The sequence below is a fragment of the Triturus cristatus genome, chromosome 6, assembly GCF_964204655.1.
Source record: "Triturus cristatus chromosome 6, aTriCri1.1, whole genome shotgun sequence".
NCBI lineage: Eukaryota > Metazoa > Chordata > Amphibia > Caudata > Salamandridae > Triturus > Triturus cristatus.
In genome coordinates this window covers 267,819,853-267,891,941 of record NC_140589.1, presented here as the reverse complement: position 1 = coordinate 267,891,941, position 72,089 = coordinate 267,819,853, and positions in this window count along the sequence as shown.

Here is a 72,089-nt window from a genome sequence, read left to right as displayed (position 1 = left end):
TATCAACAGTAACTTTAAATGAAATTATTAGAGCAAGAATACTCCAAAGAAGCATTAATAATCCTGTACAACAACAACACATTTTGCACCATCTTCTAAGAAAAGTACATCTACTTTTACTACTTTCTATGTTTGCCATCTTTCTAAAATGAGCCGTGTCTTTTGACTTAGCCTCTTCTACTTCACAACTATTTTCTAACCCAAGGCTTCTAAGCACCTACGTGATTCTACCAGTTTTTGTCTGTTTCAGTATTTTATTGTCTTTCCATTCGTAATTTCTTATCTCATTCAGTTTGGCATCTCATTATCTTTCACCTTCCCTTCGTTTTGAACATACAGGTTGTCCCGAACATCCGCTTCTTCTCCAATATCGGACAAGATAACTCTCAGGATTTCCGATTCTTCGTCTTCCTCAACCACTTCCGGTACAACTACCTCTGGATTTCCTTGGCTATCCGCCTCTTCCTTCACTTCAGGCAGGGCCACATATGTCCATTCCGGTGATTTATACTTCTGGTTAGGTTTTCTTGTTCTTTTGCTTTCTTTGACTACTGTCTGTTCTTCGTCTTTCGATTTCTCCTCACTCGTTACTTCATTCACCTGTTCAGCTCTTGGCGAATTTACACGTGTCAGCCGATATCTCAGTCTCTTTATTTTGTTTGGCCACACTTCATCTTTGGCCACTCTTTTCAGTTTACTCCCTTTATCATTCTTTTCAGTTCTCCAAGCTCTCTTTCTCAGAATTTCATCCTCGCTTTACTCAGACTCTGCTTCAACTTGCTTTTTACCTTCAACAAGTTCTTTCTCCACCTCTTTTGTTTTCCCTACTTCTGTCCCTCCTCGAATCTCCGTCACGTAATCTTCCTGCTGACTACTTATCCCTGCTTCTAACTTGATGTTGGAGTTCCCTACACCTCCTCGGGGGTCTTCCGCAATAATCTTTCCCTCTCTCTCTGTATCTGGCACCTGTCCATCTAGAGGTGTTGTTTCAGGTGGAATTTCTCTCAATTTTTCTTCCGGCACTTCTCACTCACCGATTTCTTTTATTGTCTCTCCACTGTCCTTTTCTTTGTTCTTCCTTTGTTCTTTCTTGGATGAATGGGCTCTTTGTTCGGTCTCTGAGTCTGAACTGGATTCAGAAATCTGCAATCTTTTCCTCAGGGAGCTGCTTCTGGCGACCAAAGTTAACCTTGGCTCTGTTTCCCCCCTTTCAGAGTGTTCTCCTTCCTTATCCTTTGGCTCTCCGTCATCTGACTCAGTACTGGATTCTGACTCATCAAAATACTCTTTCTCTTTACAATCCACTGGATTTGGAATTCTCAAGGTATGACTTGCATGAATCCAGCTCTTCAATCCAGCACACTTCACAGCTTCGTAGTCAAGATGACTTGCCTTGGTTTTCCCCACCTGGGAACCAAACAGTTTCTTCTTCTGTGTACTTTTATCCTTACCCAGTCCCCTGGGCCCAGATCATGAGCTGGCTTCTTTTCCTGGTGGCATCCGCTCCAACCTGATGAAACACAGAATGAACTGCGTCAGCCAGGCTTTTACAGTATTCCAATACCATGTCATCAGTTATTGTCATCAGCTTGTTGACTGGTATAAATACATGTCTCATTGCGCGTCCCATGAGGATCTCATGTGGACTCAAACCAGTAGTTCTGTCTGGTATTGATCTAATAGTCATGAGGCAAGACATCGGGCCATTTCATACCAGTGGCTAAACATATTTTCCCTATCCTGTTTTTGATAGTACCATTCATTTGTTCTACTACACCAGAAGCCTCTGGTCGGTAGGCACAATGCAGTTTTTGTCGTACATTCAATGCTTCACAAATCAGTTTTATGATCTCATTATGAAAATGTCCTCCTCTGTCTGATTCAATTGTTACTGGGAACCCAAATATAGGTATAAATTCTCTCAACAATAATTTTGCCACTGTCATTCCATCATTTCTTCTTGTTGGGAACGCTTTTACCCATCTAGAGAATAGGCATACCATTACCAAAACATACCTCAATCTGTTACAAGGAGGCATCTCAATGAAATCTACTTGCATTCTGGCAAAAGGCTCTCCCTCTCGGCCTATTGTTCCTAGACTCACCACTGTCTTTCTTCCTGGAATGTATTGCTGACAAATTAGACATCTTTGGCAGATACTTTCTGCCACAAGCCTGAACTTGGCATTATACCAAGTTTGTTTAAAGGACCGAATCATGGCATCTCTCCCTATATGTCCCTGTCCATGATACATCCGTGCCATGGCAGACATCATGCTATCAGGCATTACTGGTCTTCCATCTTGATAGACCCACACATGATCTCTCTCTCTTGGTGCACATCCTGCTTTTACCCACTGTTTTACCTCTTCTTCTCCTGCTTCTTCCTGCAATTGTCTTACCTCCTCCCAGGTTCCCATAGTGTTAGTAAACATTGGGAAACACAAAATCAATTCTTTTTCCTTTGCCCGATTGATTGAATTCTGATTTTGTGCACAATATTGTGCCATGTCATTGGCAAACTTGTTTCCAGTGGCAATGTAATCACCACTGCGTATATGAGCAGCACATTTTACCACAGCTAATTGCCTGGGCAGCTGTATTGCCTCAAGCAACCTTCCAACAACTTCAGCATTCTTAATGGGAGTCCCACTTGAGGTCAGGAAACCTCTTTGCAGGCAAATTTGGCCGAAATCATGGACCACCCCGTAGCCATACTGGCTATCAGTTATCACAGTCACTCTTACACTTTTCCCAATCTTACATGCTCTGGTCAGGGCGATAAGTTCAGCTACTTGGCCGACCTTACTCCTTTCAAATAGGATGCTTCCATCACTGCTGCAACTGTACATACTGCGTATGCTGCACTCAGCACTCCATCATCTGTTCGCAAACAGGATCCATCAACAAACATAACATAATCACTTTCTGGTAAAGGGTCATCTTTTATGTCTGCTTCATCTCTTACCTCCACATGCTCCACATCAGGCAACAATGTTGAAGGATTCACATTCACGCATCTCACAAGACTCACATTTGTTGCGCCCAAAATGACCATTTCATACTTAGTCAGTCGGCTGTGCGTCATATACTGAGTCCTTGTTAAAAAGAATCGCCACATCATGAGGCACAAACACTTTCACAGGATACCCCATCACAATTCCTTCACTCTGTTTCAAACTTCGACATGTAGCAGCTACTGCTTTCAGACACCCAGGAAGGGCTACAGCTACTGGATCTAACATGGATGAAAAATACACAATTGGTTACCTCAGTTTTCCATGCTTCTGTACAAGAACAGAAAGTGCACATCCATTTCTCTCACTGCAATACAACTCAAACTCCTTGTCATAGTCAGGCATACCCAATGCAGGCGCTTCACATAATCCTTCTCTCAATTTCTTGAATGCTACCAACTCCTCTTTGTTTAAATCAATTGGATCTCTCACATCACTTCTTGTCAGCCGTACCAAAGGTTTTACAATCAAGGAAAAATTTCCTATCCATTGACGACAATATCCAACCATTCCCAGAAACATTCTCACTTCTCTTTGGGTCATTGGTGAACTCATTCTTTTTATGATCCTGATTCTGTCTATGGTTATTTTCGTGTGTCCTATGTCAATGCTGTGTCCCAAATATTGGACTTCTCTTTTACAAAATTGTAATTTTGATGGTGACACTTTTAGCCCTCCATCTGCCAAATGATTTTAGCAAAGCTACCGTGTCTACCTCAAAAGCTTCACGAGTTTTCGATGCCACAAGTAGGTCATCGATATATTGGACTAGTACTGAATTTTCAGGCATTTCCAGACTCTCCAAAGACTTCTTGAATAGCTGATTGAATATTGAGGGACTTTCTGTATACCCCTGTGGAATTCGGCACCACGCCAACATACGCTCGCCGAAACGAAATGCAAAAATTTGCTGTCATGGTGGAATGGGATGGAAAAGAAAGCATGGCACAAATCAATCACTGTGTACCATTCTGCATCATGAGGAATCTGATATAAAATCACAGATGGATTCGGTACAATGGGACAACATGGTACAACAATTTTGTTTATCTTTCTCAGATCTTGCACTATTCTGAACTTCCCACTAGGCTTTTTCAGTCCCATTATCGGTGAATTACATGGGCTACTCATTATTTCTCTCAATATTCCTTGCCTTATCATTTTCTCAATCACAGGAGTAACTCCTTCAATTATTTCAGGAGTCAATTTATATTGTGGGACATTTGGATAACTTACTCCTTCTTTTACAGTTATCTTTACTGGATCTATATTCCTCATTAATCCTACATCTTCTCCTGTGAAATCCCAAACTTCTGCTTTTACTGATTGTTTAAATTCTTTTGGTAGTTCGTCAGGGTTGAATACAGCATATGTTCCTGTAACCTCTTTCTCTCTGTTTGCCAGTGTCATTTTCTACAACACATCATCATCGGGTGTTTCAAAAGCTATTCCATCTGGAGTACAAAATATAGTGCAATTCATCTTGCACAGTAAATCCCTACCTAACAAGTTCACAGGACTAGTGTCACACACTACGAATCTGTGCATTTTGGAAAATTTCCCTATACTAACTTTTCCTGGTTCTGTAAGGTATGTTTTAATCTGTCTGTTGGAGACCCAGACTACTTGGATCGTTTCATCGAGAGAGGAAGATTCTTAACATCAGCTGATCTAACAGTTGATCGAGTAGCACGAGTATCAACTAGGAAAGTAATATTTCTATTATTAACCTTTCCATCTACAAATGGGCCTGTCTGGTCTACTTCTAGAGTTGCGCCAAGTACGCACTCTTCTTCCTCCCTTCGGCACCGTCAGTAACCCTCTTCTGAATCGCTTTCATCGCGTTGCAGCCAATACTGCGAAGCAGCGCTAGCGCGTTGTGGCTTATTTACCTGTTCTTCGTTGTAGAATCCATTCTCCTTACTATACTTCTGGCAATTTTTGTTCTGTGGAAAAGGTGGTTTTGGTATCTGATTCTGTTGTGTTACACCCTGCTGCTGTCGTTGCTGTTGACCACTCACCTCATTCTGCACCTGTGGATTCAATGAGGCATTTTCATCGTTAGTACTTGGAGGAAATTTACACTCGGATTTCCAATGCCCTATCCTACCGCAATTATGACACGGAAATTTCTTTTTAGCTTCCTCAATCTTCCCTTTATTTTTCCCAGGATTAAATCTCGGTTTTGACCCTGCTTGTTCCACTAATTGTGTTTCTTGTCTCTCTGCTACTTTTACCTGTGCCCACATTGCCTTCTCTTTTAGTTTTCGCTGTTTTGCTTCAATTTCATCACTGAAATATTTAGCATGTCTCAATACTTCATCTATTTTCTTGTTTTGCCAATCTACCGTATGCTGTTTTATCATTTCACTAATTTCTGGACGAAGACCATATACAAACCTGTATACGAAATGACTCAAGTCCTTGTCACTCAAATTCTCATCTCCACTGAATTGTTTAAAGGCTAAAATTAACCTTTCATAATAGGCATGTACTGATTCTTTGCTTTCCTGATGTGTTCTGTCAATTTTCAGCCTGTCTCCTTAGGGGGTACTTTGTTCTTCAAAAATACTATAACCTGTTCGTATTTCTTCATTACCTCAGGGTCTGGGGCTCCTGTCTTAGGATCCCTCGGGTATTCCTGGATTGGCCAATCTATTACTATTTTGCATTCTGTCCATAAATCAGCTGGTACAATTATGTCAAACAAACTATTCAAATCAATCCACAATACTTTGGATAATTTCACAAATCTGTCTACCTGTCTATACCACTCGACGGGCTTTTCACGCAGTCAAGGGAAGTCATTCGTAAATGACAAAATATCCTGTCTAGTCCATGGGACATGAACATATCCTCCTCCTGGAATCTCTTTCATAGGGTATTCTGTCACAACCTTCTCTTTTTCTCTCATCGGATAGGCTGAAAATGTTTTGTCTGAAACTTCGTCTCGCTTACGATACCATCTGCTCTTCCATTTGTCCACGTCTCCCCATTTTTTCAACAAAATAATTATATCCTTAATCTGACCTATTCGTCCTGTAGCATTCATGTTTTCAATGTCTTTTTCAGTGAAATCTACTGGATAGGGTTTCTGAAAGGCTTTTACCTTTTCAATATCAATGCCCATTTCATTTGCAACTTCTTCTAATCTTTCATGAATATTTTTCGCTCTTCATGTTACGCTTTTGCATAGAAATAACAATTCCTCATTTTGGTGAGTTTTTAACTTCTCTGTCGGGATAGTACCTTCTATTAATTCTTCCAGTACCATTCGTAATTTAGCTACATCTATCGACTGAGATTCCTTGTCTTTCTTTTGCAAGCTTCTCAACCATTCACTCAACTCCTCTGTAGATGGTCCTACTGGCTTCTCTACATTTCCTTGTCCAAAATCTTTTTGTGTTTCTGACATGGTCTCTATCATTGTCATACGCTTCTCTACACAGTTCTGACCTACAAACGGGTTGTTTGAAAAATTCGGTTCAATCATACTCATAGTCTGTCTCCATGGATTCTCACCCTGACTCACTCTTGGTTGTTTAAATGGTTTATTACTCTTATAAGGGACTCTCAAACAATGCTCACTGTCCTTTTGCTTGTCAAAAATAGGCATTACTGGACCTATCGTTACTGGTACGGTTACTGCTTCCAGATTCTTAGTTAATTCTCTTATTTTCTCCGTTAGTTCTAGGGTTGTTTTGGCTAATTCTGGTGAATTTTCTCCATCCAATTTTCCTCCAGACTTCTTTTCTACCTCTCTATTAGGATTATTTCTTTCCAAATCTTGGAACTCTGGTTCCGATTTTATGATTCATACTGTTTCCTTCATTGGGGCACTTGGAGTTAATATTTCTGGTTCTGGTCGGTATGGTGGTGGATTCTTATAGAACATATCATCAAGAACATCATCCTCAGATTCATTCACTCCATACCCTCTCGTTTCCACATTATGCCTCTTTTCTACACACTTTCGTCCTTCATACTCTCCTGCAGTTCTCACGGGAAACAAACCCTCAGTCATACTTGCATTCCGCCACCCTCTCATTCGATCCTCATGTGTCTCATGTCCGTACGATCTGCCAAACAAATACCTATATCTTCTACCGTTTCTCTGTCTTTCTCGGTCATGCATTTCGTCTTCCCATTCCGTCAAAGCTTCAAATTGAGTCGGTCTAGGTCTCGGTTCTAAATTCATCATTTTCTCTCTCAAATTTCTCAAAACGGCCAAATTAAATGAACCATGTTCTGGAAAAGCTAACACTCCGTCCTCTTTTGTATACTTGACCCAGTTGTCTAACCAAATACAGGTGTGATATCCATATTTCGCAATCATTAAAGATGCAGGGGTTTTCGGCGGAGGAAGTAACTGTCCTTCCCTAGTTTTGACCTGTTTGTCTTTCTTAAACCACTTCTTAATTTTCCCGAACCATGACTTTTTCTCTTTTTCTGGTGGATCGTAATACATTTTCCCTTCTTTTCGTATCTCACTAGTTTCTCCTTGCAACTGTACCGCTATTCTATCCAATCACAGCGCCCCAATCCGGAACGTCTATGTCACTGTCACAATCCTCCAATCCCAGCGCGACTCACACTAACGCACCAATTCGGAGCGTCTACGTCACCCTGTATTTTTCCAATCGCAGCACGGCGCACACTTAACGCACCAATCCAGAGCGTTTTATGTTTCTGACCGACTGTCCAATCCCAGCGCGGTCGTTCTGACGTCAGCAGCCGCTGCGTCAGCTCCTGCTCCTGTCTACCCCTCCTTTACAAATCTGCTCAGTAAGTTTTTGTTTCAATTTTACAATTCTGTTAGTAACAACATGAAAACGTCTCCATTGTCCGCTTCGCTAACCAAGGAATAGCAATAGACCTTTCCCACGAGAATCCCGTCTTTCCCGAGAGCAGCGCTTACCTACTACGGAATCGTTATTTCCGTTGATAAAGTAGCACATCCCTCTACTTCAAGCATTAGCTAACCGTTTCTCCAAAATTAAGACACATAGTTGGAGACCCAATGCTCCTGAGAAATAAACCCAGAGTTTCACAATTAACCTGAATGCTATTTTGTTCACGCACTTTCACACTAGAAAAAGTAGTACATTCACACAGAATCCTGTCTTTCCCGAGAACAGCGAGCAGTCTGTTCTACTACAGAATTATAACACACGTTAACAAAGCAGCGCTTACCTCTCCTTTGTCCTTCTAACAAGCTCAGAGAGTACCTATTACCTTTCCAGTGATAAGCGTTATCGGAATGCCAGTTGGATCCCTGGTACCTAAGACCAGAATTTCACAGATAACCTTCGCTATCATACACACTTCTTTCACACAGAAAATGTCTCTAATGGCAACACATGGCGATGTCACCGAATCGAACCCAGACAATGCGTCGTGCAACTTCAATCGTCACACATTTTCTCCTGTGTACCTACAGGATAACAACAATTCCGTTTTTCCCGAGAACAGCGCTTACCTCTGCTCTACTACGTAACCGTTACAAACTTCCGACTTCCTACATCCCATAAGTCCTGCTAACGACATAAAACTCGACGCAACTCAACATAGAGTGTTAGTACATTACCAGTATCAATAACCAATAATCAATAAGCTATTTACAAGCAATAATCACCAAACCAAGACAATAAAACCATCGTCTTGCTACCAGTAAACTGATACAGCGCAGAAAGTCAAATTCCCCCTTCGGCACAGACCAACTACCTCGACATCCAATTCATTCACATGCATTCATTGGTGGGGCCCATAACACCAATATACTTACACTCGGTTGACCTGTTTTCTGAGGGAAAATACGTTTCACAACGCTGACATGAGAGGAATACCTTCGCCCTACCCTAAATACACTGACATTAAACCCAAGATATCCCTCCCATAAGGTGATGAATCATTTAGTTGTTTTACTTGGTTTTAATGAATAATGCTGGTCTACCTATACATTACTTCCTTACCACATTTCTTTTATTCAAATAACTGACACAACACATTTGTCAATTAATCAAATACTCTTTATCTAAATTATTTTGCAAGGAAATTTAGTAATCATCATCATCAGCATTCCAGAGCATTATATTTACCTATTCTTGCTAAAGTCGTCCTCTAAGTCAATCAGTCAAAGAAGAATTTATTCAAAGTTTAGGCCGCAATTCAGTCTCTCATAGATTCAGGATAACAGCTGTCCAGCAGTGTCACCGTCCTCTCCGTCAGCATAACGTCAGGAAATCGAGTTCGTCAAAGAAGAGTGAGCCGGTCGTAGCGTTACTACCCTAATTCCCAACCTACTTTTATAATGAAAATACTAACAAATATGTATCAAGATTGGATTTGGAGAGTTCTGATTGGTCAATTTCGACTGGCGAGGAGCGGTTCTCAGGGTGTTGTAGCTGAAGTCATCGAACTTGCTTGTTCCGGCTTTTAAATTGGGCATTGTGTCTTAGTCTTGGATGAGTTCCTGGAATGACCTTGGAGGGTACATGTTCACCCGGGGTCAGGTCCAGGCCACTGTTGCTGGCGTTGACGCATGCGCACTTCACCCAGAACCTCGTGTTGTCAAGGCAGTCACGTTTACCGTCCTATTCAGCCATCTTGTATAGGCTGAAATGGTCAACTTAAGCAAAAGAAACACAAAAACGTAATTAAAAGATGGAAATGACTAATAAAATGTTATTTCCTTACTAATACCCATATGTGTGTGTATTTATCTAGCAGAAGCAACACTCAGAGCGGTTTATACTCACTGAATAAAGCACAAATCACAAATACATGATTTAAAGCAACATATAACATATAATATTCTAATTTTCTACTATTAATATGCGTACACAAGTTAATTCACAATTAATATAGCCATGCAAAGTACAATTCCCACGTATATTTCTCTTGTTAATATAGTTGGTGAGTTAATCACTTCAAACAGATTAATAATATTACAATTAATTGATTATTCGGATTAATATAAACATGTAGAATGGGGGTATACAACTTTTTGTACTACCCGCTCCAGCAACACCCAACGTCTCCTCCCACTTTTTGATTTATTTATTCTGAGTCTGGGTTTGTTCTCCCTGGGATGTTGTACAGACGCGTGACCAGGCCCTGCCGTGTGGGTGCTTTAAGTAGTAGTTGTAGGGCATGGAGCTGGGGTGGCTCGCTCGGGAATGTTGGGAGTAGTTCCTTGATAGCCATGCGCAGCCATAAATAGGTAAATACCTTCAGCGGTCTGCGTTGCGAGCTAAGAGATGGCTCGTCTTGTGGGATGAATCGGTTGTGTGGGAAAATTTTGCACATTTCAGTGAGGCCCATGTCTTCCAGCAATGCAAGCATGTTTTTCTCTTGGGTGACTGTGATTCGTGGAAGGCTGGCTATGGGTAATGCAGGAGCATATATTGGGAGTTTCTGTGCCCGGTGTGCAAGCGTGTACCATGCTCTCGACGTGCAGACCACAGGGTGTATTGTGTCTCTTGGAGTGTGCTTCTTCAGGTCAGATATGTAAGCAATCAGTGGGGAAGGGAGAACACTTTCGTGTTCCACTGCTATGTGGGGTATGTGCACGTATGGCTGTAGCCAGTAATGGGCGTGCTGTGCTTGCGCGCAGTTAAAATATAGTTGAAGGTCCGGTGCCCCAAAACCCCCTTGGTGATATGGTTTGGTTAAGGTTTTCCAGCTCACTCTCGCCTGTTTCCCAGCCCATGTGAGCCGCTGCATGGCTGATCTCAATTTGAAAAAAAAGGCTTGTGTAAGCCATAGCGGGATATTCATAAATATATATAAGAATTTTGGTAAGACTATCATCTTTTGTATAGCAATCCTGTCCGCCAGGGATAGTTGAAATCTTATCCAATGATCCACTTGCCCTTCTAATTTCGTTATGGCCCTTCCTTACTTTTCTCTAATCACTGTTTCTGGGTCTCGGTGTACCCATATGCCTAGGTGTTTTACGGGATCAGTATGCCAATGTAGGTGAAATTCCAGATCAGGCTGGGTTGTGGCGGGCGTGAGTGGTATAACCATTGATTTGTCCCAGTTAATTCCGAGTCCCGAGTAGTGTTCATACCAGATATATTCCCTAATGAGCGAGTTTAAATGTGAATCCGGGTGGCGTGTATAAAGAACCATATCATCTGCATAAAGAGATATGCTGATGGGGCGGAGGTGGAATTGCAAGGCAGATTATGGGTGTTGCTCTCACTGTCTGGAGGGGGACGAAAAGGATTGGCCCATTGAGGGCTTCTCTATTCCGGAAAGCATTGAATCCTCCATTTCTATGGAGCTAAATCAGGCTTTAAACCTCTTGATCAGTGGCGGTCCTGTGCAGGTAAGAGCGATGGTGCAGGAGCAAGGTAAGTGCTTTTATTTATTTTATTTTCACTATCCCGTCATATGTTGACTTCCACCCCCTTACCCCCACTCCACCGCACTTACCTGCATGGGCCGCTGCTGCTCTTGATGACCAACCTGGTGACAAAAATGTCTGAATTAGCCCTTTTTCCTATGCCCCCGAGCACTAGTAATCATGTTCCTAGAAAAGCCACTAGAAAGCATGACGCGGAGCACATCGAAGGATTACAGAAACAATGTAAATCCTTCGCACAAAGTGCGCTTACACTTAAACACCTTTCTGGAGGCAGCATTGCCTGAAAATCTGGTGACACAGTCACCCCAAATCCAGATCCTCTCATGGGGTCCCCTAGTGGAGGGAGGGGTGGTACAGATGATGAAGACCAATCCTCTGAGATGGAACCAGACCCTGGACACCCAGTCCATCTTCAACAGGGTCCAGGGGATGGTGAACTCCAGTCAGACATGTTCAAACTGGACCCAAATTTTCATCCAAGGTCTTCGGAATGGTTCTCAAGTCAAAAGGTGGCAGACTATGTTGCCAAAAAGATTAGACAAGGAAGTCAGAGCGAGATTGAGGACAGAGTGTCCCAGGTCCGCTTTGGAGGGCAAGGTTATAGCGTCCCCTAAAATTGATGCAAAGATGTGCACTGTTTTGCCAAATATATTAGAGATCCTGAAAAAGGCGTAGATCGCGCAAGAAGAGCATGTTAAGACAAGCTCCTAGACACAGTAGGACCCCTCAGCAAGATTTTAGACATGGCTGCGGATGCCAAGTCTTCAGGGGATTCCTTGCTAGCAGACGTGGTCTCAGGATGGGCGCAGAGGGCAATTTGCATGATAGGGAATGCAAACTGTGCCCTTTTAGCAGAACCCCGTAGGTCTCTTCTAATAAAAATAGATCCCAAGTTGGGAGACCTGTCCACATCAGAAGCAGATGCCATTGCCCAAGGCAACTTATTTGATGAGCCTTTTTTCAAGGAACTGTGGAAGTTTGTGGCCACCTTCTCAGCTTTAGACAAGGCTTAATCCTCCATGAAAAAGATTTTTGCCTGGGGGGGGGTTTCCCTCAGGCTGTAAGAAGAAGGGGCCTCTCCTCGGACCGAGTTTGGCAACAGGGCTCCTCCCAAAGTGCACATAAAGGGCAAGGAAGATTAATGGATAGCATGATTACAAACAATCTCAGGGAACCTTTTTCCCTTTCAGAGGTGTTGGCCTTAGGAAATGCAGTAGGCCAAAGCTCCAGAAGGATTTGCTGGTAATAATGATCCATTTTTCCAAGTAAAATTTAGGGGAAGATTGAAGTGGTTTGTGGACGCTTGTAGGAAGATCTCCTCTGACACTTGTATATTAGACGCTGTACAAGGTTACCACATAGAGTTTTATGGGACCCCACAACAGCTGTCTCATCCAAAGACCCTTCTCTTCAGTGGAGACTGAGCTCATAGACACTGAGGTGAAAGATCTGGAATGCAAAGAAGAAATTTCAGGTCAGTAATCCACCCCAGAGGCTTCTTAAGCAATATTTTCCTAGTGCAAAAGATGGATAAGGGGTCAGATCTGTGATAGATCTAAAAGGGTTCAACAAGTGGCTAGTATATTACTATTTCAAAATGGAAGGAGCTCAACTCTTTAGAGATGTCCTTCTGCTGACACGTTTGATGGTTCGGCTTGATTTGAAGGATTCATATCTATCTGTCCCCATATTAGCACGTCACAGAAGATTTCTACAGTTGAGGTGAAAGGAACAGATTTACGAGTTTTTAGCGCTACCGCACAACCTTTGTTTGGACCCATGCTGCTTTACAAACTTATACGTCCAGTGATGGAACACTTGCACATGAGAGGCATCAGATTGATCATCTTTCTAGATGATAGCCTGATTATGCACCAATGTTGGGCTCGTCTTCGAGGTCAAATAACCACAACTATTGTCTTGCTCCAGGGTCTGGGCTTTGTAATCACTCAAAGCAAAGTTGACCTAATAGCCAGTCAATCCATGTCTTTCCTGGGGTTTCTCATCGCCTCAAAGGCCACCTTGAGTACACCAAAGACAAATATGGAGAAAATCAAGAAGCAGCTTCAAAAGGTCCTCAAAAGTAACAAGATTTCACTCAGATTGCTCGCCAGGAAAGTAGAACTCCTTTCATCATTGGTTTCAGGTGATCTTTCCCTTCATTACAGGGCCCTTCAACGATTCAAAGCGGCACGTCTCAGAACTATTGACCTTTTCTCAAAAGATTTCACTAACATCGGAGGCCAGGACAGAGATCCAACGGTGGTTTGATCACATGGAGACATGAAACGGAGAGCAATCTTCGGTTTCTCTCCAGACCTGATCACAGAATCAGATACCAGCCGATGGGGCTGGGGAGTAAAATGCAGAGACATATCAGTGGTCAACAGATGGTCAGAAGAGCTGCAATTGTACATAAACTACATAGAACTCCTAGCAGGTTTGTTTGCCATCAGATCCATGACGAATGACAGGGCATTTTGCTGCATACTCCTGAAGATGGACTAACTGTCGGCAGTAAGGCATATAAATCGACTGAGAGACACGAGGTCTTGTAATCTGACAGAGATGATGAAGAATTTCTGGCACTTCTGCCTACACACCAGGTTTCAGTCACAGCGGAATGGAACCAGGTAGCAGACTGGAATTCCAGATACAACTCAGATTCCTGCGACTGGAAGCTGAACCGATAAGTTTTTGAGGCACGGATGCTCAGATGGGGACCATGCAGGATAGATCTCTTCACATCCAGATTGAAAACAAACAATTACTCCTATCCTTCAGTTGGAGACCAGACCCAGGAGCTGCAGCTTTAGATGCATTTCATCAAGACTGGTCAGACAACCAAAATTATGTGATTCCTCCCTTTGCTTTGATCACCAGAGTGAACGATGGATTTAACCCAGATCTCTTGACTGGGGGAGAATGTCTGCATTGTCAGCATTCCGTCCATCAATTGTTTGTTGTAGCGCTTTTCGCCCTAAGTGGGATGGGTATTCCCAGACGTGGGACCCGTGCTCACTACGCCACTGGAGTCAAGCTATCCTGGCTGATGAAGGCTGATAGCCAGAAACCAGTCCTAGGATGCTTGATTCCGGTCCAGGGAAGACATGGCTTGGCAGTTCGGGCTGGACTGTTCCCATGAGGCACAGGGTCAAGACTGATTTGCATATGGCCATGTCTGAACTGGGGTGGCGTAGTGGGCAAAAAAACGATGGATTTAACCCAGATCTCTTGACTGGGGGAGAATGTCTGCATTGTCAGCATTCCGTCCATCATTTGTTTGTTGTAGCGTTGATCACCAGAGTAGCAGCCCAAACCAGACGACAGAAGGTGACTCTGGTGACTCTAATTTGGAAATCGCAACCATGCTTCTCGATTTTAATGGAACTGCTCTGGGATCGACCAGTAGCCTTAACAGTGTTTATGAGAATACTGGAGGACTGCATCGGACAAGCTCACCTCATAGTTGATGAAGGGACATCTGAGACTGATGGCATGGAGGATTTCCTGAAAAGATGGAAGAACAATGAACGTTTGGAGGGAGCTGCAGAATTCATCATCATCCTCATCATATTTTCTTTATTCGATTTGAAATAGCAATCATAAAGGCACAGCACAAACAATTAAAACAGTAAAAAATCTTCTATGCAAAACTACAAAACCCAAGAATCCCCAAACCACGCCCCCTACCTCAGTCTACCAACCATGGCACTCCTAAGCCCCCAAAACTGAGAGACATCACCTTGACTTCCTTTTTCATTGAGAAGAAACCCAGAGGTGGACAGTAAAATGTCTGCTGAACATAAAGTCCAAAACCAAAGAGGAATAAAAGGAAACTGCAGAGCCATCTTGAAGGTGTTCAGCTCGAATCGAATCCCTATCAAAACAGCGAAGACCATTAATCCACCACTGAGCCACTCCTGACCGAGGCCATGTTGCACTTATTTTTGTTCGGCCCCTGGAACAGACAATATGAAATGAAAACAGTTTCAATAACAAGAAGGGTGGGTCAGTTCATAAACATAAAAAGATATGCAAAAAGATATGCATACTGCGGAGTAAAACAGCATTAACAGGTTAATATCATATAGAAGAGAGTGTTGAAACTACACATCATTGCACATAACCAGGTGGGATATTCCTTGCCTTCGTGTCCTTAATAGAATCGAAAATTCTTGTCTCAAATGCTAGAAAGTCTTTAATTCTATGTCAGGACCGGAGGCTCAGATTATGCTACCTCAAAGCTAATCACCACAATAGAAGCCACATTCACAATAGGTTCATAGTAAAATTTCTCAAACATGGAGCTAGATGACATATCAGCCGCACACAAAATATCTTCCAGCCCCGAACACAGAGTAAAGGCCTTAGACACCATAGCACCAGTAGTAGAATGAGCGCCATACATAGAAACATCAATGCCAGTCTCAACCGTGATGCACCTGACCCATCTAGCAAGGGTCACAGCAGACATTGGTTTGGAAGGCTTTTAAATAGCCAACATTAACTGACCATAAGGATCAGAGTAAGAAGCAAGAGAGCGTTCGTCATATACCTTCAAACACTTGACAACACATAGCTTATAATTATGAGTAAAAGCTGGGCAGTTAATGCATCGATATAGAGTCTTTGTACGTTTAGAGATTGTAAAGGAGACCACTTCGGAGAAAATAACCTACCTGCTAAATCCAGAACCCTCACGTCTAAGACTCTTCAACACTAAAGACAAACAATATAGTCAATTTATCTGACAGTTGTTTTCTCATGAACAAGGCATTATCAAGCTCTTGCTCAAAAAGATGTAGAACAGAATTAACATCCCACTATTGAGCATACCTGGGCCTAGATGGATTGGACACCCCAATGGCGTTAATCAGTTTGCCAATCAAAGGATTCAAAGGATGCATACCTAGTGGCTCACCATCCACATGCATATGGCCAGCAGAAATAGCTCATTGAAAGTTGTTTACTGACCTGTAACATAAACCTGCAGAGGCCCAGTCTGACAAAAATGTAATGAAATCTTTCGCAACCACCCCCTCAGGGTCCAGACTTTGTTCTAGGTACAAACCCACCCATTTCTTCCATGCTGAAGCATATCAGTTTTGGGTGAAAGGAAAGGAGCCCAAGGCTGTTGTATGAAGCAGGCAGCCTCCTCTGAAATTCCAGTGATCTGACCACGTCACCTGTGCTTTTGTAGGCCATGAGCACCACCTGGTTCTGCTCCAGAAGGTGAAGGAGCATTCCTGCATGGTCCGTTAAAAGCACTGGAAACATCAGGAGGGCTATTGGGAAGACTGTCTTCATTTCTAGAAGAACAGGGAACCAAGATTGGAGCTTCCAGAGTGACCACCGTTGCTCGCTGGCTTCTGGCTTGGGATGCAAACCTGAGGATCATCGCGAAGGGGGGAAAAGCATACTTCGATTGAAGAGCTCAATCCTGAAGAAATGCGTCAGTGACATCTATGGCAATCACTGGCGGGCCCGGTCTCCAACTGTAGAAATCCGTCAAATAGTAGTTCAGTTGGAAAGCAAACAAATCCACCTTGCATGTGCCCAGTGCTTGATGAATCGCCTGAAATACTTGGGGAGATTAGTATTACTGCATAAAATAAGAGTGCAAACAATCATAGTAACAAAAGGATGATTTCGGGTGCACTCCGGTCAACAAGGGGCAATTTATGGCAGTAAACTCAATATCACATGCATGAAACAAATATATATGAATTACCCGACCTAACAAAATCTGATCAAAACTCTTATCTTGACTGCTAAGCAGTAAAGAAAGATACGGCAGGATGGTGTCTCTCTGTTTTGGGGGCATAGGAATGCCATGATTGGTGTACTGTGGTAGGGGCAGTGATTTGTTTGAGGGGGAATGGTTGTAGCTTATTACAAGTTTTTTCTACTGTTTACATTGGCTGCTGTTTGAAGCTAGTAAAGAGAGAGAAGCATATTCTGAGACTCCGGTCCTGACATAGAATTACATGTGCATCACAACGTCCAGCTACACATGAAATCTAAAGAAAAACATGTCAAAGTGATGAACGTAAATACACGTGTGTGCTTGCCCGATATCTGAATATATGCTCATAATGGTTATGAATTAAAGTAATTTTTAGGTCAGGTATTAGGTAAGATCCTTTGATTTTTCTAAAATATTAGGAGCTTTCAGCTATTTTTCTTCATCCATTGGTCTATTGCAATGTCATTCACGTTTTGCTCCCACTCACTACAGCATACAGCATGGGGCAATGGACCAGCCTACTTAAGTACCTGGTTAACTTCACTTTGATTGTTGGTGACTGCTGAAGAGTGCAACGTGCGGAGAGTACGCAGAGACAATAAACTGTTGGATGACCTACAGGCCTGGGCAGCAATGCTCGCGGAACTATCCGATCAGCCCGATGCAAGACCACCATGATGGACGGATAATAAATTGCGTCAGCTAGTGGAGTGCAGGCACAACTGTTCTGATACAGCATATGTTGGAAAACGGTTGGGGTGAGTGAAGAGGCTGAGGATTTGGAGGAGTCTGATGTGGTTGGTGCTTCTTATTGAGTTATACAAATTTCTTTACCTTAAATAGTAACAGTTATCTTCAAAAGTTGTGATGCACTATGTCCTTTGCAATGATATGTTAGAGCAAGGGGTGGAGAGAGGAAATCTGTTTTTCTTTATCCATTGTTGTGAATCTGTGCTCAATATTATAATACATGGTGGCGAGTCCAGTCCGGTGTTTAACGAATGGGCAAACAACATGGACTGGAGTATGCAAGCAGAAGGGTGTAGTGAAAGAGCCACTCTTGTGGTTTGGCACCCTATGATGACCTTCGACTACCACCATTTTAACTGACTTTAGTGTGTTATTTTACTCTAGCCTCGATATATGAGACGGTCCTGCCAATGCCTGCTTCTCTTCTTTCTTGTAATCTTGCTGTCTTTCAGTGGGAGCTGTCACGGAGTAGAATAGTCTTGCCAAGAATAGAATGCGTGGGATCTGCATTTGAAAGCGTGAGAGGGAGAGAGAGGTGTGGAATGTACTCTTTGGTTTCAAAGTGCGGTGTTGTGAGCGATGGTGCACACATGTGCTCGGTGATGCTTAATGATGAGTTTTTACTATTGGCTTTGACATGGTCTCATGTCATCTTGTTTTCTGACTTTGCCTTGCTTCTGCTCGCACAGTAGTGCTTGCAAGTTGTTTGGGTTAATTAGGAGTTCTTCCTATTGGCTTTGACATGACCTCATGTCATCTTGTTTTCTGACTTTGCATTGCTTCTGCCCGCACAGTAGTGCTTGTAAGTTGTTTGGGTTAATTATACGTGCTTACTATTGGCTTTGGCATGGCCTCATGTCATCTTGTTTTCTGACTTTGACTATTGGCTTTGACATGGCCTCATGTCATCTTGTTTTCTGACTTTGACTATTGGCTTTGACATGGCCTCATGTCATGATCGCCCAGGCGGGAGGGAACGAACCCGCGCACCCTTCTGGCTGCGAACCGCGCTCCGGGACTACATCACCCAGGTAGCACCGCGCCTATGCTCCCCCGTGTGCAGGAGCGCTGCCGACATAAAAGACCGCCAGAGGCAGGGGGCGGTGCCAATGATTCCTCATCCGTTCTGGTTTCCAGTCATCGGCCCTCCACCTCGACATCCGAAGAGTTCATCACTCCGTGATTCCCGCCTTGATTCCTGCCCATCCTCTTCACTCCCGAAGAAGGTTCTTACGCGGCCACCTCGGAACCCAGCGTACGAGGTGAGTGAGAACGCCGGCCTCCCTCCTGGAACACCCGAGGGTTGCCGAGATCCCGTCTTCGGCGGGCCTGCCCTCCTTCCCCGGCAGAGTGCTCGTCAGTGTATTGCGGGACCTCGCAGTACTGCCAGTTTCCGCACGAGAGCCGTCCCCTCAGCGCTCCTCAGCCCCACGGATACCTGGGCTTCGAGTGGAAGCGCGGCCAACGGCTCCTCAGTGTTGCACCTCTTCCGGTGAGTCCCCTACAGTTCCCTTGTGAGAACCGCTATCTCCGCGCTCCTCAGCCCCACGGATACCTGGGCTTCGAGTAGAAGTGCTTTCGGCGGTGACAGGGAACTCCCTGATCATCGTGCCAACCTCTCCAACCACTTGCACTATTGGCGCTGCTCAGCCCCAAGGATACCTGGGCCTGGAGTAGCACTTCCCCATCGGCGTTGGCGCCGCACCAAACACGCATTGGGGTACCGCGCCCGGAGCCGATCAGGAAGCCTCATCAGAGGCCTTTGGTGCCTTCCCTGCGAGAGGGGGCCTAACTACCGAGTCTGTCGTACGCTACAACCTGGAAGAGGATATAGAACCCAACACCCCCCGTTTAATGAAGAGAGACACAGGTGAAGTAGAAAGCTACAACAGACAGAACTCTTATCACAAGGAGGAAGGACTCGTCCCTAATACCTCTCCTTCTCTCATTACAGGTATCTCTCCCTGCTGACTCCTCCCTTCCTTCCCTCGCCCACCTGTCTCCTAAGTCCGAGGGTCTTTCATACGAATCCGGGCTGGGGACAGATGGGAGGGGGACCCCTCTATAGCATCAGCGTCATCCCGAGGAGAACACCCCAGGTGCGCCACGACAGAATCATTGGCCCACGAATTACCCTCCTCCTGATCACGCTGACCTAGAGATGGCCACGTTAGAGGACGTGTTAGCCGCATTGGCGCAGGTTCAGGTAGAGCTGGCCACGTCTAGAGCGGAAACAGCGGCATTGCATACCCGGTTGGACCGCCTCCAGAGAAACCCCTTCGATGCAGGGACTGTGTTCCCTACAACCTCTCCCCAAGTGGTCGTGGTGATGCCTTCCCACGTACCTTTAGCTCCTCCAGAAAGATATCATGGGGAGATACAAAAAGTGCAGGTATTTATGACGCAAATTTTGTTGCACTTCCATTGCAAACCTAAATTATTTGTGACCAACCAAGCCCGGGTTGCCTTCCTCATCTCATGCCTTGCTGGAGAAGCCGCGAAATGGGCTGTTCCAATCGTCAGGAGAGACGATGCCCTCCTATATGACTGGGACACCTTTCGGCTGGAGTTTGAAAAAACCTTCGATCGTCGGGCTGACACCTTCTCAGCAGACAGCGACCTCCTTGACCTTCGTCAAAACAACAACGACCTTATCGGATATATCAATAGCTTTCGAAGGTTGGTGGCCGAAACGGACTGGCCCGAATCCAAGCAGGCGGCTATTTTCTACCGAGGGCTAACAGAAGAACTCAAGGACGTTATCGCTCAAATAGACCCCCAACCCCGCACCTGTACGGCTATGATCGAGTTGGCGTCCCGTCTAGAGTATCGTCTGAGGGAACGTAAAGGAGATAATAAACGAACGGAGAAGCCTTCGGTGGCATACGACCTCCCCCGCGCTGCGGAGCACAGGCAATCTCGTCCCGACCCTATGGAAATAGGGACCGTCAGAGCGTCGCTAACCCTCAGCGAACGAGACCATCGACGGAAGCAGGGTCTCTGCTTATACTGCGGCAAGAAGGGTCACTTCCTGCGAGGATGCCCAGTGTGTCCCAAGATCGGTCGCAACCGCAGCGGCCAAGCAGCAGTCGTGCTCCAAGACGAACCGGCGGGAAACCCGAGAGCTTGAGGGTCCAGGAAGGGACATCTTCAAGCTTCCACTACATCCCTTCAACCGAGGCAGACATCACCAAGGAACCCAACCACTTCTTTGTTTCCGTATCTGTGGTAGTAAACCGCTGTCCCCGACCCGTTCGAGCCATGATCGACTCCGGAGCCACCGGGTGTTTCATCGACAAAACAGAGGCCGAAAGGCTAGGAATCCCCCTACGGCTCAAGGAACAGCCGGAACTCGTCTATGCGGTGGACGGAAAAGAGCTGGACTCCGGTCCTATAATACATCAAACCCCTTCTCTATGGGTCAACATAGGGGAAGACCATGGTGAATGGCTCACCTTCAATGTCATCCAGGCTCCACGTTGCAATCTCATCCTGGGATTACCTTGGTTGAGAGTACACGAACCACACATAAATTGGGCGGACAACTCCATAAAGTTCGACTCCGTTTTCTGTCACCAGCAGTGCAAGAAACCAAGACGTCAACCAGGCACGGAAGACATACCCCACCAGCACGTGGCCACAGCTGCCGAGAAGGACGTCTCGCTCCCGCACTGGTACTCCACCTACTCAGAGGTCTTCGATAAACGAAGAGCAGAAGAGCTACCACCACACCGGCAATACGATTGCCGCATAGACTTGATCCCTGGCGCGGCAGTTCCATGTAGCAGGATATACGCCCTCACGGGTCCCGAAACCCAGCACCTCCGTGAGTACTTGGATGAGTTCCTGAAATTGGGCTTCATCTACCCTTCCAGGTCTCCGGCGGCATCCCCCCTCTTCTTCATCCCGAAGGCCTACGGTGAACTCCGCTGCTGCATCGACTACCGCGCGCTCAATGCGCTAACCATAAAAAATCAATACCCACTCCCACTCATCCCGGTGCTCCTAGAACAAGTACGGGAAGCAAACATCTACACCCGGTTGGATCTCCGAGGGGCATACCACCTGGTTCGCATAAGAAAGGGGGGACGAGTGGAAGACCGCATTCAAAACTAGGTTTGGCCTGTTCGAATATCTGGTCATGCCCTTCGGGCTCTGTAATGCCCCGGCCTCTTTTCAGTTTTTCCTCAACGAAGTGTTGAGGGACTTCCTAGACAAGTACGTCGTGGTGTACATAGATGACATTTTAATCTTTTCATCTACGTTGCACGACCATGTACACCACGTAAGGACCGTACTTCAAGCCCTGAAAAACCATCAACTGTTCTGTAATCTGCCGAAGTGCGAGTTCCATGTCACCACCGTGGAATTCCTGGGTGTCCTGTTGACCCCCACCGGGCAGATCATGGCCGATCGGAAGGTACAGGCCGTGGTCGAGTGGCCCCAACCCCGAACCGTGAAAGAGGTCCAGAGCTTCCTGGGCTTTTCGAACTTTTATAGGAGATTCATCCACCACTTCTCCCAACTGGTGACCCCTCTCACCAGGTTAACACGAAAAGGGGTTCCATTCGTCTGGTCTCCCGAGACCCAAACGGCTTTCGACCACCTGAAGAAGGCGTTTACCTCCGCGCCCATCCTACGCCACGCCAAACCCGACCTTCCCTTCATCGTGGAAGCAGACGCCTCCGATGTGGCAGTCGGGGCTGTCCTGTCGCAAAAACAACCCGATACCGGACAGCTCCATCCAGTTGCCTTTATGTCCCGGAAGCTGTGCCCGGCCGAACTGAATTACACCATCTCAGAAAAAGAGCTGCTCGCCATACGGGAAGCGTTTCTGGAGTGGCGACATTGGTTAATGGGCGCGCAACACCAGGTGACGGTGTTTACCGACCACCGAAATCTTCAGTTCCTCCGATCAGCAAGACATCTCTCGCCCTGCCAAAAAAGATGGATGCTCTTTTTTGTGGAATACAACTTTCTAGTGACCTACCGGCCAGGAGCCCTGAACAAGAAGGCAGACGCCTTATCCCGCCAGGATCTTCCCTGCTTCCCGGCAGAGACCCTCGACCAGCCCATTCTGTCACCAAGTCAAGTGGTGGGCAGCTTACAGACCACATCATTCCTACAGGAAGTGAAAAAAGGGATACAGACGTTCGCCTGGGCGAATTGGCTGAAGCGACACAAGGAATGGAAAGTACACCGCGGCCTTCCCATGTGCGGTTCTCGAGTGTTGCTCCCTAATCTTCGGCTCCGCAAACTCATCTTCACCTGGTGTCACACGGCCCCATGCGCGGGTCACATGGGAGGAACAAAGACACTAGAACTGGTGTTAAGACAAAGCTGGTGGCCTTCGGTGCGTCCAGATGTGCTACGATGGGTGAAAAGCTGTCACGTCTGCGCCCAAATGAAAACAGATCATCAAAAAGAACAAGGCCTTCTGATGCCGCTGCCGACCCCGACGCAGCCGTGGGAGAAAATCTCTGTCGACTTCATCGTCGGTCTGCCTAAGGATCAGGGCTGCTCCGCGATAATAGTCGTCGTCGACTATCTCACAAAGATGGGACACTTCCTCGCGTGCAAACAAGTGCCCACCGCAGGGGCCCTGGCAAAACTCCTATTGATACATGTTGTACGGCTCCATGGCCTCCCCCTAGGGATCGTATCAGACAGGGGGTCGCAATTCACAGCCCGTTTTTGGAAGGTCTGGTGTGAAGAACTCGGCATCCACTCCTCCCTGTCCACCAGCTTCCATCCTCAAACAGACGGTCAGACCGAAAGACTGAACCAAACCCTCAAACAGTACCTGCGCTGTTACGTAGATCAGGCAGTGGGCTCCTGGGTGGACTGGCTCTGGGTGGCCGAGGTAGCCTACAATAACTCCATACACTCCTCCACGCACTACTCGCCCTTCTTTCTTGCTACCGGTCATCACCCCCGATTCCTCCCGTTTCTCCTCCCACACACACACAGTAAACTTCCTGCGGTCCAAGACAGATTGAAAAATATTCGCGAGGCGATCAAAAAAGCCCGAGACAATCTGAACCTGGCAAAAACTCGCTATAAAGCCCAGGCTGATAAACGACGACGAGCCCCTCCGGAGTACCACAAAGGCGACAAGGTGTGGTTGTCGACGAAACACATCCGGTTCCGTAAACCTAGCGTGTTCAACCCGAAATACATAGGACCTTATCCTGTGGTTCGACACGTGAACCCGGTGGCGGTACAGCTGCGGCTACCCAAGACTCTGAAAATACATCCCGTGTTTCACGTCTCCCTGCTAAAACCCTCCTTCTGTCCGGTCCGCAAGGTCACGGCCCCGGTCTGGGTTCAACACGAGCAGGAATACGTGGTGAGACGTGTACTGGACTCCAAGTTCTCTAGAGGCAAACTGTGGTACCTTCTAGCATGTAAGGGTTACGGCCCGGAAGAAAACTCCTGGGAACCGGCTTCGGCGGTCCATGCTGATCGCCTGGTGGCGGCCTTCCACCGCCGCTGCCCGGTCAGGCCCGGTCCTTCTCTCGCCGCGGGAGCGGTGTGAAGGGGTATGTGCTGTCATGATCGCCCAGGCGGGAGGGAACGAACCCGCGCACCCTTCTGGCTGCGAACCGCGCTCCGGGACTACATCACCCAGGTAGCACCGCGCCTATGTTCCCCCGTGTGCAGGAGCGCTGCCGACATAAAAGACCGCCAGAGGCAGGGGGCGGTGCCAATGATTCCTCATCCGTTCTGGTTTCCAGTCATCGGCCCTCCACCTCGACATCCGAAGAGTTCATCACTCCGTGATTCCCGCCTTGATTCCTGCCCGTCCTCTTCACTCCCGAAGAAGGTTCTTACGCGGCCACCTCGGAACCCAGCGTACGAGGTGAGTGAGAACGCCGGCCTCCCTCTTGGAACACCCGAGGGTTGCCGAGATCCCGTCTTCGGCGGGCCCGCCCTCCTTCCCCGGCAGAGTGCTCGTCAGTGGTATTGCGGGACCTCGCAGTACTGCCAGTTTCCGCACGAGAGCCGTCCCCTCAGCGCTCCTCAGCCCCACGGATACCTGGGCTTCGAGTGGAAGTGCGGCCAACGGCTCCTCAGTGTTGCACCTCTTCCGGTGAGTCCCCTACAGTTCCCTTGTGAGAACCGCTATCTCCGCGCTCCTCAGCCCCACGGATACCTGGGCTTCGAGTAGAAGCGCTTTCGGCGGTGACAGGGAACTCCCTGATCATCGTGCCAACCTCTCCAACCACTTGCACTATTGGCGCTGCTCGGCCCCAAGGATACCTGGGCCTGGAGTAGCACTTCCCCATCGGCGTTGGCGCCGCTCCAAAAACGCATTGGGGTACCGCGCCCGGAGCCGATCAGGAAGCCTCATCAGAGGCCTTTGGTGCCTTCCCTGCGAGAGGGGGCCTAACTACCGAGTCTGTCGTACGCTACAACCTGGAAGAGGATATAGAACCCAACACCCCCCGTTTAAGGAAGAGAGACACAGGTGAAGTAGAAAGCTACAACAGACAGAACTCTTGTCACAAGGAGGAAGGACTCGTCCCTAATACCTCTCCTTCTCTCATTACAGGTATCTCTCCCTGCTGACTCCTCCCTTCCTTCCCTCGCCCACCTGTCTCCTAAGTCCGAGGGTCTTTCATACGAATCCGGGCTGGGGACAGATGGGAGGGGGACCCCTCTATAGCATCAGCGTCATCCCGAGGAGAACACCCCAGGTGCGCCACGACACCTCATGTCTGACTTTGCCTTATTTCCGCGTGCACAGCAGTGCTTGTGATTCATATTCAAGGTGTTTCTGCTCCTCACTTGTTTTTCGCTCTTCACTGACCAGAGTGAACCGGATATTATCTGTAGAATGTGCAACTCTGCCTCAAGTCAAAATACGGGAGCTTGGCCAGCCTCCGTCTTGGCCTTGACGCAGCCAGCTCGTTTTTTTCCAATGAGAAGGAGGCAAGGTTTTCTAGAAGCTTCGCCTCACGTTGAGTAATAGTATTAAAGCTGGGAACCTGCGTGGGCCAGGTGGAAGTTCACCACAGAATAGACGTATTGCTGTTTGGTTTGGGTGTGTCCTTTTAGTGAAAAGCACATTCATTACAAAAGGGTAGTCTTCGAGAGCAGAGGGTGCCCACACAAATGGACAAAGATCTGGGGAAAATGGAACAAGAGTAGGGGGATGGTTTGTCAACCAGTTCAAAATACTGGCCTTCCCGAGGACACTGCAGGGAGAACACACTAAGGCTGGGGTGAATCCTCGTGATTGGAGCAAGGGGCTTGTTGTTAAAGTAAGGGGCCACACTCGATTACATAGCACAAGGTGTGAAGTGAATGTCCTGCAATGTATACATCATGTCCTTTGGAAGCTTTTGTCGACCCAGATGGTTGTTACTGTCTTAATTGTGTATTGTTCAAAATAAAAATAGTAAAAAATATATATATATAATACATGCCAATACAAATGTATACAAAACAAAACTTTCACTTTGAGTATTGCTCTTTCACAAGGTGCACAGCCACACAATGTAGTTCCCTGTCAGTGCCAGTATTTTGGTTTTCACTTTCATATTTGTTTAGTGTTTCTTGATGTGCTAGCAGGAAGCCTTCGAAGTGAGCACAGGCCACATTTCAGCTTTATCGCTGCTTGTCTCCTGCCATTGCTGTTGTAAATTCCATTCAAATGGCCTTTGTTTAACCGGATACTGCTATTTACCGGCATACCATATTGTGTTCCTTGGCTCAGTATTGCCAATGGTCTGCGCCGTGCGCCACTCCCCCTGGCCAAAATCACATAATTGAATACGATATAGCAACTCTGCTGACAATCCGGAACAAAGGTAATAGTAAGAATTGTTGCCCTATTTATCTTAACAATGTGTCTCAGGATGTTTGCTGTCCAACATGTCATTTTGTTTTGAAGAATAGATGTCACGCTCCTCATCTGTTAAAAAATTTCGGTCATATTCAGTCCGACAAACATTTCGGTAATAAGCGTACCTTAATGGCTGTCCTACTGAATGTCAGATCCCTCCCCAAGTACAGCTATGAATTTGCTGATTTTTTAGAACTTCATATGCCGCACATAATGTTTCTCACTGAGACTTGAACCCACAGCGCCTCTGAACCTGACCTAAATGTGGCTTTACCTTCGGGCTATGACCTATTTAGAATGGACAGGATAGGTCAAAGGGGTGGCTATTGTGTACCGCTCCCATCTCAAAGCTACTTTCTCAGCTATACCTCAATTTAAAGAGAAGGCCATTCTGTTCAGTTTTAAAGTCTCTAATACGGACGTTTTTAACGGACTTTTAGTTTATAGGCCACCCGGGCCCAGGAACACGTTCACTGAAGCCATTATGAGGGTAATGGAATCATGTATGGGACAATCTAATTTTTCGGTGCTGTGTGATTTCAATTTTCACTTAGAAGCATCAGATAACGCAGATACTAAGGAGCTATTGGATAGATTCCTTAGTTTAGGTCTGAAGCAAATTGTCACCAGCCATACACATACGGCAAACCACACCCTGGATGGCATTTTTACAAACCACTATCAGACAAAATTTATTAAAACATTATTTCTGCCTTGGACTGATCATAGTGCTGTCTTTTTTGAAGTTTCTATAAAAGGACTCCAAGACAGAACTGTAGGGCCAAAGAGAACAGGGGTCTCGCGCGCCTGGAAACAAATAAACAGTCGAGATCTTGAAGCCATTTAGCTTTCACAAAGACCTAAAATGGACTTTGATACTGACACTGATTCGGACCAAGCAGCAGCACTTTATTACCACTGGATTGAACAAGCGGTTCAAAAGCTAGCCCCGGAAACTCAGATACCGGCAATTACTAAACGGACTTCGGCCCCCTGGTATAATCCCAACCTTAAAAAATTGTTTTAAAAATTGCAGAGCCAAAGAACGACTCTGGAGGAAGGAATATTCAGAGCTCGGGAAAATACGCTATAGAGAGGCGTTAACAGTATACAAAGAAGCCATATTTGAGGCAAAATCCAGATACTTTGCAGAGAAAATTATGGCTGCTAAAAATATTCCCGGTGAATTATTCAAGACAGTCACTAAACTGGCTCCTTTTGGTAATGTAAAGTCAGTAAAGACAACAAAACAATTCTGTGACAAACTTGCCAAATTTTTTTATGAAAAAGTGGTCAAAGTCTACGAAGAATTCTCCACTGTTGTAAATTATATTAGTCAAGCCGAGCCCAAGATGGATGAATCTGACATAAAAGTCTCTTTAAGAAACTTCTCCTCCCTTACACAGGACAGAGTTTAAAAAACTATCCTGGCAATTAAATCAGGCTCTCCGCTGGATCCATGTCCTGTTATGGTTCTTCATATGGTCGCCCACACCATAGCAAAAATCTTGACACCCGTATTGAACAACATTCTTACATCTGGGTATTTCCCAGTGGAATGGAAAAATTCCTTGATTAAACCTATTTTTAAAAAACCTAGTCTTGATCCCCTTGAAGCGGCCAACTATCGTCCCATTACTAGTTTACAATTTCCATCTAAAGTACTCGAAAAGGTACTAAATGAGGAACTCCGGTCCTTTATAGAACTTAACAATAAATTAGATATAGCACAACATGGCTTTAGGCCACAGCATAGTACTGAATCTGCATTAATTGCAGCCACTGAAAGTCTACGTTTACAACTAGACCAGGGTGGAAAGGCTATATTGGTAATGCTTGATTTATCCGCCGCGTTTGATACGGTGGATCATCACATACTCCTTCAGCGTTTGGGGGATATAGGGATAAAGGACAAAGCCGCAGATATTCTTTGTTCCTATTTGAATAACAGGAAGCAAGCTGTGCTTCTAAATGAGCATACATCCTCTCACTTCTTAATGCCATGTGGGGTGCCTCAGGGATCGGCACTCTCACCCACCCTATTTAACATATATGTCTCCCCTCTGGCTAAACTTATTTGCTCCTTCGGTTTCAAGGCCATTTGTTACGCAGATGATACACAAATTATCATCTCTTTAGCCACAAATCCAGAGACTGTGACGGAGCGTTTTAAGCTCTGCATGAGTCAGATTATTTGCTGGATGCAGAATAACTGTTTAAAATTGAATACCGGGAAGACGGAAATAGTTATGTTTGGAGGGGACATGTCACTTTGGAACCTAAATTGGTGGCCCGCGACAGCAGGACCATGCCCCCAGCCTCTAAAGAAGGTAAAAAACCTTGGAGTCCTGATTGACGACCATCTTTCCTTAACTGACCAGGTAAATAGTATTACCTCTTCCTGTTTTTATACTCTTAAAATTCTTAGGAAAATTCTGCCTTTTATTCCTATGCCCTTGAGGAAAATGGTTGTTACGGCATTGATTCTGTCAAAAACTGATTATTGCAATTCACTCTATATTGGAGCAAAAAAAAGTGTGATCCAAAAACTCCAGACCCTGCAGAATGTGGCGGCCCGGCTACTACTGGATCTACCTAAATTTAGTTCCATTAGCCAAATTACTCGAGAACAACTACATTGGTTACCCATATCCGCTAGGATTCAATTTAAATCAATGTGTGTGCTACGTAAGAGTCTGCATGGGTTGGGACATTCGCAGATAGGTCAATACTGCAAGCGGTACACCCCGCTGAGAAGTCTACGCTCTGCGTCAGCCCACCTGCTTGTGGTTCCAAGAGTAAGGACGCTGAAGTGGGGTGGCAGAAGTTTCCGACATCTGGCCCCTAAGTTTTGGAATACTATGCCTCTGCATCTTAGAATGCAAAGTGATTTACTACAGTTTAGAAAAGGACTAAAAACTTGGTTATTCACATGTATCCCCTCAATATCTTAAGTTTCTCTCCGTTTTAATTTAATGGCAGTAAGCGCTAAGACGCCACGGCAAATATGCGCTCTACAAAAACCTATTTTCATTTCATTTTCATTTCATTTAATAAACTTTGCCTAGGAAGAAAACCAGACTTGAGCATGTTTAATTTGCAGCACACTTGAAACACTTTTATTTAAATATACTGTGAACCCTCTTTCTTTTTTCTTTTCTTCTTTCTTGTCATCTTATTATTCTCATTCTTTCTTTCATTTATTTTTCCCTTTGCTATTTTCTTTCATTATTTTATTGCCTTCTTTCCTTCTTTCTTTCTTTCCTTTCTTTTCTGGCTTAAAGCATTCCTTCTTTTTCCTTCTTTCTTTTTGTCTTAATGTAATATAGAAAAACAATGACAAAACAAATCGAGAATTGCCAAAAGGCTGGCAGAAAATGTCAGACCTATTGATTTTGCCAATGCTTGTCTATATATAGCTTGCAAGACGAGTATAACCTGTTTACATAATACAGTTAATTTTATATTGAGATTGTTGTGGGAGAGCAGTGTCTTTTCAGCATATTCAACATATTTGCAAGAGGTGCTACAGGTGTGTAAAATCGACATTTGTCAAAAAAACACACCCTTTTTTCCTCTGGCTGGGAGGGAGGGCAGCAGCATTGGTATTGTTGCTGAGGCAGGTGTATTTGGAAACACAGGACTGGGAAAAGCAGGCAGAAATCATCTCTCCTGAGAGGAGGTCATAGAAACAAAAATACAACTCAGAAGTAAAAGTGCCAATGTCACAAGTGATAGATCTCACAGACAAGGAATTCAAAATCAAAACAGGTCTAACATGCACACATATTACAACAAATACGTTAGGTCTTACTGTAGTTAGAGAGACAAATTTAGAAGTTGTGCTGTGCTCACTTACCTTACATTTACTTAATTTTGCATTCCTTGAGAGTATTTGCTTTTTCCAGATGTTCACGAGGACACTGCAGGGAGAACACACTAAGGCTGGGGTGAATCCTCGTGATTGGAGCAGGGGGCATGTTGTTAAAGTAAGGGGCCACACTCGCCCGCTTTTATGTTTCTTCTTTATAGAATTTGCGAACCCCGCATAACTTTTCTCGGGTGCCGTGCATATTAGGAACATATCTATATAAAAAGCTACTGCCCCATTCACTCTTTCTTTACTTTCAAAGTCCAAGCTGATACAGGAATATCAAACAGCTTCAACTACCAGCAGTAAAACGGGCAAAAAAACATGCATATACGACTCATAACTGAACGTCTAGCTCTCTCTTCTGCACACAGCCGATGAAGCGCCACCGGGAAGTGCCTCTCCTGTAACAGAGAGTAAACTAGAGGTTTTTCAAGCTCCTTTTTCATATATGAATGGTGTTCTATAAAATGAAAGCTGTCCAAGGTGCTGCGCTTTGCAAGCGTTGCAGCGCCAATATATATTTTCTTTCCCTGCATCAGCTGATCATGCTGTTCACAAAAAAATCCTTTGAGACAGTGAATTGTCCCGTTCATCGGCTGAACTGTACAAGACTTTCTGGGCACTGTAAGTGTTTTGGATCATCAACCTGACTTATGTCAGCACTTGACGAGCGATCAGCTGTTCTCTCTACTTCCGCCTGCATCTTGCGTGTTGTGCTCCACTGGACGAACTTTGCTGGGTTTCACGCGATCAGTTTCACTTTCACGGCCACGCGGCTGTGTCACTTTCATAGCTGCGCGTCCAATGCTTGTTTGGAGTGGGAACTAGGTGAGCTAATGCAGTGCCTGGAAGAAAGCCCCACCTTCTAACGCCACATCCCCATTAAGGCCAACCCACTAGTTGTCTCACACTGAAACATTTTTGAAAGTTGGCAGGTCTGTTGTGAGCTGTGGCTTTCTAAGTGCTTACAATAGTGGGATAGGATGTTAATATCCACTTTCAGTTTTACACAGGGGTGAGTCGATGACGTGTGATTAAATGATGCAATGAGACATGCACCAGCCACACCAGTGACTCAGCCCTACAGTGCACTATTGTACACGTGCCTTACAGTGCATTTTACAGTGCGCATTTCTGAGCTCAAAATGCAAATTGCAATCTTGTTGTGCATTTTACACATTTTTAGATTGTGTGTGTGTGTGACTCGATATTTGCACGGAATTCTCCGCCGCTATCCACACTGGGAGAGCGTACACAGAACTCTCCTTTGTGACTGCCCGTTGGCAGTTATTTTGACCATCCTTGCGGGAATATGTTTCTTTTCTGTTCCCCTATTACAGGCATTGGATTAGTCAACTGCTTCATTAGACAGAATGCAAGCTAAATGCTAACGGATGCACTGCAACTGCGATCGCAATCTGTTTCATATTTAGCGGAACTAATTATGCAAACTACACCAAATAAGAACCATTTAAAGTACCAGTGGCCATTTTGTAGAAGCATTTGGGGAGAAATGTTTAGTTTGCAGTTTCTCGTCTGACACAAACGAGAAGGCGCTGAATCAAAAGTAATCAGCAGAGCAAATAAAGATGATAATTTCTGAAGCCAACCAGAAACGGAAATAAACGTGTTTACTTTTTTTCCTGTCAGTAAGTGGTCCCAACACTGTTATCTGATGCTGAGCTTCACTGGTGCCCTCCCGATTGCAGCCGCCATTGGCACCCAGTTGTGGATTCTAGGCACAATGCTCTAAGATCGGTGGAGAATAAAGGAGAAACAAGCGCGTTAGTGACCTTATACATTTTTTGAAAATGATCTATTTCCATTTCTGTGGGTCTGTTTTGTAAATACCATGTACACTTACATATTCATTAGCACCGACTACATGGAATGTGGAGAGCCATCGGGACTCGTGAAAAATTAAAATGCGTCTGCCTTTTATAAATACTTTTTATAAACGCAATCATTGGTTTTGGTGACAAGCGGCCTGCACTTCTGTTTTTAGCTCAGATAGTGCGTTTTCTAAGCATGTGCATGAAACAGCTGTTCTCATTAAACAGGAGGAATGTTGAGGTAGTCCATGGAACTGCATCAGCGACTTTCCACACACCGCAAATCCGGCACTCTGAAACGTAGAAGGTACGCCGATAGAAATACGTCTATAAATGTACACTCCCCTGCCAACTGTGTGACGTAAACGTGATGTTATTGCATTGGTTTTAGAGTGTTCTACGAGTCCTTCCCTCACATTGGATTCCCCTCAATAACACCTCAAAAGGTTATAAGCACGGCTGCTGAAATTGCGTTACAGTGGAGAAGCAAATTATGCGGTTAAAGAAAGGAATTATGCACCAACTTGCGAAATATGATTCAATTAAAGGCAAGTAATGTAGCATAGCATGGTATGTATACTTCACGTTCACCCATCGGGGATTGTTGGCGTTCAAAAATCGATGTTTATTGTTGTCCAATATGTTGATTTTCATGTTATCAATCTCAGACAAATGAAAGGCTCGGTGGACCTATTTAGATTAGTACCTGTGAAGATGAGGTCAATTCCAGCTCCCTGGAATGTCTGCATTGGTTCACTGACTCACCAGGCCCCACATATATATCCACCTATCTTCCTTCACATTTTAGCGCCCTTGGATAACACAGACGATTTCAATGCTAAATAAAATACCTAGATTTCTTAAGAAAGACAACTAAACTCATTCATCATTCTCTATTCCGAGCGTTATCCCATAACAATTAATACATGCAAGCAGTCTTTTTTTCTCAAAAAAGGCATTTATTTCCAGTTCTCTGGACCCCACTGAAAACGTGTCCGAATTTTCCGATTTACTCTGTGCTCACTCCGTAGGGCCTCTATAAGAAGAGAAAAAGACCGACACAATGGAGTTTTTGTAGATCACATATCAATTATATACGTGTTTCTCCACGATGCTCTTACTGATTCAAACTATAGGACTTTAACAAGCATTTGCAATGCAATAGGTCTCGCATTAACGCGAGTTTGAGCTGTTGGCATTGTAAATGACAATGTTTTTTTATTCATGTTTTGGTTTTTAAAACATAAATAAAACGCATTGTCATTTACAATGCTAATACCTTAAACTCTCGCAAATGCGAGACCTATTGCATTGCAAATGCTTGTTTGATGTACTAGCAGGAAGCCTTCAAAGTGAGCACAGGCCACATTTCAGCTTTATCGCTGCTTGTCTCCTGCCATTGCTGTTGTAAATTCCTTTCAAATGGCCTTTGTTTAACCGGATACTGCTATTTACCGGCATACCATATTGTGTTCCTTGGCTCAGTATGGCCAATGGTTCTTTAATAAACTTTGCCTAGGAAGATAACCAAACTTGAGCATGTTTAATTTGCAGCACACTTGAAATACTTTTATTTAAATATACTGTGAACCCTCTTTCTTTTTTCTTTTCTTCTTTCTTGTCATCTTATTATTCTCATTCTTTCTTTCATTTATTGTTCCCTTTGCTATTTTCTTTCATTATTTTATTGCCTTCTTTCCTTCTTTCTTCCCTTTCTTTTCTGGCTTAAAGCGTTCCTTCTTTTTCCTTCTTTCTTTTTGCCTTAATGTAATATATAAAAACAATGACAAAACACATCGAGAATTGCCAAAAAGGCTGGCAGCAAATGTCAGACCTATTGATTTTGCCAATGCTTGTCTATATATAGCTTGCAAGACGAGTATAACCCGTTTACGTAATACAGTTAATTTTATATTGAGATGGTTGTGGGAGAGCAGTGTCTTTTCAGCATATTCAACATATTTGTAAGAGGTGCTACAGGTGTGTAAAATCGACCTTTGTCAAAAAACCACACCCTTTTTTCCTCTGACTGGGAGGGAGGGCAGCAGCATTGGTATTGTTGCTGAGGCAGGTGTATTTGGAAACACAGGACTGGGAAAAGCAGGCAGAAATCATCTCTCCTGAGAGGAGGTCATAGAAACAAAAATACAACTCAGAAGTAAAAGTGCCAATGTCACAAGTGATAGATCTCACAGACAATGAATTCAAAATCAAAACAGGTCTAACATGCACACATATTACAACAAATACGTTAGGTCTTACTGTAGTTAGAGAGACAAATTTAGAAGTTGTGCTGTGCTCACTTACCTTACATTTACTTAATTTTGCATTCCATGAGAGTATTTGCTTTTTACAGATGTTGTGTTTCTATATGTGTTTTCAAACAGTGTCACTCTTGTGTAATGCATACTGTGAACTGAGGCATCTGGTTGAGTTCAGGTTGTGAGTAGGCCTGGGTGGAGCTCATTGAGTTTCACTCTGTGGAATTCCACGGAGTTACCGAAAAATTCAGCCAAATTCCGCAGAGTTTTGCTTGAACAGTCCTACTTTTTACCAGCAACTTATTTTTCCAACATCACATAATAATCCTTGCTCCTCCATAAATACTAACGACAAGCATTTAGTACATTGCGACCAGATGCTTCTCCTCAATGTGTTCTCTAGGTCTACGAACATAATCTGCCTCCCTGGGAAAATTATGTTTTACAAGTCACTGGACTTACTTTTTGAGTGAACGTTTCATTCTATGAAGTTGAAAGGAGTGCCCATTTTCAGAGGGCAACCTCCAGGCGTTCCCTTGGACACACACCATGATGCCCCCTTCTTTTTTAGGAAGTTCCTTATCCAGCCTTAGCAAGCATCACTGCCACAGATCATCCGTCTGTGGCGCGTGATGTCGCTTTACTCGCTTCCTCACACGCTTTTGCACATCCCCCAGAAAAGTCCTGTCAGCTGTGCAGGGAGTCAGGCAAGGGCACATCAGCTGGCACCTCTGATCCATTTCCTGTAAGCTGCACGTGACACCGCGATGGCAAAGGGGAACCCTAGGCACTTTCAGCTGAGAATTAAATACGTTCTCTTTAAGAGGCACTCCGTCTTCAACAGATGTCTTTACATTAAACTTGATTTGATCATAAATACCACAGCGCCAACGGTGAAACAACGGTAAGCGGGCAGCACTCACATGCACCTGTTCCCTCAGTTCACTAAGGAGCTAATGCATGTGCTTACAATGCATACCCCAACTCCTAAGCCTGCCAGGCTGCTTTCGGACCAGTGTGCCCTGTAGAACTATAAACAGCACTTTACACACAACGCAGTTATGTGAAAACAAAAATACAACATTATAACACTGTGCCAACCACAAACCTCCCAATGGGGTAAGAAGCTACCAGTTTGATGATGCGCTTCAGGGCCCTGCAACAGGGTACGCGTTGCAAATGCAAATGCTACAATAACTACAGAACTTCCCAAAAATATTGTGTAAATGCAGTCAGCGTCTGGATGGTAGATGTAAAAAGCGGGCAAGGTTTCATATATGGACATTATTTTGAATTTGCCAGCCACTAAGAACCAAAATCAGATGTCCCCACCCCTCCCCCGGAGTTAGTGTATTTTCTCTTTTAGGGAGGAGTTTGCAATGCGAATATCTTCCTTTGTGTGGGGAGGAGGACTTATGGGCCCAGTCACCTAGCAACACGTCTGTCCTATGCCCAAAGACACCAGACCAGGCGTGTGCGCTGTGAAGCCAGGGTTCTGCTTCAGCCATGGCATGCCCCATCGGCCTCTTCTAATTCCTAAGTAGGGCTCTGGCTATGCGCTACCACCTCCAGAGGCTCAGCAAGGTGGCCTCCTCCCATGGTGGGTGGCAGTACACCATCACCGTACACCTAGAGGCCAGCAGGGAGCTGTTCTCTGTCCCTAGGTGCTGCCCCCAGACCCGGCTCAGGGAGCTAAAGGAACAGCTGGAGACCATGGCCCCAGCTGAGCTGCAGAGGCTCAGCTACCTGTCCAAGGTGGGATGTGGGAGGTGGCAGTACATGGCGCACTGTACTGTAGAAATTGTAGATAGTAGGGTCAGTGAGGTAACTTACCTGTGTTGTAAACTGCACACACAAGAGTGTGGTATTCAGTGAGGCCTAAGTTTTTCTGCACATAAAATAACTTTGGAGAGCAAGTGTCCAGGCCAACGATGACAGTTTCGGACTCTTTCATGGGCGCCCTCTAGTGTTGTGGAATGCCTGTACATTTGTTTCTACAGCTGATTGCTGTATATTTACTAGGGGTGGGCGCCACACACTGATAAACTCTGCTCTGCTGGCGTTTGGCAGAGTTTTGCCATACTCCGTGCACCAAGCGGAGCGCAGTGTGGAAAACGTAGCAAACTCCACATACGGATCAGTTTACCGCCTTCCCCTAGTTGTGAGTGGGTATGCATGATAAGGCATGATCGAGAACTCAGACACTGTTGCGGAAGGCAGTGCAAGTTTCTCACAACGCCTGTCACTTTGTCATAATGATATTCAGACTAGGTGCATATCCAGTCTTTGGCGTTTCTGCAGAGCGCACAGAGCAGTGGTCACATATGTTCCATTTGCAATAGTGTTTCGTTTGGAAAGTGAAAGCATGGTGAAGTGTACTAGGAAAACTTGCTTGTGCCCCTCTTTGCACCTTGTGACTCCTTGCTCTGTCTCTTTGGTGCACAGACATAATATCGATTTTTTAATATCGACCTACATTAATATCGAGTTTTAAATATCGTAGGGACAGAATATCGACATCAAGAATATCGACGACCAGAACATCGAACTGAAGGTAAGAAATATCGTTTTTGTTAATATCGAAGTTAGTAATATCAATAGCAAAAATAACAATGTTAATAATGTCGATGTTTATATTAGTGTTATGTATTTAGTGCGTATTTTATATGTATGTGTTATATATTTTTTGTTAAGTATTGCACTTTTTTTTAAAGTAAATTATGCATTTTAGTACCGTAGTGGGTTGTGGGTTTATAGGGGAATAGGGTGGGAAGTCATTTAATTGTATTTAAGTAATTATTAATTTTTATTTATTGGTATTGATAATTAATTTATTGTTAATTAATTATTAATTGGTAATTAATTTTTATTAATTATATTAATTGTATTAATTTATTATTGAGCGGGTTGTGGGTTTATAGGGCAATAGGGTGGGAAGTAATTTAATTGTAATTAAGTAATTGCTAATTTTTATTTATTGGTATTGATAATTGATTTATTGTTAATTATTAATTGGTAATTAATTTTTATTAATTGATAATTATATTAATTGTATTAATTTATTATTGGTACGAGTTGTGGGTTTATAGGGGAAAGGGTGGGAAGTAATTTAATTGTAATTAAGTATTTATTAATTATTATTTATCGGTATTGATAATTTATTGTTAATTAAATATTAATTGGTAATTAATTGATATTAATTGATTAATTGATAATTATAATAATTATGTGAAATTTTATGTGGAGTGGGTTGTGTGTTTATTGGGGAATAGGGTGGGAAGTATTTAATTTTATTAAAGTAATTATTGTTTTTTATTTATTGTATTTTTAATTAATTTTTTGTAAATTTATTAATAAATCATTAATTAATTACAAACATTATTTAATTTACAAGTATGTTATTTTTAACCCCTACGCTTTTCAACGCTTTTCCTACTGTTGCACTCTTTGGAGTGGGAATAGTAATTTTTACCCCTACGCTATCCAACACTTTCCCTACTGTTGCACTCACTGGAGTGTGAATAGTAATTTTTACCCCTACGCTATCTGACACTTTCCCTACTGTTGCACTCACTGGAGTGTGAATAGTAATTTTTACCCCTACGCTATCTGACACTTTCCCTACTGTTGCACTCTCTGGAGTGGGAATAGTAATTTTTACCCCTACGCTATCCAACACTTTCTCTACTATTGCACTCTTAGGAGTGGGAATAGTAATTTTTACCCCTACGCTATCCAACACTTTCCTTACTGATGCACTCTCTGGAGTGGGAATAGTAATTTTTACCCCTACGCTATTGATAGAGCAGGGGAAATACAACATTTTTTGTACCCCTTCGAAATTAATGACCTCATTACTTTAAAAATACTAACTGTTTGAATGCATGTATTAATCAACAAATGCACCCTTAATTAGACACTACATGCGGGAAACTAACTGGCATTGCAAAAATCTAATTTATTTACAAATGTGAAATTAAATTAACATAGGTTTGTGATTCGTGTAGAAAGTAGAAGTAAATTGCATGTATTTCGTTTGTAGTAAAATTATATTGTGGCAAAGAATGCAGATGGTAAGTAAAATGGCCTTAAATGTCGCTTATGCTAGGTAACACCTAACACTGGTCATTAGAATGGAGGGTGGTAAACAGAAGGGCTTATTTTCTACGTCTTATTTCTGCTATGTTATTTTCATATTAGATCTGTTCGGGCTTGCTAGGCCTCGCCTGAAAAAGGCTGCTGCAGAGAGACGTGATTGCGTGCGCCGAATAAAGATGTTCCCCCGCGCATGAGCTGAGTGGAAGTTCCATTCACAAGTGTGTAGCCTATGCCCAGAGTGAGAGATGTTAAGGCCAGTCTGACCAAGAAATAAGAGTTGTGCCTAGAGTTCAGCATGAATGCATGGCAACAGATGGGAGAATCGAACTCCAGAAGATGAACTAATTCATGACTGTCGAATAATGTTGCAAATATATTAACAAAGTTAAAGTATATTTGGACCTGATGAATCACAAGAACTATTGTATGCATTGATTGTTTGCGAACCAGTTCAAGCAAGTAGGACGATGACGTGACCATCACCACCCCTCCAATAGACCAATCAGAATGAATGTAGCCCCTAAAAGGTTTCAATTTTGGGTATAGCAAGTTAGTGTAAAGGGTATAAAAGCGCTTGTGCTTACAATGAGGTGGCGCGCTTATTCTACATCGATCTATTCAACATGACACGCTGTCTGTTGAGACGATTTTTCCTTTTGATGCTGAAAAAGACGTTGTCAATTTTGGACTTCGAACGTTGATTGGGAAAAGGAATGAGACCGTCGCGGGATTCTACCTCGGGAGGGATTACGTCTGAGGAGGTAAGAGGGACAGTCAGTCAGTATTGGGAAACTATCCTGTGATCTTCGGTTTATGTTCTGATGAACCATTCTCGTCATTGCCCTAAGGCCAAGAGTAATGAGTATTTTCCATTTTCTATTCAATCTTTACTTAAATGCTTATGTAATGTCTAGAATATTTGTCTAATAAAACTTTACTTATTCAATGTATTCAATGAATCTAGATACAATTTCATGCTAACTCAAAACTGAGTATGTGGTTATTAGAATTAAAGTTATGATCAATAATTGTCAAATGGTTTTAAATTGTGATTGAGCTGGACTTAATCGCCATCAACTGATTCCTACTAGTTGGTCCATCAACCAAAATAGCGGAGTACCTTGATGTTTAGAACTGACAATTCCAAAATAAAATGTATATAATGTATATAGTTAGTATTTAGGTAAAAATATTAACAAGGTACCCCGTATGTCTTGCAGCTCGTCTACTTATCACTGATCCAGAAAACTGAGTGAATGTGTGTTTCGGTGTCATGGGCCCCACCGACGAACAAATGGTGTAAGGGTTTTCTGGGTTGGTGTCGTAAGGAAAGGTTTTTTTTAATAGCCGCGCTGCATCAGTTTTCTTGGTAGCAGAGTTATGGTTTCTATAGGTCAGTATAGGGGATTATTGATTATTGATTATTCATTTCTATGTTTAACACTCCATGTTGAGTTTGTGTTATGTTATAAGTAGTCGGAATTTTGAAGCTTCCGGGAAGTAGGAAGTGGATATGTGTGATTAGAGAAGTCACATGGAATTGTGCATTGTCTGATTTCAATTTGGTGATAACACAGGACAGTGTTATGTTAGGGAAATTCATGAGTGAATTGCACTGAGTGAAATAGCAACAGGTTTTCTTGTGAAACTTTGGCCTTAATTCTCAGGAGCAGTATAGTCTCGGCATGTGTTTTATCCCTAGAGAAACGGGTTTACCTCTTGCCTGAGAGAAGGGTAAGGTAGAGGGAAGTGCTACACTTATCAAACGAAACAGTATTCTTGAATGTTTGAATAAACTATCTCATTTGTTTAGAGAAACGGACAATAGTAAAGTGTTTTATGTCGTAATTAAACGATTTTGTCAAATCAATGAGTTATAAAACAGTGCCGATAATTTTGTAAAGGAGGGGTCTGCAGAAGCAGGAGTAGGGCTGAAGTTAACAAGAACCGCGCTGGGTTTAGTCAGTTGCGGAAGTACAAAGAGCTTTCTGATTTGTACGTTGGTGTGAGTCACGCTGGGATTGGACAGTCGCGGAAGTACGAGGAGCTTTTTGATTGGTGCATTAGTGTGATTCGCACTGGAATAGGTCAGTGTGAGAGTGACGTAAAGTTTTCCGATTGGTGTGTTTGTGTGATTCGTGCTGGGATAGGACAGATTAGTCAAGCAGATTAAAGGAGAGTTGTGTGAATTCGCTTCGGCAAATAATTGTGAAATATGGCTTATTATGATGGACGAGAGATAGAGAAACCTTCATGGTTTACAAAATTCAAGAACCTTTTTAAGAAAGTATTGTAACGAGAGAGGGAGAAGTGCTTCCTCCACCGAAAACACCAGCATCTTACATGATAACGAAATATGGTTATCATACTTGCATTTGGTTGGAAAATTGGGCAAAATATACTCAAAATGATGGAGTATTGGCGTTTCCAGAAATTGGTTCATTTAGCACAGCTATACTACGAAATTTGAGGAACAAAATGATGAAACTTGAACCAAGACCTATACTGACTCAGTTTGAAGCCCTAGGTGAAAGGGAAGGTGAGATGTATGAAAGAGAGAGACACATACATATAAGGGATGATAGTTATGTTCATGGAAGAGTATGGGGTTTGAGTCATGAAGGCAGGGTGAGGCAATGGCGGTACGCTAATATGATGGATGGTATGTTTCCTGCTAGAACAGATGAAGAAGTAGTAGGGAAAAAGTGTACAGAGAAAAAGAAGCATCCAGTACCAGAAAGGTGTGGGTATGGAGCAAGTGATACAGATGATGAGTTGCTGGAGGACATATTAGATAAAAGACCCCCTCCATAACAACAAGCTTCTGCGGTGGTGACACCAAATGCACCGCCAATGAAAACTGTGATGAATCAAAACCCAGAATGATTTTCTGAACCAAATAGTCCATTTTTTAATTTTTTATTTTTTTATTTTATTATTACAAATAGTCCATTTAATAGACAGAAAATACCACAGTCTGTAGAACCTGATATTCATAATGCGTCTGAACTAGCAAGAACAACAAAAGAATTGGCTGAAAAGATAAAAGAATTGACAAAGAATGTAGAAGCTGTAACTGTGCCAGTAACTATAGGTCCAGTGATACCAGTATTTGAAAATCAAAAGATAGATGAACTTTCCTTAACGATTCCCTTAAATTCCAGTATGAAAAAAGTACGAGAAAAGATTTATCTTGAAGTTAGGGAGACACAAGATTTGGTTAGATTAACTCCATCTATGGATTTGACAATAAATCAGAGTCCAATAAATAAAATTCCTATGGGAGCTGAATCAGCAACTGAAACACCAGAGAAAAGTGTGAATACAGTAGATTTAAATATGACCCCTGTGGGTCCAACTGCGGTAGAATTAAATGAGTGGGTCAATAATTTGCAGAAGAGAGATACAGAACCACAACCTTTGGAAATGGTTAGATTAAAAATAGACATGGAAGAACTGATTCTAGGGACTATTGGTACAGATCGGTTAAAAACATATAAGGATGATGAATTAATGTTTATGTGTAAAAGTATTACTTGGAGAGCTAAGAATTTGCATGAAAAATTGGAAGACACAGCAAATGAATTGGGAGTAGATTTTGCAAAAGGTAGAGGATTACAGAAACCTTACAAAGTAGATTTTAGTGAGAAAGATATAGAAAATCTGAACACTTCAGGACGGTTAACTCAGATAAAATAACTAATTGTGGTACTGAGAAAATGGGGAGATGTAGACAGATGGAGAAATAGGTGGGTAAGGAGAAAAGAAGGTACGGCTGATAAAGCAACATTAGCTTTCCCAGTAAAAGAAAAAGAACCAACAGTAGTAGAATGTCCAGAAAGTCCAGGAGGAGGTTATGTACATGTCCCATGGTCCAGACAGGATATATTGTCATTTACAAATGATTTTCAAAGATTGAGAGAAAAACCTGTAGAATGGTACAGACAAGTGGAAAGGTTTGTAAAAGTTTCAAAGGTATTGTGGGAAGATTTGGATGGATTGTTTGAGATTGTTGTACCTGCTGATTTGTGGACAGATTGTAAAATCACAATTGATTGGCCAAAGGAAGAATATCCTAGAGACGCAAAAACAGGAGCCCCAGGTCCAGAAGTAATGAAAAAATATGAGCAGGCAATCACATTTTTGAAAAATAAGATACCTCCAAAAGAAACAGATTGGGTAAAGATCTATAGAACAACTCAGTAACTTAAAGAGTCTGTGAACGCTTATTATGAACGGTTGGTTGAAGTTTTTAAACAGTACTGTAGATATGAGAATCTGAGTGAAAAAGACGTGAGTCACTTTGTATATCGATTTGTGTATGGTCTGAGACTTGAGATAAGTGAAATGATTAAGCAGCATATGTTGTGTTGGCAGTCTAGTGCAGTGGATGAGGTACTAAAGTATGCAAAATATTCTAGTGATGACATTGAGGCCAGACAACGTAAACTCAAAGAAAAGGCAATGTGGGCACAGGTGAAGGTTGCAGAACAGCAAGAAGCCCTGATAATTAACCAGATTAATGAAGCAGGGCAGATCAAAATGAAACCAAACATTGGTAAAGGAAAAGGTCAGATAAATATAGAAGAAGCCAAAAAGAAATGGCCATGTCATAGTTGGCGAAAATTAGGGCATTGGAAAAACGAGTGTAAATTACCTCCAAAAGTTAATACCGAGAATAAATCATTAAATCCACAGGTGCAGAATGAGGTGGGTTATCAACAACCGCCACAGCAACAGGTAGTTACTCAACAGAGTCAGGTGCCGCAGCCACCTCTCCCAAAGTGTGTAAATCTTCAAAGATACAGTGCAGAGGCAGGATTCTATGGTGGAGAGCAGGTAGTGAAATTGCTGCGCGCAACTGCTGTTTCACAATATTGGCTACGGCCGGATGGAAATGAATCGGATGAAAGCTTATGACGGTGCCTAGGAGAGGAAGAAGAGTGCGTGCTTGGCACAACTCTAGAGGTAGATCAGTCAGGTCCATTTGGGGATGGAAAGGTAAATGGTGTAAATGTTACTTTCCTTGTGGACATTGGTGCTACCCGTTCTACTGTAAGATCAGTTGAGATTTCAAACCTTCCTCTCTCAGGAGAATTCATCCAAGTCGTAGGTGTCACCAACAGACAAATTGAAACCCCTCTTACAAAACCAGTAGAGGTGGAAATTGGTCCGTTTAAAGATATGCACCGTTTTGTAGTGTGCGATTGCAGTCCCGTAAATTTACTTGGACGCAAAATACTTTGTAAAATGAACTGCACCATCTACTGTACCCCAGATGGTATTGCTTTTCAGACATCAGATGATGATGTTCTGTATAAAATGACTATGTCTGCACTTGAACCAGAAAAATGTGATACATTCCCTGTGTTTGATGCGGAGAAAATCCCTACTGAATTGAAAGGAATAGTGAAGACTGATGTATGGGATTTTACGGGTGAAGATATAGGTCCAATGAAAGGAATTGATCCTGTAAAATTTACTGTAAAAGAATAAGCAATTTACCCGAATACCCCACAGTACAAATTGACGCCAGAAATTATTGAAGGAATAACAACAGTGATTGATAAAATGATTGAACAAGGGATTCTGAGAGAAATAATGAGTAGCCCATGTAATTCACCTATAATGGGATTGAAAAAGCCTAATGAAACCTATAGGATAGTACAGGATTTGAGAAAGGTGAATAAAATTGTTGTTCCCTGTTGTCCAATTATACCAAACCCTGCTGTAATATTGTATCAAATTCCTCATGATGCAGAATGGTACATAGTTATTGATTTGTGCCATGCATTCTTTTCCATTGCATTCCACCCTGACAGCCAGCCAATATTTGCCTTCCGATTTGGTGAGCGTATTTTGGCATGGTGCCGAATTCCTCAAGGGTATACTGAAAGTCCTTCCATTTTTAATCAGATTCTGAAGAAATCTCTAGAAAGTTTGAAAATGCCTGAGAAATCTGTTATGGTCCAGTATATTGATGACCTATTGGTGGCATCAAGGACAAAAGAGGCATGTATTACTGACACAATCGCATTATTGAATCATTTGGCAGAAGGAGGACATAAGGTGTCCCCATCTAAGCTGCAGTTCTGTCAACAAGAAGTACAGTATTTAGGTCATAAGGTTGAAAAAGGAATGAGAAAAGTAACAACAGAAAAAATCAGGATTATTAAAGGAATGAGAGCCCCAATGACACAGAGAGAGGTGAGAATGTTTCTTGGAATGGTTGGGTATTGCCGACAGTGGATAAATGGATTTTCATTGATTGCAAAACCTTTACAGCAGTTAACAAAAAGTGATGTAAAAGATCCAATTGTGTTGAATGAGTAAGAGATGGAAGCTTTAGAGCAACTGAGATACAGGTTGTGTGAAGCCCCAGCATTGGGAATGCCAGATTATGAGAAAGAATTTGAGTTGTACTGTAGTGAAAGAGACGGATATGCACTTCCGGTAGTAGTACAAAGGCATGGAAGAAAGAGACGGCCAATAGCATATTTTTCAGCTGTTTTGGACCCAGGAGCAAAAGCATTGCCTGGATGTCTAAAAGCAGTAGCTGCTACTTGTGTGAGTCTGGAACAGAGTGAAGGCATTGTGATGGGATATCCTTTAAAGGTATATGTCCCACATTCAGTTGAAATCCTTTTGACCAGAACAAAGACCCAATTCATGACACATAGCCGATTAACCAGATATGAGAAGGTGATTTTGGGTGCAGACAATGTAATGATTGTGAGATGCATAAGTGTGAATCCTTCCACTTTATTGCCTGATGCAGTAAATGCAGAGGTCAAAGATGACGTTGATCACAATTGCTTGGATGTACTTGAATTCTGCACAAAGCCCTGCCCTGACATCAGAGATGAACCTCTAGAAGAGTCAGATTATGTGATGTTTGCGGATGGATCGTGCTTGAGAACGCAAGAAAGAATTTTAAGTGTTGCGTATGCTGTATGTACAGTGGCAGCCATAATGGAAGCATCTAGTTTGAGAGGAATACGTTCAGCCCAAGTTGCTGAGCTGATTGCTCTGATTCGAGCTTGCAAACTGGGAAGAAATTTCCGAATCACTGTGATCACGGATAGCCAGTATGGCTTCTGAGTGGTACATGATTTCAGACAGATCTGGTTTCCAGAGGGGATTCATGATTTCTTCGGGCTCTCCAATTAGGAATGGTGAGTTTGTGAAAATGTTGCTTGAGGCAATACAGCTGCCTAAAAAGATTGCGGTATTGAAATGTGCTGCACACACAAATGGAGATGACTACATTACAGAGGGCAACAAATTTGCTGATGAGATAGCTCAATATTGTGCCAGACATATGACCTCAATGAATCGGAGGAGGGAAAAAGAACATGTTTCATGTCCTTTGATGTTTACTAACACAATTGAAACATGGGAAGAGGTACGACAATTGCAGGAAGAAGCAAGTGATGAGGAAAAAGATATATGGATAAAATCAGGCTGTAGACGAAGAGAGGAAGATGAAGTTTGGGTTTACAGGGATGAAAGGCCAGTTATGCCTGATAGCATGATCTCTAACATGGCACGGATGTACCATGGACAGGCACACATAGGTAGGGATGCAATGATCAGACTTTTTAAACAGACTTGGTACAACCCAAGATTTAGGGCTATAGCTGAATGCCTTTGTCAAAGATGTCCTATATGTCAACAGTTGAATCCTGGAAGGAAAACAATAGTGAGTTTGAGAACAATAGGACATGAAGGAGGTCCTTTTACCAGAATGCAACTAGATTTCATTGAAATGCCCCCAAGTAACAGACTCTGGTATGTCCTGGTGGTTGTCTGTTTGTTTTCTCGTTGGGTGGAAGCATATCCGACAAGAAGCAATGATGGAGTTACTGTAGTAAAACTCCTACTGAGAGAATTAATTCCTAGATATGGTTTTCCGGTAACAATAGAAACAGATAGAGGAAGTCATTTCCAAAATGAAGTTATCCAGCTGATATGTGAAGCATTAGACATTCAACAAAAGCTGCATTGTGCCTACAGACCAGAGGCTTCTGGGGTGGTTGAGCAAGTAAATGGCACAATCAAGAATAGGCTAGGAAAAATGTGTCTAGTCACAGGACTCAAATGGCCAGATGCCTTATCACTTGTGCTCATGAGCATAAGGAGCGTACCAGACAGAAAAACAGGTTTGAGTCCTCATTAAATAATAATGGGACGAGTAATGAGACAAGCATTCGTACCTGTCAACAAACTGCTGACTTTAACTGATGATCTTATTCTGGACTATTGCAAAGGATTGGCTGATGTGGTGCATTCTGTGTTTCATCAGGTTGGACCGGATGTGATCACTCTTGAGAGAAACCCAGCTCATGATCTGAGTCCAGGAGTCTGGGTTCGCATAAAAGTCCACAGAAGAAGAAATTGCCTTGTTCCTCGCTGGGATAAACCACGTCAGGTGATCTTGGTGACTACCACAGCAGTAAAGTGTGCAGGGGTGAAGAATTGGATTCATGCCAGCCATACAATCAAAATTCCAGATCCTGAAGATCGACCTGCAAGTCGACATCTGGAAATATCAGACACCAGTTCGACATCTGAAGCAGAACAATCTGAATCTGGTGAAAGAAAAACTGGAGACATTGTAAAGCAAACAGAAGACTTTGAAAGACAGGCAATTGATATTGAAACAGGAGAGACAGAAATAATTCACAGTGATGTTGAACAACCAAGTACAAGTTTTGGGGAAATCCCTTCAGAAGTAATCGAAACAACAGAAGAAAATCTAAAATCAGACGGAGAATCAGAGATCATAAAGTTCAAAGTTAAAGAAGGTGAAGTGAGATCTGAAACAGAATCGGAAGAAAGTGAAGAAGAAATAAGACAAAGGAGAGGACCAAGAAAGAGAGCTTGGAAAGTGGAACGAGAAGAAACAGAGACCGAACTAAAAAGGCCAAGAAATGGAGACAATTGGCCCGACAAGAGTAAAAGACTGAGATATAAAATAATACATTTAATCAAAGACAAGGAAGAACAAGTGAATGAAATAACGAGTCAAAGAAATCAAATAAATTTGAATAAAGGACAATTGCAAAGACCGAAAAGAATAAAAAGACCTAATCTGAAATACAAATCACCTGAATGGACTTACATAGCACTGCCTGACATCGAAGAGGTGGATAGCAGTCAAGAGAACCCAAATGAAAATTGTAAGCAGGAGGGTGAGAGTGAACTGTGCCCATCCTGAAGAGACTGAAGAAACCAGAATAAAGACAAACTGACAAAATCAAAGAAAACATTTGAAGGACCAAACAGTACGCTAAGGGCAGTTGGTTCAAAGGCCATATTTTCGAGTGTGGAAAGACACATTTTTCTGTACATATCTTAGACTATAGTTTACCATGGCAGAGAATGAAAATAGAAGATCTAGGTGTAGGTTTCTACACAGATGGTGTAGAATGTGTTTTTACTGTACAGGTTTACTGATGCTTATTTGGTTCATTTTAGCAATAAGTATTCCACTTCGATAAACTGCAGAAAATACGTCAGGGATGAACAATAAAACAAATAGTGATAAGGAACATAACACAAAGGATACTGCAACACTGATAGATAATACTGAGCATCATAGAGACTGGTCGATTAATGATTTTTCTAAGAATGTTTTTACAAAGCTTTTATATGAATATGTGGAGACAATGGATGTTATGGATTGTTATGTCTGCATGCAGTTACCTGCGTCTGTGACAGAGGGCGTAACATATCATCACCTTCCTTTGACGTATGTAATAACTTGCAGTGTGTTGGCTAGTTTATTTTATAAGACAGGCAAATTAGAATTTTATTATACTGATATGGATGCTGTTTTTGCTAAAGTTTCTGTAGTTCCTGGACTAAACAAGGTGAAGCCTGGTAAAGTTCTTGGAGAATTTTTCTTAGAAACAAAAGAATTAACATTAGATTACGCATTTAGACACAATCTTATTTGTAGATTAAGGAAAGAAGAAAAAGTATTTTAGACATGGTAGAGGATAGAAGAATTACGTTTCAAAGAAAAGTAACAAGAGAAAAGATGAAAACACCACCTTGGGGTTTTGAGGAAGGAAGTTATGATAAGAGTGAAACTAATGTAGCAATAGGGTTAGATTAGCCACAACAAGGGAAATTGTGCATTCGGAGAGATACCACTATCTATGACAACTATTTCGTGGGTGCTAGTGAATGCCGAGATACATACAGAATTATAGGGGGATGGGGATTCAAAGGAGGAAAAGATCCAGTATTCCCTGGGATCTATTTTATTTGTGGGAACAAAGCTTATTATAGGTTGCTGGACCATTGGTACGGAACATGATATCTAGGCCTGGTCTTTCCAAAGATATTTCATGTAGATAGGGGAACTAAAGGAATTCACGAGATAGGTAAACCACTAACACGTAGAAGAAGGGAAAGTTTCTCAGAGATAATAGGTGACATTTTTTGGAGCATTGATACAAGCAGTGGGTATATCTTTTAATGCATATAAGATTCAGAAATTGTCAATAATAGTAGATCGTTTATCAACGAATACTGCTGGAGGGTTCTTAATGGTAAATACCAAGATGGTTGCCATGAGTGCTATGGCGATGCAAAATCGACTTGCCCTTGATCTTCTTTTGGCAAAAGAGGGAGGAGTCTGTGAAATGCTAAAGGTACAACATTGTTGTACTTACATTCCTGATAAAAGTCAGAATATACACAGGTATATTAAGAATATAACTAAATTGCAGAAAGAAATGACCCCACTGGAGGTTGATGGTGCTTTGGAGAAATTTGGTAAGGGTTTTTCCTCAGTACAGAAATGGTTTGCAGAAATAAGTAATTCATTAGTTGGGAAAATACTAATACCAGTGCCAATAGTAATACTAATGACATTGATGATGAGATTAGCATGTGTATGTATTAGAAAAAGAAAAGGAAAAAATAAAGTAAAAAGACAAAATGAGAAAAATAAACAAAGAGAGCGAGAAATGGGAGAGATTGAATTGGAAGAATTTAAAGAGAAAATGTACAACAAGTCTAAGAGACAGAATGTGAAGAAAACAATTGTTTGAGCTAACAAATGAAAAAGGACAAGAAACATGCTTTCTGATAAATTGATAAGAGTTGGTTTTTGTGGTGATATTAAAAATCACCAAAGGGGGGAATTGATGGAACAGGGGAAATAGAAAAGCTTTTGTACCCCTTTGAAATTAATTACTTCATAACTTTAAAAATACTAACTGTTTGAATGCATGTATTAATCAACAAATGCACCATTAATTAGACACTACACGCGGGAAACTAACTGGCATTGCAAAAATCTAATTTACTTACAAATGTGAAATTAAATTAACATAGGTTTGTGATTTGTGTAGAAAATAGAAGTAAATTGCATGTATTTTGCTTGTAGTAAAATTATATTGTGGCAAAGAATGCAGATGGTAAGTAAAATGGCTTTAAATGTTGCTTATGCTAGGTAACACATAACATGGGTCATTAGAATGGAGGGTGGTAAACAGAAGGGCTTATTTTCTATGTCTAATTGCTGCTATGTTGTTTTCTTATTAGTTCCGTTCAGGCCTGCTAGGCCTTGCCTGAAAAAGGCTGCTGCACAGAGACGTGATTGCGTGCGCCGAATAAAGAGTTCCCCTGCGCATGAGCAGAGTGGAAGTTCTAGTCACGAGTGTGTGGCCTATGCCCGGAGTGAGAGATGTCAAGGCCAGTCTGACCAAGAAATAAGAGTTGTGCCAAGAGTTCAGCATGAATGCATGGGAACGGATGGGAGAATCTAATTCATGACTGTCGAATAATGTTGCAAATATATTAACAAAGTTAAAGTACATTTGGACCTGATGAATCACGAGAACTATTGTATGCATTGATTGTTTGCGAACCGGTTCGAGCAAGGAGGACGATGAGGTGACCTTCACCACCCCTCCAATGGACCAATCAGAATGAATGTAGTCCGTAAAAGGTTTCAATTTTGGGTATAGCAAGTTAGTGTAAAGGGTATAAAAGAGCTTGTGCTTACAATGAGGTGGCACGCTTATTCTACATCAATCTATTCAGCACGACACGCTGTCTGTTGAGATGATTTTTCCTTCTGATGCAGAAAAAGACTTTGTCAATTTTGGACTTCGAACGTTGATGGGGAAAAGGAACGAGACCGTCGCGGGATTCTATCTCGGGAGGGATTACGTCCGAGAAGGTTAGAGGGACAGTCAGTCAGTATTGGGAAACTATCCTGTGATTTTCGGTTCATGTTCTGGTGAACCATTCTCGTCATCGCCCCAAAGCCAAGAGTAATGAGTATTTTCCGTTTTCTATTCAATCTTTACTTAAATGCTTATGTAATAATGTCTAGAATATTTGTCTAATAAAACTTAACTTATTCAATGTATTCAATGAATCTAGATAACATTTCATGCTAACTCAAAACTGAGTCTGTGGTTATTAGAATTAAAGTTATGATCAATAATTGTCAAAAGGTTTTAAATTGTGATTGAGCTGGACTTAATCGCCATCAACTGATTCCTACTAGGTGGTCCATCGACCGAAATTGCTGTGTACCTTGATTTTTAGAACCGACAATTCTAAAATCAAATGTATATAATATATATAGTTATTATTTTGGTAAAAATATTAACAAGGTACCCCGTATGTCTTGCAGCTCGTCTACTTATTACTGATCCAGAAAACTGAGTGAATGTGTGTTTCGGTGTCATGGGCCCCACCGACGAACAAATGGTGTAAGGGTTTTCTGGGTTGGTGTCATAAGGAAAGGTTTTTATAATAGTTGCGCTGCATCACTATCCAACACTTTCCTTACTGTTGCACTCTTTTGAGTGGGAATAGTAATTTTTACCCCTACGCTATCCAAAACTTTCCCTAATGTTGCACTCTTTGAAGTGGGAATAGGAATTTTTACCCCTACGCTATCCAAGAATTTCCCTACTGTTGCACTCTCTGGAGTGGGAATAGTCATTTTTACCTCTATGCTATCCAACACTTTCCCTCCTGTTTTACTCACTGGAGTGGGAATAGTAATTTTTACCCCTACGCTATCCAACACTTTCCCTACACTTGCACTCTCTGGAGTTGGAATAGTAATTTTTACCCCTACGCTATCCAACACTTTCCCTACTGTTGCACTCTCTGGAGTGGGAATAGTAATTTTTACCTCTACGCTATCCAACACTTTCCCTACTGTTGCACTCACTGGAGTAGGAATAGTAATTTTAACCTCTACGCTATCCAACACTTTCCCTACTCTGGAGTAAGTATATATATAATTTTTTATATGTATATGTTTAATTTATTTGAACATTATGGTGCCGATTCCAATCCTGTAAAACCCTGGTACGAATGGTCGTACGGAGCGTATTCTCCGTACGACTCGTACTCGGGAAATCTACCTTACAAACCAGCAAGTACGATTCGTACAGAAATACCATTTCTGTACGAATCGTAAAAAACTACGTGCGGCTAAAAAATACCCACAATTCTGTTCCGGGACATCGCGTACGTGACGTCCGTACGGAGTCAGGCAGCGTTTTACGGAGCAGTAAGTACAATTCGTGCCTACGTCTCTCCGCACGGCACATTTTTTACGGCAGCCAAAAACTCCCGGGAAATTGAGGACGACGCGATTAAGGAGCACCGGTACGTGACGGACAGCCATGGACCCCTACGTGTCATCCCGGCCCTCCTAGCCTACGACCAGGTGCACCGAACCCAACACACAGGTCACAGAAGGTGAGAACAACACCCATGGGTCAATGACACATACCCCCTACCCAAATTAAAACATACAATATGGAGGATATACATTACCTCCAGGGTCTGGTCACTTGGGGGTGTGTCCACCAATCCCTGCGTACCGCAACAACGGAAGTGGACGTGTACGCGTACCTGTCACCACTACAATGGTGGGATGGACCGTACCCACGCCCTCAGAGCGTGGGTACGGTCCGTCCCACCATTGTAGTGGTGACGTAGGGGTATGTGTGGTACGGACCGTACCCATGCTCTGAGGTCGTGGGTACGGTCCGTCCCACCATTGTAGTGGTGATGTAGGGGTATGCGTGGTACGTACCGTACCCACGCTCTGAGGGCGTGGGTACGGTCCGTACCACCATTGTAGTGGTGACATAGGGGTACGCGTGGTACGGACCGTACCCACGCTCTGAGGGCGTGGGTACGGTCTGTACCACCATTGTAGTGGTGAAGTAGGGGTACGCGTGGTACGGACCGTACCCATGCGTGGGTACGGTCCGTACCACGCGTACCCCTACATCACCACTACAATGGCGGTACAGACCGTACCCACGCCCTCAGAGCGTGGGTACGGTCCGTACCACGCGTACCCCTACATCACTACTACAATGGTGGTACAGACCGTATCCACGCCCTCAGAGCGTGGGTACGGTCCGTACCACTCATACCCCTACGTCACCACTACAGTGGTGGTACGGACCATACCCACGCTCTGAGGCCGTGGGTACGGTCCGTACCACGCGTACCCCTACATCACCACTACAATGGTGGTACGGACCGTACCCACGCCCTCAGAGCATGGGTGCGGTCCGTACCACGCGTACCCCTATGTCACCACTACAATGGTGGTACGGTCCGTACCACCATTGTAGTGGTGACGTAGGGGTACACGTGGTACGGACCGTACCCAACCTATGAATGCGGGGGTACGGACCGCATCACCCGTACCCCTAGGGCACCAGTACATATGTGATACAAGGCGTATACACGCCACGAATGTTGGCTTAGGGCCTGGTGCAGCATATAACCAGTATATTGGGGTGTGTGTATGCCCAGGACAGCAGTGTACTGCACCAAAGGTGCGGTGGGTGGGTGAGTGGCTGCCTAGGATTCCCAGCAGTGGACAGAGACATGTGAGGGATGGGTGCCTATCACTCCCAGTAGTGGACAGAGACATGTGACGGGTGGGTGCAGAGGAATACCAGCAGTGGACAGAGACATGTGAGGTGTGGGTGCCTATCACTCCCAGCAGTGGACAGAGACGTGTGAGGGGTGGGTGCAGAGGAATACCAGCAGTGGACAGAGACATGGGGGTGGGTGCCTATCACTCCCAGCAGTGGACAGAGACATGTGGGGGGTGGGTGCCTATCACTCCCAGCAGTGTACAGAGACATATGAGGGGTGGGTGCCTATCACTCCCAGCAGTGGACAGAGACATGGGGGTGGGTGCATATCACTCCCAGCAATGGACAGAGACATGTGAGGGGTGGTTGCAGAGGAATACCAGCAGTGGACGGAGACATATGAGGGGTGGGTGCCTATCACTCCCAGCAGTGGACAGAGACATGTGAGGGGTGGGTGCAGAGGAATACCAGCAGTGGACAGAGACATGGGGGTGGGTGCCTATCACTCCCAGCAGTGGACAGAGACATGTGGGGGTGGGTGCAGAGGAATACCAGCAGTGGACAGAGACATGGGGGTGGGTGCCTATCACTCCCAGCAGTGGACAGAGACATGTGAGGGGTGGGTGCAGAGGAATACCAGCAGTGGACAGAGACATGGGGGTGGGTGCCTATCACTCCCAGCAGTGGACAGAGACATGTGGGGGGTGGGTGCATATCACTCCCAGCAATGGACAGAGACATGTGAGGGGTGGTTGCAGAGGAATACCAGCAGTGGACAGAGACATATGAGGGGTGGGTGCCTATCACTCCCAGCAGTGGACAGAGACATGTGAGGGGTGGGTGCCTATTACTCCCAGCAGTGGACAGAGACATGGGGGTGGGTGCTTATCACTCCCAGCAGTGGACAGAGACATGTGAGGGGTGGGTGCCTATCACTCCCAGCAGTGGACAGAGACATGGGGGTGGGTGCCTATCACTCCCAGCAGTGGACAGAGACATGTGAGGGGTGGGTGCCTATCACTCCCAGCAGTGGACAGAGACATGTGAGGGGTGGGTGCCTATCACTCCCAGCAGTGGACAGAGACATGTGAGGGGTGGGTGCAGAGGAATACCAGCAGTGGACAGAGACATGTGAGGAGTGGGTGCCTATCACTCCCAGCAGTAGACAGAGACATGGGGGTGGGTGCCTATCACTCCCAGCAGTGGACAGAGACATGTGAGGGGTGGGTGCCTATCACTCCCAGCAGTGGACAGAGACATGTGAGGGGTGGGTGCCTATCAATCCCAGCAGTGGACAGAGACATGTGAGGGGTGGGTGCCTATCACTCCCAGCAGTGGACAGAGACATGTGAGGGGTGGGTGCCTATAACTCCCAGCAGTGGACAGAGACATGTGAGGGGTGGGTGCAGAGGAATACCAGCAGTGGACAGAGACATGTGAGGGGTGGGTGCCTATCACTCCCAGCAGTGGACAGAGACATGTGAGGGGTGGGTGCCTATCACTCCCAGTAGTGGACAGAGACATGTGAGGGGTGGTTGCAGAGGAATACCAGCAGTGGACAGAGACATGTGAGGGGTGGGTGCCTATCACTCCCAGCAGTGGACAGAGACATGTGAGGGGTGGGTGCCTATCACTCCCAGCAGTGGACAGAGACATGGGGTGGGTGCCTATCACTCCCAGTAGTGGACAGAGACATGTGAGGGGTGGGTGCCTATCACTTCCAGCAGTGGACAGAGACATGTGAGAGGTGGGTGCAGAGGAATACCAGCAGTGGACAGAGACATGTGAAGGGTGGGTGCCTATCACTCCCAGCAGATGACAGAGACATGTGAGGGGTGGGTGCCTATCACTCCCAGCAGTGGACAGAGACATGTGGGGGGTGGTTTCAGAGGAATACCAGCAGTGGACAGAGACATGGGGGTGTGTACATCATTACCAGATGACCACAACTCCATGGGTGAATACCAGCAGTGGACAGAGACATGTGAGGTGTGGGTGCCTATCACTCCCAGCAGTGGACAGAGACGTGTGAGGGGTGGGTGCAGAGGAATACCAGCAGTGGACAGAGACATGGGGGTGGGTGCCTATCACTCCCAGCAGTGGACAGAGACATGTGGGGGGTGGGTGCCTATCACTCCCAGCAGTGTACAGAGACATATGAGGGGTGGGTGCCTATCACTCCCAGCAGTGGACAGAGACATGTGAGGGGTGGGTGCCTATCACTCCCAGCAGTGGACAGAGACATGTGAGGGGTGGGTGCCTATCACTCCCAGCAGTGGACAGAGACATGTGAGGGGTGGGTGCAGAGGAATACCAGCAGTGGACAGAGACATGTGAGGAGTGGGTGCCTATCACTCCCAGCAGTAGACAGAGACATGGGGGTGGGTGCCTATCACTCCCAGCAGTGGACAGAGACATGTGAGGGGTGGGTGCCTATCACTCCCAGCAGTGGACAGAGACATGTGAGGGGTGGGTGCCTATCAATCCCAGCAGTGGACAGAGATATCGGGGTGGGTGCCTATCACTCCCAGCAGTGGACAGAGACATGTGAGGGGTGGGTGCCTATAACTCCCAGCAGTGGACAGAGACATGTGAGGGGTGGGTGCAGAGGAATACCAGCAGTGGACAGAGACATGTGAGGGGTGGGTGCCTATCACTCCCAGCAGTGGACAGAGACATGTGAGGGGTGGGTGCCTATCACTCCCAGTAGTGGACAGAGACATGTGAGGGGTGGTTGCAGAGGAATACCAGCAGTGGACAGAGACATGTGAGGGGTGGGTGCCTATCACTCCCAGCAGTGGACAGAGACATGTGAGGGGTGGGTGCCTATCACTCCCAGCAGTGGACAGAGACATGGGGTGGGTGCCTATCACTCCCAGTAGTGGACAGAGACATGTGAGGGGTGGGTGCCTATCACTTCCAGCAGTGGACAGAGACATGTGAGAGGTGGGTGCAGAGGAATACCAGCAGTGGACAGAGACATGTGAAGGGTGGGTGCCTATCACTCCCAGCAGATGACAGAGACATGTGAGGGGTGGGTGCCTATCACTCCCAGCAGTGGACAGAGACATGTGGGGGGTGGTTTCAGAGGAATACCAGCAGTGGACAGAGACATGGGGGTGTGTACATCATTACCAGATGACCACAACTCCATGGGTGAATACCAGCAGTGGACAGAGACATGTGAGGTGTGGGTGCCTATCACTCCCAGCAGTGGACAGAGACGTGTGAGGGGTGGGTGCAGAGGAATACCAGCAGTGGACAGAGACATGGGGGTGGGTGCCTATCACTCCCAGCAGTGGACAGAGACATGTGGGGGGTGGGTGCCTATCACTCCCAGCAGTGTACAGAGACATATGAGGGGTGGGTGCCTATCACTCCCAGCAGTGGACAGAGACATGGGGGTGGGTGCATATCACTCCCAGCAATGGACAGAGACATGTGAGGGGTGGTTGCAGAGGAATACCAGCAGTGGACAGAGACATATGAGGGGTGGGTGCCTATCACTCCCAGCAGTGGACAGAGACATGTGAGGGGTGGGTGCAGAGGAATACCAGCAGTGGACAGAGACATGGGGGTGGGTGCCTATCACTCCCAGCAGTGGACAGAGACATGTGAGGGGTGGGTGCCTATTACTCCCAGCAGTGGACAGAGACATGGGGGTGGGTGCTTATCACTCCCAGCAGTGGACAGAGACATGTGAGGGGTGGGTGCCTATCACTCCCAGCAGTGGACAGAGACATGGGGGTGGGTGCCTATCACTCCCAGCAGTGGACAGAGACATGTGAGGGGTGGGTGCCTATCACTCCCAGCAGTGGACAGAGACATGTGAGGGGTGGGTGCCTATCACTCCCAGCAGTGGACAGAGACATGTGAGGGGTGGGTGCAGAGGAATACCAGCAGTGGACAGAGACATGTGAGGAGTGGGTGCCTATCACTCCCAGCAGTAGACAGAGACATGGGGGTGGGTGCCTATCACTCCCAGCAGTGGACAGAGACATGTGAGGGGTGGGTGCCTATCACTCCCAGCAGTGGACAGAGACATGTGAGGGGTGGGTGCCTATCAATCCCAGCAGTGGACAGAGACATCGGGGTGGGTGCCTATCACTCCCAGCAGTGGACAGAGACATGTGAGGGGTGGGTGCCTATCACTCCCAGCAGTGGACAGAGACATGTGAGGGGTGGGTGCAGAGGAATACCAGCAGTGGACAGAGACATGTGAGGGGTGGGTGCCTATCACTCCCAGCAGTGGACAGAGACATGTGAGGGGTGGGTGCCTATCACTCCCAGTAGTGGACAGAGACATGTGAGGGGTGGTTGCAGAGGAATACCAGCAGTGGACAGAGACATGTGAGGGGTGGGTGCCTATCACTCCCAGCAGTGGACAGAGACATGTGAGGGGTGGGTGCCTATCACTCCCAGCAGTGGACAGAGACATGGGGTGGGTGCCTATCACTCCCAGTAGTGGACAGAGACATGTGAGGGGTGGGTGCCTATCACTTCCAGCAGTGGACAGAGACATGTGAGAGGTGGGTGCAGAGGAATACCAGCAGTGGACAGAGACATGTGAAGGGTGGGTGCCTATCACTCCCAGCAGATGACAGAGACATGTGAGGGGTGGGTGCCTATCACTCCCAGCAGTGGACAGAGACATGTGGGGGGTGGTTTCAGAGGAATACCAGCAGTGGACAGAGACATGGGGGTGTGTACATCATTACCAGATGACCACAACTCCATGGGTGTATGTACGCATCCCTAATTTTCGACTATGTTGATAGTGCCATAACAACACATCACTGACAGCAGTGTCCCACTCCCATGAGGATGGATGTCTTTCCCCCACTGCATGACACACCACATGTGGGTGTGAGGACAAATGACACATGCATACCCACCCCTGGCGGATGCAGCACAATACACACACAGAGATCATGCCACAAGACTGTATAGTCATGTCAATGCCTACTAAACTAAGAGAGCCAAAGGGAACACACACTGTCACACACATCCCAGGACTGATAGGAATGTACAGGTGCTGGGACAGCCACCAAGATGTTGTCTCTCATGGAAGGAATAGGGTGGAATTCCCACAGATACAATGCCCACAATTGTGAGTCAGGTGCTCAAATACCCTGCAAAACAAGTACCATATGTGTGCTAGGCTGGGATTACACACATGCAAAGTGCGGAAAATGGAGAATTTCTCCATGAAGGCATGGCAACATACTCAATACACAAGTACAGTGACTAGCAAGGATGGCAGAGACGATGCAGCCGGAGACATTGCTGAGCAGGCATGGCCATAGTTGAAGGGATCCATCACCAACAAAGGGAATGTATACGCAGGTCAGCACAACAATTGTGCAACTCTCTGCAGGGAAGATGTCAGGTGCCACGGAGGAAGGGACACTCCTTGGTACAATGTATCAAAAAACTAATAAGACACACGACCAAAGATCCTTTGCAGAGACCTTGTGATGGCACGCAGATCCCATGGTCCACCTCATGACCATCAGACTCGAACCCTTGCACGAAACATAACACATTACCACAACCCCAACTCCTGGAGCATCAGCACCAACATCAATACCTGAAATGCAATAGTGTTCAAAGTAAAAAGAAAATGCTTTAATCAGCATAACATTATATTTTTTTCAAAAACACTATATACAAAGGCCAATGGCCAGTCCAGAATAGAAGTCCTTGGGGGGGCACATGGGCACGCGTCTCCCCTAGCTTGCCTGCACATTTGAACCCTCAGGTTTGTCGACGGGGAGGGGGCATCATGTGGGGAAGGACCAGGCACCGCAGGGACAGGAGGTGTAAGGGTAGGTGTGGTGGGTGCAGGGCCGGACGCCTCCACCACAGGGGGTGGGGCAGCGCCAAAGGTGGAGGTGAGCTTGGCGCTGCACACTTCTGCCAGGGCATCCAGAGTATCCCCTGCACCGGAAGAAACTACAGGCACAAAGGAGGGGGGGTCGGAGGGATGGGGTGCAGCGCTACTGGGGGAGGGGGTAGAAATGGGGGGGACTCAACTCCCCTACCCGGGGAGTGCCTTGCCCGCTTGCAGGCCGGTGACCCAGTGGGGCTGAGGCCCAGCACAGACATGTAGCTCTCCTTGTCTGACAGTGTGGCAGGGGAGCCAAGGGGAGTGCTTTTGGAGGGACTGGGTAGTGAGGCATGCAGACTCAGACTGTGGCTGCGTGTATGTCTGTGTGCCCCAGACCCAGTGCGTGTGCCTTTATCCCCCTGAGTGTGCGTGCCAGGAGGTGTGTGCTTGCCCTTACGTGTTGGTGTGCTGCCTGTGTCTGGTGGGGTGCGTGCTTGGGAATGTCTGGGTGTGCATGGGACAGGCATGGGAGTTGGAAGTGTGGATGGGGCTGGGGTAGGGGGGGACGAAGCGCTGCAGGAGACTCACTGCTGCCGTCAGTGAAGAGTCCATGGACCTCAGCAACATCCTTTGGTCAGACATCGCTGCTGACATGCCCTCCATGAACAACACCATCTGTGTCAGCAGTCTGGTGTGGCCATGGAGGACATTCAGCATCGATGTCTGGCCAACCTGCAACTGCCGCTGAATGTCCACAGACTCTGCAGTGAGGGCAGCAGGGGTGATAGGGGGAGGGGGTGCGGTGCCTGGCACAAAGGAGACATGGTGGTGCCCTGCATGGACAGAAGGGACCGGAGCAACTGGGAGGGCGGTGATGGGAATGGAGGAGGCGGGGACAGATGTTGTGCTGCTGCCAGGTGTTGTAGCAGCCTCCACCCCCTCGATGAGTTCAGCCTCGGACCCGTCAGCGTCGTAGTCGGTGTCGCCACCAGACAGGTCCTCCGCCTGACTACCCTCGCCCTCCGTGCCACTTGCTCCCGCAGACTCGCCAGCACTGGTGGCACCGGTGCTGGATCCCTCCTCCAGGTCCGTGCAGGTGTCTCCCTCGGTGTCCTCCGATGATGCTGTGGGCCAGGTGAAGATACAGAAAATAATCAGTCACCTGTATACATCTGACACATGAGTCCAAACAAAATAGGTCACAGTGCATATCAGGCAATCCATCATGAGTAACATCTAGATTACTCCGCACATATGTAAGCCCTGTACTCCCCAGTTGGTTGACCCACCATGCCACTTTGAAACAAGGAAAAATAGGACACAACAGCCAAAAACTTGATTTAGAAATATACTGAGAAGCTAGTGTCTGGGAACAGTTGATCACAGCAATACTATGAAGGCATGCCACCTCTTGTTTACTGTGAAAGAAACAGTATTGGTGCATCCAAGGCTAAATAACAGACCTCAATGCTGAAGGTGTCCCCACACTCAGAGACCTGTAAGTACATTGGAAACCCAAACGAAATACCTTGTGATCCCTTGGGAATCACACCACTTTACACAATCTACATGTTTGGAATGTGTGAATGTGCCACTTTGTGAACAGAACACACATGTGCCTGTATACAAGAAGTCACACAAGGAGGTGCACACACAACTACATTTACACAGTCATTGTATGAGCTGGCAGCCTTATTCAAATAAGCCAATGTTAGAAAGAAATGGGGTTTCAGTAAGTACATATACATGGCATAACGACGGTCTGGATGACTTGACACTCGTAAGTTGGTATCACCAACAGCCAAGGACTTACCCAAATGCCACCACACTGTGTGAACATGGATATGTATAATCTGAAAAACAGTCTTATTCTAACTGTGCCTTTCTTTGAAATGTGTCAGCGTGTCCCCTGAAAGTGTAACGGTGGTTTCTTGTGCACTTCCTTGGGAGACATCTGTCATGCAGGCACATTATTGTCCTTCACAACAAAACATCAAAATCAAGCATTGAAAACATGAAGATATGTTGCCAAGTGTAGTGAGTGCCAAGGTACAAGACTACTTGACTAACAACTTGAATCATGCCACCTGTCACATGGCCATCCGTACCATGATGACACAGTTGGCAACACATCTGACCCACTGCCTGTCATGTGGAGTGGCACACATGTCCAAACACAGGACAACGCATAAGCTAATGGGCCTGCAATTTTGTCAGTATAAGGCACACCTGCACTGAGGAGACACCCTCATGGCAAGCAAGAATGTCCACACAGATGTCAGCACACAAAGACCAAACTACGTAGCATCTGGACCACACACTGGTGCCAAAAATGGATGAGCAGGAATCATGTATTTAAACTTTTGACACATGCTGCAAAGCACAAACATGAAAGCCTGCACAACATCACTGGGTCACTGCATGTTGAGTCTGTCCAGACAATTATCACACACAGGTCAGACCTGGCAAGGAGACATAAGGTTTGGACATATAGGTCTCGCCCGCACAAACACCCCATACTTGAGACAATGTGATTGAGACAGGTCAAGAAGTGACACCTCTTAATCAGGATTTACAAAAATGTGCATCAACAATTCCAAAAGGTACTCCACATCACCTCGTGAGGCTGCCAACACATATTTGTGACAAACAACCATCAACAGATAGTTGTAAATAGACACACAGGCACTGTTCAGTGTGAGGATGCACAAGCCAAATGGGGTCACCCTGTCCAGTGGACACATGTAGCACACTTTAGATAAATACAAATGAGGCCAGGGAACAATGCCACAGAGGCCAACCTATGCTGAACACACAGAGAATGGGCACAGTGTTGGATGACACACATGATTCCGAGGCAAGGGTGTCTCAGGGGACTGTAGTGGGCACACTGCTCCATGGTCCTGGAATGATCTGACTGTCCCGGCACTATGCATATCTCCCACTCATGCACATCATGTCTGAGGCCACAACATCAGTCATGCATGCTGCAAGTCTGTTCATTTGAAACCTCACACTCCTATGTTGAGACTCAGCATCAGTGCCAACAAATATGGACCCCCAAATGACTGAACAGGACAGGGCACAGGCAAGGTACCAACACATGTCACAGATCACCCCCACACATGATGCAGAAAGCAATGTGCACTTGGATTAACTGGCAGCCTAGATGACCGTGTGCAATAGTAATTACACACAGACCAGGGAACACATGTCAAGGAGGGGAAGGGAGGAAGAACAGCAAAGGTTGACTTGGGGGAACAGGATTTGCACTGCACATATAAACCCTGGCAGTGTATCCAGGCGACTGAGCACTTCCAAAAGCTGGTGACACACAACAAACACACATGTACCTACCCCCTCCTTGCTGCTGTCTCTCCTGCAACTGCCTATCCATGTCAGGGAAGACCACCGCCAGGACACGCCTCATCTGGTGGGTCAGGCGTCGGCGCCCGCCGTGGGGGCGTGGAGGTGAGTCCTCCAGCAGGACCCGGGCGATCCTCCGGGTCCAGCACCGGATGTCCTGCCACCGTTTTCTGAATTGGGCTAGGCGCCGACTGCGACCCTCCACCGATCTCACGGCCCTGACGGCCCGCTTCCAGATCTCCCCCTTCGCGTAGGCAGTTACCTTTGAGGATGACAAAGTGAGACAATATCACTACACGTGCTCCATGTCAGAGAGACACACATTTGAACATCTTTGATATGTTGAACAGGGCATAGGATGCTGCCAAGAAATAGCATCTTTGTCATATAGACATTGGCCTCTGTGGAAGCCCCAATGCACTAAATGGCATTTAAAGTACACAGGTGGCATGAGGGGTGCGACACACTCCATGATCATGGCACACACTGAGCATCACAAGCAACACCAGGCTGATGGACAGCACCTCCAAGCAGTTACATGCCCCAGGCCACTGACTCAGCAAGGTATACAGACACACACAGGCACAGCTCAATCACCTGCCATTGGCAACAGCGGATACAAAGCTCACGCCGCACATGTGCCACTTGCCTGTGGGGTGTCACAGGTGTGGGACGAGCTCAGCAAGTCAGACACACAGCACGGCTTACTTCTCACATCAGATGAGTAGAGCTGTTGCCTCCTCCATGCAGCTGTGGTGCAACACTTCACCTAGACACTCACCCACATGACAAGGAACCTTCACACACATCAATGTCCAGGGGGCGTACACATCACTTGGACACTCTCACCACAGCTCCACTCAACTCACACACATCTGTGGGTACAGTCACCTGTCACACCGGGGGGACCACTGAATCACCTCAGGACTATATACAAAAAATGCCACAAAGGATTAGCCAGGCTGAATGTGTCATGCACTATGCAGTGAATGTCACAGTAAGCACAATGCAAGTGAGGAGTGCACACATGAACTACATCATGCTCTGCATGGGAGACATAAGCCATTCCCCCCCTGGGACCCACTCTAAACAACATTGCATGTCTGTCACACCTGGACACAATGCCAGAAGTGACAGTCACAAAAAAGGTGCACAGTCAAAGGTAGTGGAGTCAGCACTCACCTGCTCCCCTGGTCTCCCATACAGGCTGGTGCACTGTGGGAGGATGACATCCAGCAATGCCTCATTCTCCTCCTGGGTGAATGGCTGGGCCCTCTCCACAGACCTTGACATGGTGCCAGAGGAAGCACAGACAGCAGCAGTGTTGTCAACAGGAAAGTTGTGCAGGCAAGTGCCCTCTCATGGGTTCTGGCTGACTTATATCTGTCTTGCTGAGGGGCATTCATTTGGAGGAGTACATAGTGATTGGTCAGATTCATTTGCATCTTACGTTTACTCCAATCCCTTTCCACATACACCAGTGACAGCATTTGCACCGTTCAAATTTTGAGCATCATGTCAAGTCAGCAACCACTTTGCAACATTGTATTTTGTGGCCAGCTGACTTTTCCAGGACACCTGATGGAAAAATTTTAACTGAAAACTCTGTATCCATGACAACCAGCATGCATTTAGTGCCTAATACTTGTCCCTTATGTGTCCCCTATGTAATTTTCAAATCCACACACAGGTACGGTGCGTTTCACACGTACCCCTACGGCACCAGTTGCACAGTGCGTTTGACACGTATGTGTAGGCACTGGTAGTACACGTACTACGTGTACTACCAGTGCCTACACGTATATGTACTACCGGTGCCTCCACATACGTGTAGGCACTGGTAGTACACGTACGGGTACGTGTACTACCAGTGCCTACACGTACGTGTACTACCAGTGCGTACACGTTCGTGTACTACCAGTGCCTACACGTACAGGTACGTGTACTACCACGTACTACCAGTGCCTACACGTACGTGTACTACCAGTGCCTACACGTATGTGTACTACCAGTGTCTACACGTACGTGTACTACCAGTGCCTACACGTACGTGTAGGCACTGGTAGTACACGTACGTGTAGGCACTGGTAGTACACGTACGGGTACATGTACTACCAGTGCCTACACGTACGTGTACTACCAGTGCCTACGTGTACGTGTACTACCAGTGCCTACACGTATGTGTACGTGTAGGCACTGGTAGTACACGTACGTGTAGGCACTGGTAGTACATATACGTGTACTACCAGTGCCTACACGTAGGCACTGGTAGTACACGTGTACATGTACTTCCAGTGCCTACACGTATGTGTAGACACTGGTAGTACACCTACGTGTAGGCACTGGTAGTACACATACCCGTACGTGTACTACTAGTGCCTACACGTACGTGTAGGCACTGGTAGTACACGTACATGTAGGCACTGGTAGTACACGTACATGTAGGCACTGGTAGTACACGTACGTGTAGGCACTGGTAGTACACGTACGGGTACGTGTACTACCAGTGCCTACACGTACGTGTAGTGTACGGGTACGTGTACTACCAGTGCCTACACGTACGTGTAGGCACTGGTAGTACATGTACGGGTACGAACTGGTAGTACACGTACGTGTAGGCACTGGTAGGGCACGTAAGTGTGTACGGTCTGTACCACGTGTGCTCCTACGGCAACACTACTATAGTGATACGGACCGTACTTGTACGGTCCGTACCACGCGTACTCCTACGGCCATACAACTCTAGTGATACGGACCGTACACACGCCCTCAGAGCGTGTGTACGGTGCGTTTCACACGCTTACACTGTTGATAGGATGCACACACGAAAGGAATGGAGGTCTCAGACTCGCGCAAGGATGTACATCAAGTCATTGTCATTGCTGTCCTACACGTGCAGGGCCTAGGTGTGTCAGGCAGTGATATTGCACATGTCGCCTCATGTATTTGCACAATTGATGTGTGATGACCTGTGTACACATGTCATGTGTGATGGGGCACTATGTGGCACACTTCCCCTTCACACTTTGCACATGTGTGCATTTAGTACAAACGTGTCAAGCACAGCATCACTGGTATGGCACAGTCACCACCACCCGCAACTGTCCCCTGATGCCAGGGACAGGGACACTAACAACTGACATTTAACGACCAGCGTGCACCGATGTGACTATGTCATGTGTGTGTCATGTGTTCCCATGAGCTTGCTGTTGGTGTTCCGTCAACTGCATCTGCTGTTGCTGCATCCAACATGTGTCTGTATGTAGATGGGCATGGCACACATCTATTCACACCATGCCACATGTGGATTTCCACGTAACGTGTGTCTGTATGCATCGAACATGTAATTTTGACATGAGGACATATCTGCGTCGTCTCAATGTCTGTTTTTTCTGTTTTCACGTGTACCCCTTCATCGCAATGTGTGTGATCTGTACATTTGACATTCCATGTGATCTGTGCATCTAGCTTGCCGTCAGCTGTCTGTATGAGATGTCATCCTTCAAATGCTGATATGTGGATGTATGTCACTCTTGTGATGTCTCTGGCTGTTCACTGACACTGGCCCACAGCTCGTTTCAGGGCATGTCATGTAGACTTGACAATCAACGGGTATAGCTGGCTTTTCGTAGGAGTATCACCTGGCTGGCATACGTGTCCTGGATGTATTACACAGACCAGACTCTGTATTTAGCAGATGTGTATTAGCAGTTGAGCATGTGCTCAGTTCATTGACATTGATGTTGTTATGTTCTCACTGTTCGTTATTCATTCCAATTTTCTGCAGGGCACCGCCTGTCCCCAGACCAATGCCAGACTTGGGTGCCATGAGGGAACGTGACTGCATACGCCGTTACAGATTCACCCAACATTTGATAGAGGACTTGATCGCCAAGCTGGCACCACACCCCCAACCACGACACAGGTATCCTACTGCGCTGACCCCCAAGATGAAGGTGATGGCAGCCCTACATTTTTTTGCCACAGGTACGTTTCAGTTCACCATAGCTGATGTTGGTGGCATGTCACAGACGATGTTCAGCCGTGTCCTGCATGATGTTTTGGCAGCCATGTTGGAGCACCTGGATGAATTCATCCATTTTCTGACTCCTAAGGAGTTGACAGGTGTGAAGGGTGATTTCTATGCCCTGGGAGGGATGCCCCATGTCATTGGGTCCATTGATGGGACATATGTGGCTTTGGTACCACCACAGGCACAGGAGGTCGCCTATCGCAACCGTAAACATTATCACTCTATAAATGCCCTTGTGGTGTGTCTTGCTAACATGCTGATTTCCCATGTCTGTGCACGTTTTCCAGGGTCAGCACACGATGCCTACATCATGAGGCATAGCAGGGTGCCACAAATGATGCTGCGGCTGCACAACGAACGAGCATGTCTTGTTGGTGGGTATACTCTGTTTGTCCTGTGTTTTGCGGTATCTTTGTATCTTACGGCATCTCCTGACCCACTTTTTTACATGATGTTTCCATGTAGGGGACTCTGGCTATCCCAACATGCCATGGCTGATGACGCCTCTCCGCAACCCAAGATCCGCTGCAGATCACCGTTACAACAATGCACACGGGCAGACCAGGCGAGTGATTGAGAGGACGTTTGGCCTCCTGAAGAGCCGATTCCGGTGCCTTCACAAGACAGGCGGGTCCCTCCCATATGCACTGGCAAAGGTCTGCAAAATCTTCCTCATGTGCTGCATGCTGCACAACATAGCAGTGGAGAAGGCAGTGCCACTCATCCTGGAGCAGCATGAGCAGGAACATCCACCCGCGGAGGATGAAGGGCTTGGTCACGAGGCAAGTGAGGAGGAGGAGGAGGAGGAGGAGGATATCCGGAGTCAGCTCATACGCAACTTCTTCTCATAATGGTGAGTCACTGGGTCTGAGTGTGCACGCTTGGAGCCTTGTGTGTCATTCTTCAATGTGTCCAGGACTCCCCTCTCCACCATCACATGCGCACACAACCTCATCATCATGTCGTATGCCATTGACACCCAGGTGCTCCTCACCCTCACCAAAGACGCAGCCATTGCCAGTTCCAACATTCAAGAAGGCATGAGGTCCATGGATGAATGGCTGAACATCAGCCACCTGAGGCTGGACTTGTACAGGACTGAGGTAAGCATCTGAGGATTCTCCCCTTACAGCTGGCTCAACTCCTTGTGTCCCACCCGCAGGGGCCCTACACAAGCACCCAGTGGCCACGCACACAAGATGGTGTGCATAATGGATTTGTCACTCACATTTGCCATGCAAATCACCAGCATCTGTACCTCATGCTGCAACACCCTCTGCATGATGCACATGATACTCAGATAGATCCACTCCAAGGAAAGACAGACCATCCCCCAGGTCCACAACACCAGCCGTGTCAACTACTGCCCCGCCCTCTACGGAGCAAGTACATCCAAACTCACGGGAAACTTGTCCACATCCAGGGTGCATCTGCACAACTCAGCTTCAACATCCCGCACCCCATCAACATCACCGTCCACCTGAGATAGCTGAAAGGGATCACTGTGTGCTGCAGGATGACCTTCACACTCCTCACACACACTCAGGAGGCAGTCAACAACCTCAGACGCCAAAATCCACCTTGTACGTCTGTCATCCAAGACCCCGTTGGCCCAACTCTATGCATCCGAACTTGGCCTGGCCACCATTCTTCACATCCACAACACTCCAGCATAAAGGAGATGGTTCTCACGCCTGGACAAACATACCTGGGACTCCCTCCCAGGGAACCTCCAAATGAGCCATGACCTCTAGGCCTTCATCATCCTCTTCCTGATTGGTTTGTCCGCACAGTATTTCAAGACCCCCTCAGCAGCTTGAGGCCATCACGGGTGAGTATTGGGCTCCCAGGCTGTATCAGATGATACATTGTGACCCATGTGTGTCCTGTACCGGACTCGAAACCCAGGGTATGGATGGCTGGAGTTAGTTCAACACTCAGGCATAGTTTGACATTTACCCACACGTATGTTGTGGACTAATGCAAAATGACTGCAACATCTCATGACAAATAAATAGTTTTATTCTCGGTGGGGTGCGTGTTTTGGTAGAAAAAAAAGGTGCTCTACCGGGTACATAGAATCCAAAGTTCACAGGGGTGATGGGATACTTGGCATTTGAAGTCATCAGAGTCCAGACCACAGTGTTGGTCATCATTGGTCAGACTGTGACCAGCAAGTCCATGTGGCAGAGAATGTCAGTGAATGATGTGCTGCTGTTGCGCATGAAGGCCAGGTGCCAGGCCAGGTGACCTGGGAGATGTGGATGGTCCGCTGCCTCTCACGGTCTTTTCCGTGGACGACCCACTTTCCTCCGGGGACCCTCAGAGGCAGGCCGTGACGATGTTTGGGACGACGAATCCTCCTCCTCCTCCTCCCTCCCTATGGCTGGTGCTGGTCTGCGCCTGGTGTCACAGGGAGGGTTGCCCATGTTGTTGGCGATCCGACGGAGTGAATGGCTTATGTCCCTTTGCACCGCCAGGAGCTCAGCCAGTCTTGCCTTCATCCGTCCTTGGTGTTGTTGTTGACTGGCGTGTTGCTCGGCCTGCTGATTCTTAATGTCTGTGAGGGTCGCCACTACCTGACTGATGACGGTGTCACGCCGGTATGCCTCCATGATGTTGCGTACGTGTGACATACCGGTCCTGTTTAGCTGTCTGGTCAGGTTCTCGCCCCTGCCTGCCTCCACTCCCACCACCCCTGCCCACACGAGCCTGGCCTGCCGTTGTGGGCACATCGGGTCTATGGGACCCCTGAGGGATGGCAGTGTCGGAGTTGGCTGCCTACTCCTGGGTGCCCGGCGAACCTTGTCCCTCCAGGTCAGACTGGCTCAGTTGTTCAGTGTGGGCAGGGCTCCTGGGTGTCTCCTGGGATGTGGCAGGAATGGGGGTTGGCACAGATGTACCTGAAGCAGGTGCTGCAGGGGCTTGGACACCAGAGGGGCCAGGTGGGTTGGGGTCATCTGCGGAGTGTTGTGAGGTGTCGCTGCCGGTGGGATCAGGTTCCTCCCGAGCCTGGGACTGTGGTACTTCCCCCCCATTGTTGGGGGGAGATCCATGACGTTGCCCTGTGTGTGAGAGAGAGACAATGTTAATGCTGTTTAATGCGACATCCATGTTTCATACATATTCTAGTTGCCACAGTTCCTCCAGGTAGTTGTATGTGCCTAGCATTCACATCAATGTTCACTTGTGGATGGGTATGTTGCAGGGGACTGATTGAAATGTTCTCCAGGGTGTTTGACATGTCGAATTTGGGCTTGGATGCTTCTTTGGCTGTGGCTTGATCTTGTTGTTTCACATGTCCATTGTGAGAGTGGGTAACTCCATTGGCTGGGTGTGTGCTTGTGTAAGGGGTGAGTGATCATCCCTCAGCCCGACGCTGTTCAACATCCACATGGCCCCCCTCACACAAGTGACCCGCCACCACAACCTCAAAAACATCTCCTACGCCGACGACACCCAGCTCATCCTCTCCCTCACCAAGGTCCCTGACACCACCAAAACAAACATCCACGAAGGTCTGAGGGCTATCGCCGACTGGATGAGGAGCGGCCATCTGAAACAGAACTCAGACAAGACGGAGGTCCTCATCCTCAGACCCACACCCTCAGCCTGGGATGACTCCTGGTGGCCGATCGCTCTGGGGACAGCACCGACACCCACCCACCACGCACGCAACCTAGAATTGATCCTCGCATCCTCCCTCTCCATGTTCAAGCAGGTCGATGCCGTCTCCACCTCCTGCTACGACACCCTACGCACGCTCCGCCAGATCTACTGGTGGATCCCGACCGAAACAAGTAGAACAGTGACACAGGCCCTCGTCAGCAGCTGACTGGACTACAGCAACGTACTCTACACAGGACTCCCATCCAAACACCAACGGCAGCTACAACGCTTCCGAAACGCCTCCACACGACTGATCGTCAACGCCCCCCACCACAGCCACATCACCCCCTCCTGAGTGACCTGCACTGGCTCCACATCGACAAGAGGATCCCCTTCAAGCTCCTCACCCACACACACAAGGCACTCCACAACGCCGGATAAGCCTACCTGAACATCAGACTCAGCTTCTACACCCCCACCCGCCAGCTCCGCTCCGGCAGCCTCGCAGCTGTTCCCCGCATCCAACATACAACCGTCTGTGGCAGATCCTTCTCCTACCTCGCCGCCAAGACCTGGAACACCCTCCCAACCCACCTACGACTGACCCAAGACCTACTTGCCTTCAGAAGACTCCTCAAGACCTGGCTCTTCGAGCAGTAGTGGAACCCCCCCCCCCCTCACAGGTAAGTAGCGCGCCTTACAAGTACCCTGATCAATTGTTGATTGATTGACGGTACCTGCTGGTGGGTGTAGTATGATTTGGCAGTGGGTCTCCCAGGTGATGTATCTGTCCCCCCATGGAGCATGCTGCCAAGTCAGTGAGTGTGAGTTCCTGTCCTAGATATCTGAGCTTGTTGTGTTTGTGTTAGAGTTTGCAGTTGTCACAGGAGGGCCTTGTGCTGCCTACAGCATGGCCAAGTGTCAGCTACCTTGTCAGTAATTTGCCAGTCACTGTGCATTGCGCATGGTGCATGGGTATGTACCTGGACCTTATGGGCTGAGGGCAATGGTGTCTGTTTCTGAGTGGGTACAATATGTTTAGTGATCCCCACCCTCCCAGCATCCCGGACATCCAGTCTTGGGTTTGTGTTTTGTGTAGGCTGGGACATGGCATGGCCTTGCTTTGTGAATGGGGCATACACATGTTAGTGGCATGAGCGTTGTTTTTGAGTGTGGTTGTGTCCGGTGAGGGCTTGGGGGTAGGTGAGTGCATTTGTTGTAGTTGGGGTGTGGATGCCATTACCCCCATGTTACGTAAGCTGTTTGTGTACTCACCAGGCTCGGCTACTCCTTCGACTCTGTGTACTCCCACTGGCGGAAGCAGGGCCGTCACCTTCTCCTCCCAGGGATGGTAATGTACCAGTCTGCGGGGCAGCCCACCTCCATTGATGTTACTCTGGGCGTAGTCCTTGTTCATTTTGTGCTTGACTGCCCTCCGCAGATCGTACCACCTGGCTTGGCATTCATTCCTGGTCCTTCTGATGGACGCAACAGCATTCACCCGATCGACGATCCTCTGCCACAGTCATGATTTTTCGGCTATGCTGGTCT